Raw genomic sequence first — 72,089 nt, forward strand, 5'->3', positions numbered from 1 at the left:
CCAGATAGAAATGATAAACTGACAAATATCCGAACCTTCTTTCACTCTATCCAAAATAAACAAAAGTTTTGCCTTTCAGTTATTTTTAAATTGTGTATACACCTTTGGCTACTTGGTGAAACAAGGGCTTTAGTTTAGCCATTTATAGGCTATTAAATATCTAAATGGTTGCATATATAAGATTATGATTTGCATATTAAGGTTTTTATGTAATTTTTAATTTTTGAAATTAAAATGAGTGGTATTTTGTATTGAAACTGCATGGGTTTGCATGGTTTTATTTCCCAAGATACAATAGATACAAAAGATACTCAGCTGTCAATTGAATTGAGGATTAGATGTGAATGGGAATATCATTCTGCAACTCTTGATTGTTTTGCAGTCTCAGGATAAAATATTAACTTTGTGATAAAGTGTTTAAAAATTGAATTACCCTTAAAGCAGTAAAGTTGATTTTAAAAGCACCGCAGCTAACATTCTGGCCTTTTTTCACCCTATTCAATCTTCTAGTAATACACAGGTCTAACAACAAAAGGTCTCCCCTGTCTTTCCATATCTATTGTTTAATGTTTGTTTACTAGTAAAACCTGGAGATGTAAATGGTAAAGTTCTACTACTTTATATGCATGCTCAGTACACCACCCAAGCACAGGGTAGAGCAATCTAATCAACTTTTGATTTAGTTATGTAGTTAAAAAGCTGTCTAGGTATTGTTTGCTAAGAATTGCAGCAAATACAGAACTCCTCCCTTTCTGGGACACACCTAACACAGAAAAGACCACAGTGTTTAGAATCCAATTAGCAATGACAAGGAGGGGGGGGGGGGCTTTACTAAAACTGGAGCCTGCAAAATCTGGTCCAGCTCTGCATAGAAATCAATCAGCTTCCAGAAACTGAAGTTTGAAGCTGATTGGCTACCATGCACAACTGCACCAGATTTGCACTCTCCAGTTTTTGTAAATCAAACCCAAAATTACAATATTTTGACCACTAAAAGGCTCCTATATAGTTCATTGGTTTAGCCATCTGCCTGGAGTTCATTTTTACTATCATTGCTCTTTTGATAAGATAAAATTCTGGTGCAAAAAAAAGGTAGAGGGCGTGTACACAAAAAATGATATATATTAAAAACACTGCCAATGGTGTGTGTGTGTCTATGTGTAGATAGAGAGATATTAATTTCTACATATGGCACATCCTTCCCTCCCTCCCTTGTCTTTATTGCTCTTTGGCACTCCTATCAATCAAGCCTGCAGGTCCTCATTTAGCAATATTTAATTGTTTTCTTTAGACTTGGTAACCTATGTGACCACAAACCCCTTCTTTATGGCACAACATGTCTGTCATCAAGTCTGGAATTTACCATTTACTGGAGCAATGTAGTATGGGGCTTCATGCTAAACCAAGGTAGCAGGTCCACCCCTTTACAGAAAATGTTGCAGGATCTTCGCAAGTAAATAGAATCCTACATATGGGGGCCAAAGTTCATTACCACTAATAGGTTAGCCTTCAAAGTAACTAACACTGGCCATACAAGATTAGAGTTTAGTTTGAAAAGTGTTAGGTTTTGAAAGTTCAGTTGTCTAATGGTTAATGAGACCAAGCTTTTACATTTCTCACAATTCTATCCTACTGAACCATGTCACTGGGAGGGAAAGAGGGTGAATCTCCACAGTTAACACAGAAAGAATAACCTGATATCCTTCCCCGCACTATATAAACAAACATGCACACTGTGGTGTGTATGCAATAACATGAAGCCTTGAACCCAAACTTGTAATGCACATTACTGCATATACTGTAGACCTAGTAAGGGTATGGCTGCAGGGTAAGAAGAGATATACTTTTATTCATATAGTTTTTTTTACAGTGGAAGTAAAGCCATTTTGGTATATTTTACCTACAGATAAGTCTTTAATAAGGCTTACCTGTAGGTACTGTGAATATCTCCTAAATATGTCCTTTAGGAGTTATTTATTGTAGACGCACCGGTGATGTCACTGGTGCACGCTAACTGTGCCCTCAATGGATGGGGTGCCATCCATTGAGAGAGTTGTGCCGCAGCTGAAACTCCCGTGTGCATGCGCAGGGGTGTAAGGACATCGCGGCTCGGCCGATCAGATGGCCACAGCTTTCAAACCCAGAAGGAAGACCAGGTGAAGATGGAAGCCTTGGGGAGCTGTGACAGCACTCTGCTGGAGGGCTTTGTTTTCCAGCAGGTCTTTCATAATGTGCTAGTATGCATTATGCTTTTAAACTTGCAGGGAGAAGATTTTTTAGAATTGTTTGGGCAGTTTACTACCACTTTAAAAATTGGTGTTAAAAGCCCCAAATAATGTAAATATTTGGCCCATTACTTCACATTGTACTGCATTTGGCATCAGCTAAAAGCTACCCATGGTGATAGCAAGCACGTTAATGCGGTTTGAAATTTATATCCTGTATGCCAACTTCCCACCCAGCAACCTTGGGACCCTCCTGCACAGCCTAATGACTCACCACAAGGAATAGTGAGACCAAAGATGGCGCATTGTGGACACCCTTACACCATTTGCACAGAGGAAAGAGACAGACACAGAGGCATAACAATAAAATACCATTTTATCAAACTAGTCAAATAAGAGGCATCAAACATGAAAAATAAATAAGAATAATAGAACTAAACTGAGCAAATTTTATAGATCTAATTAACCTAAAAAACCGATTGCGCTTACATTAGCAAATTTAAGTTTCCATACCTACACAGATCTTACAATTTGATTGGGAAATTGCAAATTGCACATCTCCTTATTATTTAGGATTTATATAGTGCCAACAGTTTGCTCAGCGCTTTTACAATATAACGAGAGACGATACAGCAACAATACAGTTCAATACAAGAGGGTTAGAAGGGCCTGATCCTGGGAGCTTACAATCTATTAATGTTGGTCTCACAAATGTTTAAGAATGTCTCCAAGCTTTGGTTAAAGGGCTGTATGAGGTCTGATTACCTTAAATAACAAAGGAATGTGATTATCTTAGATTGTAAGCTCCAAGGATCAGGCCCTCCTAACCCTCTTGTATTGAACTGTATCGTTGCTGTATTGTCTCCCGTTATATTGTAAAGTGCTGAGCAAACTGTTGGCGCTATATAAATCCTGTATAATAATAATAATTTGGACAAGGCAGACCACTGCTCTCCTTTTCTGTTTGCATGGGGGGTGAGTTGTCGATTGCGTACACACAAGTCCAGTATATAACACACAGCTAGACTGGAAATATTTGTCTCGACTCAGAGCTTGCGTTAAGCATGTGTCTGTGCTGATCATCGGCCATGCCATATAATGGAGGGACCCGTGGCTGAAACAGCATCTTTAGTTAAGTATTCTTTTCACATGTCGAGTACAACCCCAAAACCCTAACAAAACACAATTGATGGTTTTAATTCTACCTATAGATCACTTACAACATTTTGGGGCTCAGCATTCTTCCAAATATGCAGCGAGTATAACGAGAACATGTCAAGACAAACTGTGGAAGGCACTATTGCAACTAAATCACAAAGCTAATAGGATACCCCGGAGATTGCTCCTTTAACTGCTTCCACATGCCCACCCTGATAAATTCCCTTTAAGAATAATAATGTAGGAAAAAGGGGCTTACTAACTTTTGCCTAAAAGTGACTTGTCTAGAAGAATTGCCTAGCCAATGTTAAATCTGTATTGAAGTGGAAATAAAGAGGCAGAAATAGCGAAAGTAGAATTACAAATGGCAGCTAGCTTTTCTATACAAAAAAGATATAAATCAGTACTTAGAATTTATCATATTCTTTACCTGGTGCAGTGACCACAAGACTATATATACAAAATACAGAAGATAGCATTATGAGGAGAGCTCAATCATCTTTTCATGTCAGACTACATAAAAAGAGGTTTAAAAATCACGCAACGCTTTTGGATAGAAATCAGATCCCTATGTATTCTGCAGTGTCATGCAATTACGATGTGGCAAATGTGCCCTATGGTAGCCACACAGCTGCATTTATACCAGATACACAGTGAACAAATTAAAAACAAAAAAAACGCAAGCAAACCTTACATGAAAATATAATTGACAAGGTCAATTTGTGTCAAACAGTTACAGCAACTTCTGTGTGTCATCACTGGGTCACACCTTCTTGCAGCAGTGTATCTGAAAATGTTCTCCCGCATAGTGCTGAATTTGGGGTACTTTGCTTTCCAAGGAGGTAGTGGTGAGGCCCAGCGGCATCACCAACACAAAGTCTGCTTCCAAGAAAGACCTTTGAAATAATTGAAGGTGATGAATTGAATGGACAGAAAGAAGCTCTGCCAACACCTTTAATTTAGGATTAATGGTTGTCTGATCCGGCCAACCTACATGCACGCAGAGACGGCACTAGAGCCATAAAAAAAGGATGAAAATTGCAACCTGAAATTAGTCAGCACACTTGCTCTAAAAATAACTTGAAAGGTAGACTTTCACTTCAGAGCCTATGGAAAAACTGCTGATGGTGTCCAATAGTGATGGGCCAAGCACCCCCGTGTTTAGTTCGCAGTTGAACATTCGAAAGTATTGAACATTCGACCACATACTTCAAACTCAATACAAGTCTGTGGGACTTGAACTTGTAAATTCAAAAGTGTCCATTTTGAAGGCTTATATGCAAGGTATTGGCCAAAAAAGGGGCATGGGGATTTGGGTACTGCCTTGAAGAACATGAACCAGTGAAAAAAGAAAAAAAAAAGAAAGTTTTTAAAGGGCTAGTCATTTTTCATTGCTTAACCTCCCTGGCGGTATTCCCGAGTGTAGCTCGGGGTAACATTTCAGTACCAAAAGCGGTAACCCCGAGCTACACTCGGGAATACCATGCGGCGCTGCTCCGGCATGTGTTCTTCCCTTACCTTACCCTGCGCTCCCACGATGTGTCCCCTGCAGCGTCCCCGGCCATCTCCTCCGGCCGATGCCGGCATCCGGCTTCTGTGTCCTGTCCCTGTGACGTCGGGACGTACGGGCGCCGCCGGCGGCGGGAAATTTAAAAATTTTAAAAAATGTCATTTTTTTTTTTTTACATTTTACACAGTAAAACATTGCTGTTTCAACCTATTTCACATACATTTTGTCCCTAGTGCTTTGTCCTGCGCCCTGCCTGCATTTTGTCTGTTCTTTCTGCCTGGAAACTGAGAAATGTCCATGGCGTCCAAAAAGTGTCCCTTTAGGTCAAAAGCGGTTTAGATCAGCTAGAGAACAGCGATAGTAAATCAGAACCACTTGCAGAATTGAGTGATAATGATTCGTGGGGGAAATTCGTCATCAGAAACTGAAAACGATTTTGCGACTGAGCTCAGCAATGTGCGAACTTGGCGCTCTATTTCACATTTCAGTGTTTTTGGTTTGATTATATTATTGAATTCAATTTTTTATTATTTTTATATTATTTTTATGATTATTTATTAAATTATCATTTATGATTTTGTGTTTCAAATTTTATCATACCCGGGATGTTTACTAGACTCTTGTTCGGACAGATTTCAGTGAGTTTTTCCTAAAAATTACAGCCTACAATAAAAAAAATACATATTTCCATGCAAAAAAATGGTACCGCTTTCAGCACCAAAAATCTGAAATAATCATACCGCCAGGGAGGTTAAAGTATTAAAAAAAAAAAAAAAAAAAGGCCTTTAGGCCTGGTAGGGCTTTTAAAGGAAAACCACGCACCTCAATAAATGGTGGAAAAAAGTGTGAGGTCCCCTCCAAATTCCTACCTGACCCTTGATCTGAGCACAGGCCTGGTAGGGTAGGTGCCCCCCCATGGCTTACCAGGCCACTTGACCTCGACATGGAGACAAAGGCCTCTTCCCTACAAACCTGGCCTGGTGGTTTGGGGGGTCTGAGGGCAGGGAGGCTCATTATCTGGGTACTCCTTTAAATTACAGGGCACCCTGATGCTCCCCCCCTTGTGAATGAGTAAGGGGGTACCCCTACACATTCATTAAAGGGTTACATTCAGTAAAAAAAAAAAAAAAAAAAGAGACCAGTCTTTTGAAAAATACCTTTAAATTGAACAAAAAAACTAAATTGTTTTTGACAAGTCCTTTAAAAAAAAAAAAAAAAAAAAAAAGAAAAAGCGGACGCCCACTGACCCCTCTGCCACTCGCCACTGCAGTTAGCTCTGCCCAATTGTTTACATCTTGCTGGCAACTGTCAGACCTGTTATATTGCAGCAAGTACTCAGCTGACTGGTATTGGCTTTTGAAAAAAAAAACAAAGAAAAGCATACATGACCTGTCAAAAGCAGTTTTATTTTTTGTTCAACTATTTTCAAAAGTCTGGAGTCTATTTTTTCAAAATTTACCCCTTACTCATTGCACAAGGGGCGCAGCAGGGTACTCTGATGCTAATGACCCCTCCTGCCAGGGTTGTGGGGAAGAGGCCCTTGTCCCCATCGTCCCCATCCCCCCCTTTCCTGTCAGGCCTGTGTTTTGGTAGGAATTTAGGGGGAACCCCATGCCCCCCCCATTTTTTGGTGGCGGGGTTCCCCTTAAAGGTCCTACCAGGTCTATAGGCCCTGGTAGGGCTTTTGGGGGGAATCCCATGCACTTTATTTTGAATTTTATTACAGCCGGGTCCCTCCTAACCTTCCTACCAGACCTAAAGGGCCTGGTATGGATTGGGGAAGGGGGGGTGGACCCACAATGTTTATTTATTTTTTTTTTTTAAATGTAATTTTGTTTTTATTTTGGGGAGAGTTTTCTCACCTCTGTCTTCGGCAGTGTCCAGGAACACACTGCGTAAGGCTGCAGTAGAAGCAAAAGTGTGCAGTGGCGACTGTGCACTAAGAGAGGGGGTTTGGCAGGCGAACAGTTGGTGCTGCCTTCACACCGTAACCTTTAGAGTCATTCTTGATCAGTGCAGGATTGGACCCTGCTCTACAGCTGCTGTTGATCCAGGACTGATTCATTTTGATAAATGTCAGCCGGTCAATGGAGTCTGTGGACAGATGCACCCTTTTATTCGTCACAAAACCTCCAGCAGCACTGAATGTCTGTTCAGAAAGCATGCTGGTTGCAGGACAGGCCAGTAGCTCAATTGCATATTGAGCAACTTCTGGCCAGTGATCCATCCTCAAGTAACCCAGTGGATCCTTAGTTGAAAAGGTTTCCAAGTCTGCTCTTGCCACTAGATAATCCTGCACCATATGATGGAGACGCTGCTGATGGATGCTTAAACAGCCCTAGGTGCTGAGGACGAAATAATTCTTTAAAGGCATTCGTCAGCCGGCCGCCTCACCAGGCAAATTTTGCTACCCCAGTTGCTGAACCGTAAAAAAAAGTACATCAGAATCGGTCAATGTTCAAACATACAGTATCTCACGGAAGTGAATACACCCCTCACATTTTTGTAAATATTTTACTCTATCTTTTCATGTGACAACACTGAAGAAATGACATTTTGCTACAATGTGGAGTAGTGAGTGTACAGCTTGTATAACATGTAAATTTGCTGTCCCCTCAAAATAACTCAACACACAGCCATTAATGTCTAAACCGCTGGCAACAAAAGTGAGTACACCCCTAAGTGACAAGGTCCAAATTGGGCCCGGTTAGCCATTTTCCCTCCCCGGTGTCATGTGACTCGTTAGTGTTACAAGGTCACAGGTGTGTCATTTCTTCAGTGTTGTCACATGAAAAGATATAATAGGATATTTACAAAAATGTGAGGGGTGTACTTACTTCCGTGAGATACTATATACAATACTTTGTAGACACAAACAAAGAAATAAACACTTATTAGGATGTTTTACCAAAGACATGTAGCAGAAAACATTTTGGCCTGAAGAAATTCAAGTTTTTTTTATTTTTTTTCTTGGCTATGTTTTATAACAGAATGTGATAAATATTTTTTTTTTCAAAATTCTCTGTCTTTTTTGTTTATATAATAAAAAATAAGAAACCCAGTTGTGATAAAACACCACCAACAGAAAGCTCTATTTGTGTGAAACGTGATAAAAATTTTATTTGGGTGCAGTGTTGCATGTCCGCACAATTGCCAGTTAAAGTAGAGCAGTTTAGTGCTAAATAGCAAAAAATTCCCTGGTCATGAAGAAGGTGAAACCTGGAGCTCAAGTGGTTCAACTGAAGGTCAAAACAGAATGGTACAATCATAATGTCCTCCCTGTGCCTGCTTGGATTTCCTCCGGGTACTCCATTTTCCTCCCACGCTCAAAGACATGCTCCAGCTTGGCAGGTGCTCAGCATTGGAGTGCAGATCACTGGAGTAATGATGCCTACTATAGAGATTTCCAGTCTGGGGTCATCGGCCAGGTATGGCATATACGTAATTACATTGATCTGAGCGAATCACGGCGGTCACATGACCCTAAACCCCGCCTCCCGGCTTCTGAAACTCTTAAAGGGCCTGGAGGTACCGGCGTAAAGGGGTTAAAATTTTATATGAACACGGGGGAAGTCATATTTGTTCATTACCTATGCAGAGTCTTCTTCCTGCTTTGCTGTGTTTGTGATTTAGCCTCCATTCACATCCAGTAAGTTCTTATGGAAGTGCTTATACAGGAGTTTTTAATTGGGCATTTTTCAAGCATTATATTTAGGGTTTTACCAATATTGATATCCATATCGGTGCCGATACTAAGCATTTGCAAAAGTACTCGTACTCATGAAAATGCTCCAATACCTAAAACCGATCCTTCTTTGTACGGTGTCATTTGAGCCTATACAAGATCAAGGGCTCAAATCAATTAAGGGCAAAGAATTGCACGTGGTTTGAAAAGGAATGTAGTGGGATTTTTGTCCGAATCACATGTGATTTCCCTACAGGTGCAGTGCGATTTGAGCCAATTCATTTTGTATCTAATGGCCCCATTGCAGGAATGGAGATGAATAGTCTGTGAACTTTAGTTCTGCTTTAAAATTGTGTTTGCAAGGATGGGGAAATCTAGGTATTGCACGGCCCTGTGGTGCCTATTATTTTACAGGACATTAAAACTATTTTTATATTACAAATAAAAGAAAATTTGTTCTTTATAATTTACCCAATTTTTATGCTGTCTGGTGCTCACAAATGCTGGCTAGAATATCCACTTGTCCTCCAGAAGATTTACCCCCCTTCATGACAAGGCCAAGGCCAGGCTTTGACTGACAATTGCACGGTCATGCCTCACTGTACACAAATGAAATTTATTTATTTATTATTTTTTTACCACAACTACAGCTTTCATTTGGTGGTATTTGATCACCACTGGTTTTTTTTTTGCGCTATAAACGAAAAACACCAAAAATTTTGAAAAAACAAAAATAATTTTTTACTTTTTGCTATAAAACATATCCCATAAAAAAAGAGAATACACCTTTGTCATGAATTTAGGCCAAAATGTAATCTGCCACATGTCTTTGGTAAATGAAGTGTATGTTAATTGGGCTGCGTGAAAATTATAGTGTCTACAAATGATGGTATATATACTGGAATTATTTTTGTTTTATTATTTTTATTACTAGTAATGGCGGCGATCAGCAAATTAGTGGGACTGTGATAGTATGGCGGGCATTTTGACATTAAGTAACTGACACTAATATGACCAATGACACTAAGACTATGCTAATAAAATGCACTGATACTGTACTAATGACACTGGGCAGGAAAGGGGTTAACATCTGGGGCGATCAAAGGGTTAACTGTATTCCTAACTATATGTGATATGTGTACTGTGTGCTTTGCAGGGATACAAAAACTGGCTCATCCCCACTGTCAATAGAGAGATCTGTGTTGTTTACCAAGGAAGTTCTGATATCCTATTTGTTGTAAAGTGTGCTGGAAAGGGTATATACCAGTGAGCAGAGGGTCCTTCAGAATTTCTAGTGTTACTATGTGGTTACACCCCCTTAGCACCTGATGGATAAATGCATGTACTAGCTATTGGGTTTGAGCACAGGTATACCTTGTTTGTTTGCCAATGAAGATCTCTCTCCTGTCAGTAGCTCTGACGATCGGTGGGTCCCAGCCGTGAATCATTGGCCAAGACCCACTGATCAGCATGACAGGGAGCCAATGACAGCACGGGTAGGCGGACGCGCACTCCCTACCTGGAAGAGCAAAATCATGTGTGTATAACAGTGGATATAAAAAGTCTACACACCCCGGTTAAAATGTCAGGTTTCTGTGATGTAAAAAAATGAGACAAAGATAAATAATTTCAGAACTTTTTCCACCTTTAATGTGATCTATAAACTACAACTCCATTAAAAAACAAACTAAAATCTTTTAGGGGGGGAGTAAACATAAAAAAACTAAAATAATATGGTTGCATACGTGTGCACACCCTTAAACTAATATTTTGTTAAAGCAACTTTTGATTTGATTCCAGCACTCAGTCTTTTTGGGTATGAGTCTATCAGCATGGCACATCTTGACTTGGCAATATTTTGTCCACTCTTCCTTGCAAAAACACTCCAAATCTGTCAGATTGCGAGGGCATCTCCTGTGCACAGCCCTCTTCAGATCACCCCACAGATTTTCGATCGGATTCAGGTCTGGGCTCTGGCTGGGACTTTTATATCCACTGTATGTGATTTTGAGCAGCCGGCTTGCACTGTAGTAGTAAACGTACAGTGCGTGGACGTCAAGCAGATATACAAGCTCTTCCTTCTCTTCTCAGCTCCCAATTGACAAATGAAGGAGATCCCTGTTAGGACAGGGTATTGTGGGGAGGTTACTTTGAGCTTAACTGAACTCTAGAATTTGTGCCCAAAATAAGCCAGACAGAGCACAAAGTACTAGCCACCAGTATTGGCTAGTATGTGCCAGTCTTCCCCCATTACTGACTTCCTATTGTTCTGCACTGTATCACTATGTGGAGGTGGCCATTTGGTAGGGGCAGGGCTTTGCTTCCTGATGTTACAGCCTCCAGCACGGAGAACTGGGAGCAGCACTATAGAGGCAGCACCAAAATCACTTGAAATCTCCTGAGATCTTGTAGTCATAGGCAGCAGTGCCTTAGATCTTGCACTGCAGATATACAGATGTGAAGCAGTAAGTAAAGGAGTGCCTAGGCACACTCACATACCAGTAAGCGCACAGCTATTTTTCAGAAGGTAATTAAGATAGAAGGTGTATTTTTCAGGATATTGCTTAGGTACAATTAAAGGAGAACTGTAGGCAAAACTTTTTTTTTTTTCATTTTGGATAGAGTAACGGAGGGTTATAACACCTGTCAGATTTTTTTTTTTTTTTTCGCTTTGTCCCATTGCAATGATTTCCCTTTATTTCCTGTTCCATAACCAAACAGGAAGTGAGAACAAATCCCAGAAAATTAAGGGAATTCCTCAGGGACCCCCAGATCCCCATTGGAAGAATTCCCCTCTATTGCTTTTCTGGGGCAACCCAAAATTTTGAATTTTGTTTTACCTTCACTTTCAATAAAAAATTGTAAATAGGACAAATAGAGAGGGAGAATCTCATTTACAGGGGCACACAGAGCAATAAAAACTGACAGGGGTTCTAATTTCTCTCCATTCTATCCAAAACTAGAAAAAAAAGTTTTGCCTTTAGTTATACTTTAAAGTGGAGTTCCACCCCAAACTGGAAGTTCCACTTATCTGCCTCCCCCGCCTCCGTTGCCACATTTGGCACCTTTTGGGGGGAGCCGGTATCTGGTATTGACAGGTACCCATGCCCACTTCTGGAAGACGAACTTCCAGCTCTTTTCGCCGAATAGGAGCATCTTGTAGGCAGTCTCTCTCTGCATCACACATCGTGAGACTTTAGAAGTGGACACCCACATTTTTTCCCACTGCCGTAGGGTAAGAGAGCAATTGAGAATGTTTGCTCATTTGTGCATGTATAGGTGACTGGCCTCAGATATTGGAATAGATTCGTATAGAATTTTATAGATGGCTTAAATTAGGTGTGGAGCATATGAGCCCTGGGCACTTACGGTATAAGTGTGAAACTAGTGGGTTTATCCCTGCAAGTTAATTACATTTTTGTTTATTATTGGTTCTTTTTTTAGCAGAAGGTAAAAAAAAGGTTTCAAAATTTTCAGTTCATTTTTTGTTTTTATAATAAAAAAATGCAGTGGTGATCAAATACCATTAAAAGAAATATCTAGTTGTGTGAAAAAGTGACAAAAATTGCATTTGGGTCCAGGGTTGCATGATTGCGCAATTGCCAAAGTAGCACAGTGCCGAATAGCAAAAAATGGCCTGGTCATGAAGGGGGTAAAATCTTCTGATGCTTAAGTGGTTAAAGAAGGATCCTAAACAACCAATTGTTTTTTTTATATGTTCCTTCTTTTTTATGTATTCCTTATTAAGACCCCATTCATATTTCAGTGTTTTTGTCGCGTTTATACCTACATGTGACAACGCTCAACAAGTAGAAATCCATTTATTTAAATTGTACCTGCTCACATTAGTTCATATTAGTAAACTCTATCGCTTGAAGTGTGTTTCCTGTTGTTGAATGAAATGCAGGAGCTGCTTTTGGGTAGATTGGTGGATATTTAGTCTCATGGAATTCAATAGCCGCATCTGAGTACGTGCAAGACAAGCATTTATGCGCAGTTATATGAGCATTTTTCAGCTAGGCTCCTCTTCCACCTGAAGCTTACAAAACACTTGCAAAACACATGAATAATGCTTACAAAAAACATGTATATGTGCGACAAAACACAGAGAAATTACTGGCAAATCGCTTGAAATATGTTTGGCTCAGGTGTAAATGCAGCCATAAAGTATAAATAAAGACAATTTTTTTGAGTAGAGTGGAGTAGAAACGGATTAGATCTGTGCCCCCATTTTGCCTTGTTTCACACTGGATCCGAATTTGAAATCGTGCGACTTCACTTGAAGTCGCACAATTTCAAAGCCGCTTGTCCGTGTGATTTCAGGCGTGACTTGGCTGACATCTGTGTGATCTCTATGCAGGTCGCAAATGAAATTGCAAAAAATAGTGCAGAAACCTTTTTTTGAAAATCTGTGCAGAACTGCAAAGTCAGAGACACGTTGATTTCAACGATTCTCTTGCTGACAATAGAATGCGACTTGTCATGCGATTTGAAACTGTCAGATCGCATGACAAGTCACACCGATGTGAATCAGCTTAGGGAGATTGACTCTATACTGTCTATCATTTTCATCCGTTATCATTGAAAGTGAAAATACAAGAAAATCCCGAATGTTGGGTTGACACCAAAGCAGGAAGAGAGGAGAAATCTTCCAATAAGGGCACTAGTTCTAGTGACACCCCGGTTTTTCCTCACTTTTGAGAGATTTTCTCTCACTTCGGGTATTGGCTATGGGACTGGAAGTGAAGGGAAATCTCCCTATGGGACACAAATGGCAGAAAAACAACCTGACAGGTGTTCTAACCTTCCCTTACTCTATCTAAAGTGAAAAAAGAAAGTTTTGTCTTAGATTTACTTTAAGGGCTCATTCACATGGGCACTCAGCTCCATACAGCAAGAAGAGGCATTTCTTAGGTTTCCTGCCCCAGTGCTGCGCTGTGTGCAGGCACCCCATACAAAGTGAATGGCCACACATTGGCTGTATGGACTTGCGCAGTTTGACAGGTATGAAGGGCCAGGTGCAGCTCCTGTGCGTCCGGGTGCGTTCACCTTTCAAACTTGGCTGTGCTGGTGAGTCCATACAGCAAACAGCTCAGAACTAGTACATAAAGTAAACAGATGTTACTTGACGAGCGCCTATGTGATTGAGCCCCAAGGTTTACAGTCTTTTCTAGTATATGATGACCCCTCACAGTGCATGTTATGAAGGAAGTAGAGAATCTACTCAGTGGCCCTGCATTGTATGCAGTAAAAAGAAGCTGAGGGGATAAAGGCCGGTACGAGTATCCTGCGACCCAGGTTGTGGTTTAGAGGACCTTTGGTTAAGTGGGGGTCTTTGTTCAGTCTTCATACGTAGATTTAGGAGACGTTATGGCGGTCAGTTACACTTTCACTGTATTGCTTATATTTGCGGTGACTTGTGTTCTACATGCTGGTTCGATGTATAACCTTCCCAGTGAGGATAAAGGCCTAGTTCACCTTTACCAAAAAACTAGCTATGTAGATAAAAACAAAGTGTTCAGCTCTGACTAAAGTGAAATAATACCCTTGCTATGGATGTGGGCCATTTATGTACCTTATCTGCACGGGCATGTTTTTTTTGGTAAATGTGAAGTAACCCTTTAATGACTTGGAATATGCTGGATCTTCACGTAGGTTGCCATTTGACCCTAGGCCAGGCATGGTGTGGTATGAGCTGGCTACCTTTTCCAGAAAATAGGCGGTGCAGTCTGGGGGCTCCAGCCCATATTAAAAAAGACTGCAGCTTTGTAAAATGTTCATTCATGTTATTGTCATAGCGGTAGGCCATTTGAGCTCCTCAGAAGCCTCAGCTAAAAAACTCCCAGTTAGCAACCCTCATGTCCGGACTGTTGCTAGGATATGAAAACCGTTGGATGATAACTGCCGGCAGTACAGGAGCAAAGACCAACAGTTTTCCTGTGCTAGCAGCAAGGCAGGATGTGGGGGCCCCTGACTGGGGTTTTTCCAGCCAGGCCTCTGAGGGTCCCAAATGGCACAGCAGTGGGTGAGCTCAGCAATGTGAGAGAGAGAGAGAGAGCGCAGTGTACAGTCAGGGGGTTCAATGAGGAGAACGCTCTCTCCTGTGATGCTGGGGGCGAGTGTCCATTGATTGGAGCGTTCTAGCAACAGGACAGGATGGGGCACAGCTAAGGCCTACAGGTAAGGCTTCATAACTAATCCCAGTATATCAAAGCTGCGCAGTGTTTTTGATCACACTGGGGCCCATATTGGGGCCCCTTGACATTTTTTATTGAACTAACTCCTTCGGACATAATGTGGCCCTCTTGAAGATGTTGTCTCGGTGGGGCCCCGTGTTTTTTCTGAGTGTGACATGCCTGTCCTAGACTGCCCAGATGTCTGTGTAATGTCCTGTTATGTAATCCGCCTGTCCCTTTATTATGTGACATTTCTCTAATGTATGTATACAATGATAGATTTCACTCTGTATATATGTATATATTTGTCATATTGGGGTCTCAGGGGATGTATTCTGGCTGCAGTGGGCTTGTGAGGAAATGGTTGTGGGTAACCTAGCAACAGGAGTAGCCTGAGATCTGTGTATAAGTGGAGGGCTTGGGGGTACAGGGGTGTACAGTACAGTGAGCTGTCAGGGCTCAGCGATTGGGGTGTATAGGTAGAGTTTTGGAGTTCCGGGGTGTACAGTACAGTGACCCCATCAGGGTTCAGAGATCGGGCTGTGAGGGGAGAACTCTGGGGGTACAGGGATGTACAGTACAACGACCCTATCGGGGCACAGAGATGGGGGTCATAGCAGCACCTGAGTGTGCGGAGGGATGTACAGGACATATAGAAGGATATTTATATGAGGAGATCCAGAGGTGGCCTGAAGTGACAGGAAGAGATCATCTCTTCTTCCTATTGTACATTAGAGGCAGAGGGTGACTACCTCAAATGAAGAGCAGGAGCGGCATGGAGGCCGGGGACAAATAATCAACCCCTCTGATAGCTCCGTGTTCAGAATTTCTGGCTGCAGTGGAAGATGAATGCTGCTGAGTGGATGACAGGTAGCTTACTTGCGATGCTTTGATTTCTATCCTGCTGGCAATGTTGGGCTGGTGTTGGCAACTTGCAAAGCATGGAGAACGCCTCAATTCATGTGAATACAGGGACCCTGCAAATGCTTTTTGATGGCATTTTGTGTGCAATTGTGAAGCACTACAGAAAGGTTCTTTTCATATTCTCTCCCCTCCAGCCCCTTCCAAAAAAACAATTAAAAGACAGGTGTTGTAAGAGCTGCAAAAACACTTCCTAATAATGTAAATGTACACTATAGGTGGTTTCGGGGCGTCCCTCTGAGCTGAAACCCCCAAACCATGTTTGAACATGTTTTCCTGTAAAGTGGGCCCCAACACCTCAAGGGTTCAATGCTCAGGATGTCTCGGGGTACAGGTAGAAGGTGTAATGCTTCCTTTATTCCTCTTTCTGCCAGACTCCACCTGTGTGACCAGTCTCCTGAAGCCTCTTCTCCAAGGTGATTTGTTTGGGAGTCGCAGCGTTCAATGCATGCGTTTCATGTTCTAGAACTATAAACAAAGCTCTGATCCCCGCACAGCAAACAAACATTCAAGCAGAAATTCTAATAACTAGGAGCAGTGTCACACATAGGCCTCATTTTCTCAGCATGTAAAAGCACCTCTATGTTAGGCCTGGTTCACACCTCTGCAATTTTCTGTGCATTTTCAGTTTTGCAGAAACGTCGTACAGTCCATTTAACATGGTTTCCCATGGGTCACGTTCACATCTGTGCGTTTTCCACCGGTGCATTGTCTGGAAAGGATCAGGAAGGTTTCTTCCTGCAGCAGGTTGCAGTTTTTGTTCCATAGATTTCAATGGAAATGCAGCAGAAACGCTTTTAAAAACGCAGTGCTTGCGTTCTTGATGGTTTTTTTTTTTTTGTTTCTCCCATAAGACAAAAGACACCTGCCAAAGGCACAAAACACATCAAAAACTCATTAATATGTCACGTGAAAAACATGCAAAATGCATCAACTGCAACCTGTACAGGCATGAACCTGGCTTTAGGATCCTTCCAGGCACAGCTCAAAAAGATATGGGGCCACACCAGGCTCTAAATGGTCAATTCTCCTCCATAGCAGTCCCTGCACAGCTCCATAGAGCCCCTTTCACATGGGTGTTCCAATCAGGCCCACCTGCCAGTTTTTTAGGCAGACCTGATCGGAAGGTCCATGCAGCCCTATGGACAGGAGGATGTAAACTGACTTGTGTCGGTTTGTAAACCCGCCTACCTTCAGGTCCAGGAAAAAAAAACGGAATAGCACTGCGTTCTTTTCTTTTTTTCCCAACCAGATTGGAGATAGTCTGATGTAAACTGACAGCGCAGTCTGTTTACACCCGGCTGCCCATAGAGTTGACAGGGGTCCACCCTTGTCTGCCGGGCAGAAACTGAACGAGTACAGGCGTCCAAACAGTGCGGACTTCGCTCCGTGTGAAAGGTGTCTACAACATAAATCGTCGTGCCTTCTATAAAACCAGGTTTATTACAATAAAGGGTTAGTAATGCTCGTGGTTTCATAGGCAAATCGATGGCTCACCAGGTCTCCATATAGCGTTCTCTATTTGGCTGATCCAGATCGATTCTACTTCCTCAAACTCCTGGGAACACCCCAACAGCTGCTGAAACCTGGGATTGAACCAGGGACCTTTAGACATTCAGTCTAACGCTCTTCCAACTGAGCTATTTCAGCAAATTTAGGGGCGTCAGTTTTATTAGTTCTGTATTAACAAGTTTGCTTGGAGGCGGGATATTGTGGATTTTGGAGAGCTGCACTTCTTTCATTCATTTGTTTCATGTATTTGTCAATAGATTTCTGGACACTTTTGTGTGCAGAGGGAGCTGCAGGTGCTGCATATAACCTGCCATACAAGGGAATATATTTGTAAACGCTGATACTTCTTTACATCAGCTCTTATCCACACATGCATGTCCAACGTATTTTCCCAACACGAGGAGGCATTGGCGTTTCAATGAGTGCGGCCACGTACAACCATTTACTTGTATGGCTGGCTGCATGTAGCACCTGGAGCAGGAAAGCACCCAGAAATGTACACTAGGTGCATAAAATGCCTACAAAAAGCTGAGTGACTGAACTCTAACGTGTATGTACAGTTTGTATAGTTTTCTTTTTAATTTTAGAGCAGCGGTTCTCAACCTGTGAATCGCGACCCCTTTGGGGGTCGAACAAACCTTTCACACGGTTCGCCTAAGACCATTGGAAAACACATATTTCCGATGGTCTTAGGAACCGAAACACCGCTCCTCTATCCGTCTCCAGGCGGGTCTGCCCACATGCAGAAACGCCCACATACGAGTACCCGGCGCAATGACATCATCGCGCCAACCCCATCACATACAGTGCAGGCAATCGCTGACTGTGCAAGCAGCTCGCCATCCTGCCAATGCACTGTATGGGCTGAGCAGCCGTAGCCTGGAAGGAAGTGAGACTCAGGCTGGGTTTGTCCCCTTGGACTTCCTGTTATCTACCGATCCATGGTAACCCATCCTTCCCCTTGCCTCAATTTCATGACGCCTATGCTACTTGGGCTCAACAAGGTTTGAAGCTTTTTGCGCAGTTATTTGACACTATCTCAGGCTCTGCCCTCCCCTTCTCTCGTATTAGTGAGTGCTACCAACTCCCGCCCCATCACTTCTTAATGGTTCAGCAAGGCATAGATCATATCTCAAGCACATGCCGGAATAGACCAAGAAGATTCCAAACGTCTATGGTGGATATATTGCTGAAGCGGAAAACATTTAAGATCTCGAACATTTATAAACCACTGAATCTATGCCTGTCTAAGTCCCTGTATTCCTCCTCTACCATCTCCACCTCTCCAGATTCAAAATAGCTGCCCCCTGTACAAATCTCCACGACCCACATTGCTAGACAAGTTGTGGTATTGTCCATTCATCTTGGAATTTTAGAAACAACTGGAGACATTCGCTGCTTCTGTCACGGGTTATTGCCCGACACAAGGTCCCTTTCTGCTCCTATTTGGCAATTTCCCCTCTACACGCCTGGAGCAGTCCAGACCTCAATTACTAGCTATACAACGCAATAAGGCTTGGCTAGCCACCTGCTTCATGATTGCGCGACGGATCATTCTCAGAAAATGGCTATCCTCCGCTCCGCCTTCAGTTCCTGAGGTCAAGCAAGATCTATTACATCTTCTTCGTAGAGAAAAACTTGACTTAGACTTGTCACTAAAAGCCTTGACGTTGCGGTTCCAGAAAAAATGGGGCCTCTTAATATCAAGGTCTCTTCCCCCTCTGGAGCAGAGCACGTACCTCCAATAGGCCATATGGTTATCCCTATCCACATTCCTCATAACTCTTTTGATTTTACTGTATTGTATATCTCAAGGATGTTTTTAATGGGTGTCAGTCACATGATGGGTCTCCATATAACCAATTCTTTATTACAGGATTGCATAATGGCTCTGCAAATAGGTAACAACATGCGTTCTTCCTGTTTTGTGCTTTCTGTGCCGGGATCCCTTCCTCCGTGGGGAGCTCTCCTTTGTTTGAGCGTCCCCATGCAGGGGAGGAATCTCCAGTTCTTCCGTTTGGGCCTATACTTAAACCCCCCCCCCCCTTTCTTTTCCCCCTTTCCCTTGACTACTAATTATGGTTTGGTATGGTTATAGTAAAGATGCCTTATTAGGCGTGGGTTGCACATGTCTCCATCTCTTCATTATTCTAGGCCACTTCTTGCTACTCCTGTGTCTGACAAGGATCCCACAGAGGCAGCGACCACCCTGGGGACCTCTGTCATTCTTCTGGCTTTAGCGGATATGGCTTGGAAGGCCCCACTGGTTCTAGCCTCCCCCCCTTAGTTATCATCTTGTTTATTACTTTGAAACCTGTAATATGCTCATTGAGCTTGATTACATTTTTTTTTTTACCTATTCTTTTGTAAGTTTAGACCACTTCTCTGACTCTGAGTACACTGTTGCATCTACTGTATTGTTGTTTGAAACCCCAATAAAAATATTATTTAAAAAAAAAAAAAAAGGGCAGCACTGGGGATCTGAAGACTAGCAAAGGATCAGCCCAGTTGAAGATAGCACTGGACTCATGCATCTACAGCAGTGGTCGGCAAGCCGCGGCTCGCGAGCCACATGCGGCTCTTTACAAACTTAAATGCGGCTCTCCTGTGTGCCGGGCGCCCGCTCCCCTCCCTCCTCTCGGGCGGGCGGGCGGCCGGCCGCCCCCCCCCCCCTCCCCTCCTCTCCTCCTCTCCCCCTCTCCCCTCCCCTCCTCTCGGATGGCCGCCCCCCTCCCTCCTCTCGGGCGTCAGGACTCTGCAGCTGTCAGGATGTAGGCGGGGCAGCGTGACGAACTCTTCTCCTCTCACAGTCCTCCCTGAAGACCAGAACGGCGCGGGAATACGAGAGGAACGCGCGGAGCAAAGGTAAGTGAATTGACACAGGGGGGACTTACTATATGGGGAATGAATTACTATATGGAGGACTTACTATATGGGGAATGAATTACTATATGGAGGACTTACTATATGGGGAATGAATTACTATATGGGGGACTTACTATATGGGGAATGAATTACTATATGGAGGACTTACTATATGGGGAATGAATTACTATATGGAGGACTTACTATATGGGGAATGAATTACTATATGGGGGACTTACTATATGGGGAATGAATTACTATATGGGGGACTTACTATATGGGGGACTTACTATATGGTAGATGAATTACTATATGGGGGACTTACTATATGGGGAATGAATTACTATATGGGGAATGAATTACTATATGGGGGACTTACTATATGGGGGATGAATTACTATATGGGGGACTTACTATATGGGGAATGAATTACTATATGGGGGACTTACTATATGGGGGATGAATTACTATATGGGGGACTTACTATATGGGGAATGAATTACTATATGGGGGACTTACTATATGGGGGACTTACTATATGGGGGACTTACTATATGGGGAATGAATTACTATATGGGGGACTTACTATATGGGGGATGAATTACTATATGGGGAATGAATTACTATGGGGGACTTACTATATGGGGGATGAATTACTATATGGGGGATGAATTACTATATGGGGGATGAATTACTATATGGGGGATGAATTACTATGGGGGGGATGAATTACTATATGGGGGATGAATTACTATGGGGGATGAATTACTATATGGGGGATTAATTACTATATGGGGGATGAATTACTATATGGGGGATGAATTACTATGGGGGATGAATTACTATATGGGAGATGTATTTTCAGTTTTAAAAATGTGGCTCTCAAAATAAATTTCAATTGTGGTTTTGGCGAGATTTGGCTCAGTTGAAAAAAAAGGTTGCCCACCACTGATCTACAGTATATAGCCGTCATTCATGTCGTCCAGCAATGTGTCATGTCATTCCCGATGAATATTACATAAGTGGTGATCTGCCGACATGGCAAACCACTGCTCCTTCCAATCCTCTCATTGAAAAGGGATGGGGTTATGTTCCATTGTATAAGTCATCTTTGCTTGATCCCGATAATCCTCCTTTCTAGTACAATTTCTCCTTAGTCTGACAAATTGTCCTTTAGGGACATTCATAAGCCAGGAGGTGTGATGACAACTGTTCAGGGGTATATAACCATTGCGATCTACCGTCTTGAAGAATGTTTTTGTTAGTAGAGGATCCTGTTCCTGCATAATCTCCATATCTAAAAACTTGATAGTCTTCTCACTTATCACCCAAGTAAGAACAATATTCTTACTGTTAATCTTTTTTCTTTGATCCATGTCAATCACGATGAATGATTCACATAGGTGGTGATCTGCCGACATGGCAAACCACTGCTCCTTTTAATCCTCTCACCCAAAAAGGATGAGGTTATGTTCCATTGTATTAATACAATGTCATTCATGTCGTCCGGCAATGTTGATCCATATCAATCACGATGAATGACGCACATAGGCGGTGATCTGCCGACATGGCAAACCACTGCTCTTTCTAATCCTCTCACCCAAAAAGGATGAGGTTATGTTCCATTGTATAAATCCAACGTCATTCATGTCGTCAAGCAATGTTGATCCATATCAATCACAATGAATGACGCACATAGGCGGTGATCTGCCGACATGGCAAACCACTGCTCCTTCTAATCCTCTCACCCAAAAAGGATGAGGTTATGTTCCATTGTAATAATCAACGTCATTCATGTTGTCCAGCAATGTTGATCCATATCAGTCACGATCAATGACGCACATAGGCGGTGATCTGCCGACATGGCAAACCACTGCTCCTTCTAATCTCACCCAAAAAGGATGAGGTTATGTTCCATTGTATAAATCCAACATCATTCATGTCGTCTAGCAATGTTGATCTATATCAGTCACGATGAATGATGCACATAGGTGGTGATCTGCCGACATGGCAAACCACTGCTCCTTCTAATCTCACCCAAAACGGATGAGGTTATGTTCCATTGTTTAAATCCAATGTAATTCATGTTGTCCGGCAATGTTCATCCATATCAATCACGATGAATGACGCACATAGGCGGTGATCTGCCGACATGGCAAACCACTGCTCCTTCTAATCCTCTCACCCAAAAAGGATGAGGTTATGTTCCATTGTATAAATCCAACGTCATTCATGTTGTCCAGCAATGTTGATCCATATCAGTCACGATGATTGACGCACATAGGCGGTGATCTGCCGACATGGCAAACCACTGCTCCTTCTAATCCTCTCACCCAAAAAGGATGAGGTTATGTTCCATTGTATAAATCCAACATCATTCATGTCGTCTAGCAATGTTGATCTATATCAATCACGATGAATGATGCACATAGATGGTGATCTGCCGACATGGCAAACCACTGCTCCTTCTAATCCTCTCACCCAAAAAGGATGAGGTTGTGTTCCATTGTATAAATCCAACGTCATTCATGTCTTCCGGCAATGTTGATCCATATAAATCACGATGAATGACGCACATAGGCGGTGATCTGCCGACATGGCAAACCACTGCTCCTTCTAATCCTCTCACCCAGAATGGATGAGGTTATGTTCCATTGTATAAATCCAACGTCATTCCTATCATCTAGGAATGTTGATCCACTCATGATGAATGACGCATAAAGGTGTTGATCCGTGGTAAACCAACTGTCCTCTGATCTTCCGGCAGTTTTTTTATCTTGATGTGAATTCAGTTTCATTCATGTTGTCCAGCACTGTCGATCCATGTCAATCATGATGAATGATGCACAAAGGTGGTGATCTGCCTGCTATACACTGTAATAGCCTGCTATAAGCTGACTCTTTGCCCCAGGAAAGCAAAAGTTAGGTCATTCCTGTGACCCACAAGAGAAGTATGGTCTAACCTTGTGGTGATCTGTCCAAAAGAACGTGGCTCAATGCAGATGGTGCGAATGAGCCCTCATTCTTTCATTTCCTCTCCACCATCCTTCTCCATTTTGTGCTTTTGAAGCTGAAGCCATCGAACAATCTCTGTTGCTCTTCTGCAATTTTATTTTCTGTATTTCCTGTGTAGGGAATCAGTTCCTTCACATCAATTTGCTGATTTGTGTCGATTTGTGAGCGCAGACTTTCTTCTCGCATCTTCAATGGTGAGGTGGCCTTTCCTTTCTCCAGCTTCTTCCAGTAAATGGTACTGAAGAAGGGATGTTTTCGCAGTTGTTTCACTGCCTGCCGGCGATCGCTCGGATTTATTTCAAGAAGCTATAAAGAAAAAGAAATGAAATTTAGCATACGGTAGATTGTCACTAACAGAAACTGATCAATCAGCCAGTTTAGTGTCGGCTATTTCTTAAAAATAGAAAAAAAACACCTCAGAATGTCATATTTTAATTCCTTGGTGTAGTTTTCACTGAAGATATATATGTCTGTTGGAAGGATCAAAGTGAACATTTCTGAACCAGTGAATGAGTTCATCCAAAAGCTCATGGATAGTTCCTCTATTATTCTGACTCCCTGTGTGGTGAATATCTTGCTATACCGTGTGTATATAACACTTCCAGAAGTCGGATGCCCCCTGTGTGCTTTCTTACACCTGGTGATGTACTGGATACTAGAGAACGTTTTGCAAGCTTCTCTCATAAAGAACACTACACTAAGGATCTATAGCTTTTGCATAATTCTAATTGTAGAGTATACTTACTCTTTCAATGACATCTTGAAGTTCAGGATCCATGTCCCTCGGATAGAAGTGTCTCCTGAATCTGGCTTCACCTGGATGTGCTCCTGTGGCCATTTCGAATAAGATGACACCCAGTGACCAATAGTCAGACATAGCATCACAGGGTTTTCCTTGTAGAACCTGATAAAACAGAGAGTAAGATTAACTATAAAATAAAGCACACGATGAGCTGCACAGAGCAGTAATAATAGTTAACAATGGTTGGTGGGAATGACAGGTCACAGTGGGCCTCCTGTTGTTTTTTAGGTTTTTTGAGTCACCATCATTGTGGCTCTGCTCCTTTATCTCCAAAATTCTTGTTAGGTTCATAGATATTATAAGATAAAGATGGGAGCAGTAGAGGGGAAAAACAAGGGTGGTGTTATACTTACTTCTGGGGCCATATAGATTGGAGTACCGGCACAAGTAAATACTTTGTCGGATCCAAACACGTCGGCTTCTGAAAGGCCAAAGTCTGCAATTTTGACATGGCCGGAGCTGTCGAGCAGTATATTCTCGGGTTTCAAGTCTCTGTAAAAAAAAAAAAAAAAGGAGAGAGTTAGATTTACAGATCAAATGTTTAAAACCGTAATTCAACCAATACTAATAGTTCAGCTTTCAAGGGGTGCCAGCGGGTTAGATCCCCTTCTAACTTTCTGCACTGCTTTACGAATGGTAAGAGGAACCTCATGACCTTGGCTGTCAGCTTACTGCAGTGTAAGAAACCATATCAAATCACAGTTGGTCATTCTGCAATGCTTCAACATCTTTATTGAAAAGAAGGGATCAGAAACACTCCGCAGGCTTTCTTCCTGCGTCACCTTTTGCCCTTCTAGTGGGGGCATGATTACGTCCCACTAGAGGGTGATAAGTGTTAGAATTAGGCAGCCTGGGGAGTGTTTCTATCCACGTGTCTTTAATAAAGCCATAGACTCATTTCAGATTGACGGAGTGCACCTCAATATTGTTTCTTCTGCTGGTTTACGGGGATTGATGGGACCCAGAGCAAATTTTGCACCTGTGGCTGGTTTTGCTCAGCTGCTGAATGGGACATGGCACAGTGTTAGAACAGGACATCTACAATTGCAAATGTATGTAATATGGGGAAGTGAGACTCCCTTACTTAGGCTACGTTCACACTAGCGTTGTGTGCAGGCGGCAGAGAGGCCTCGGACAATTCTGCACATTGCAGCACATGGTGCTGTTCTAACGGGAGCGTTAGCGTCGCGGAAAAACGGACGCCCCTGGTCGAGTCAGGAGGCGTTGAAGCCTCCTATTCTAGTCTACGGTGCCGCTCCGCAAACGCACGGCCGGCGTTTGCGGTGCGGTGGCGACACGGTTGCGGGGCGTTTGCGGAGCGGTAACACCATTCAAACTTCATTATAGGCGTTTGTAACGCTCGGCAAAGCTTAGCAACCTCCGCTAAACCGCGCATGCGGCATTTGCGGAGCGTTAAAAGATGCTCCGCAAACGCCGGACCAATGCTTGCCAAACGCTATAGGGGCGTTTGGCAAGCATTGGTAAAAAGAGTCGAGTGTGAACGAGCCCTTAGAGTCACAAAAGCTTCAGCAGCAGGGGACAGAACTGGCCATGGGCAATTCAACCCTTGTACACCCATCCACAACTAAAGTAGCAGTATTGGGTGGTGTTGTACTTTAATGAAGATTAGAAGATATGGAAGATCATGGTGGAGACACTTACCTGTGCATTATTCCTTGGCGGTGCAGATATTGTAGCGCGCAGAGAAGTTCTGCAGCAATAAATCTGTAAAAAAGGAGAAAAGGTCTACGATTATTGCACGTCTCACAGCATAAGTAAACAAATGATTAAGAGGTGATTTCTTCCAAGCCTTGCATGTCATAAGCAGCAATGTATTACTGTGATAATGACAGGCCCTGCTCTTTTCTTGGGTTTCTTTGGTTCTTAACCAGGGATTGGATCATAGTCACCTGATCTGTGGTATCTGACAACCATTGGCTAAGACCTGTGGGGTTGGAACATTGCTTGTGTGGGGTTGAAGATACAGCCTTGCACGCCAAGATAAACTAGAGGATATAACCGGTGTTTGGCAGATATCACATTAGGCTCGTGCTATGCAGGAGAGTGTTAGCAGATCAATGGTGCTACTAAATTTGCTGGTGACCAGTCACTAGGAGTAGCAACTGATCATTAATCAGCTTGGACAAATAGCTCCCTATGCTATACAGTTAGCATGCTTTAGAATCTTGTAGGGATTAGTTGCATCTGATTGAAGGAGTGTGTGATTATGTGAGATTGATGTCTACAAACTGCATTACAGAGTACTTTGCTGACGGCTGAAAAAGGCTAGGCTAGGGGGTAAACGGAAGATGAGTATGTGTATGGGGGGCAGTGAAGGTTCTTTCCTGATGAAGGCTTACTGAGGTGGGTCGGTGTGGGTGATCTTTTAGTTTAAATGAAGAGAGCAAAATAGGAATTCATTTTTTTGTTAAATCATACTTATCTAGGTGCGTGCAGCATCAGTCCGATGCAGCATCTGTCTATGGCCGGTTTTAAGGGTGAGCACTCAACAATCACTTGACAGCTGATTGCGGAGTTCTCACTCAGTCAGCGCTCACTCCGAACAGAGAGCGGTGACTGTCAGTCAGCGTTTCTGCTCTTCCCCACCCCGCCAACTTAATGGAGCACTGGGATGTGGAGTGGAGGGAGCAACTGGCTCAGGCTCTCAACGGATCGTTGAGCTGGGTGCCGCTCCAGATTTTGGGGCAGATCCTTATTTTAAAGTCGGGATCTTTCCCCAGCCTGGACCGGCTGAGTGACATCAGCCGACAGCAGGCTTCAGCCCGCTGTCAGCTGAAAACGGGTCAAGGAGCTTTGTCTGTACTTCTCCTTTAAGATTCATTCTGTAATTACTATATGCAAATCCTTCATCATGACTGTTAACCCTCACCCTTCTCTTAGGCCATATTAACACCTTGGTGTTCTGGGAAATGCATGAAAAATGTGCTAAGATGCAAATCACACTTGTGGTGCCATTAATTCTTAATGGCACTTCAAATGCGGGTAGCAGTTGTGTGGCCAAACGCACCAAAATGTACATTGCAAAATTGTGAGGCTCGCGGACAAAGAAAAGTACATGAGCTACTTTGGTGCATTTGTCACGCATAAGGCAGCTCACGTAAGTGAATAGGCTGCCCTATGCTGTTGCACGACTAATGTGCAAAAAAAGCCCAAAATAAAAAGGTTGAATGGTGCGGGTATGAATGCAGCCTTAGACGGAATCTTTGTAAGTCTTACCTTATGGTGTTAGTTGGTAATGGAGCAGAAGACTTGATCAGGTCGCGTAGTTCTCCTCCTCTCATGTATTCCATAACAAAGAAGAGATTTTCCTGTAAAAGAAAGAGAAAAATAAGTCGGTTCCAAAAGGTCAAGTGGATGTGAAGTTTGTGTTTTGGTGGAAATGCAGAAATATAGGGATGTCTGGACATGGTAGACGGTTCAGGAGTTTAACGCATCTTCAAACTCAAGAATAAAAATGTCATCTATTTCAGCTTACACCAGTGCTCAGCTATGGAGGCTGTACTAGTGTTCTTCTTTTCAGCATGTCTTCCTTTATTTTCCCCTTGTAATCCTACCACTAATCTACTTCTTGTCCTAGGGTGACTACGCTCACTTACTATTCTCTATGTCTATGGAGGTGCCGTATTGTCATCCTAGGACAATAAGTATGCCTCTCCCCATCCTTAAGAACACCTCTCCCCATCCTCATCTCTATAACATACGGGGAGCTGTGTTGTAGTTCACAGAGGAGAAGTGAGCGGGGCTGATAAGACTGCTTAGGATGACTCAGGACAGCGCTGGAATTCTGACAGGATCACAAGTGTTTTTCTGCACTTATTAAACAGATATAACAACACGCTCTGCTTGATCTATTTAATAGACCAAGTGTGAACAAACAAGAAATGTTCAGTATTGGCTTTCCATCCACTTTAAGACTAAGTTAACGCGATGCTTGGCAGGAACTTTCAATGTATGGTGAACGTCATTCCTCTGTGGGTAAGCAATATATAGAAGCCATTAACATGCAAACATGTTGTGACAGGTTCTATTGAAGTGACTCTATCATGAGAGAAGTTCAAGGACTATACCTGATCCAAGTCAGTGACTCCGACAGCAAAGCCAAAGTAAGAGCAGGACGGCTGGGGAGAACCAGAATTCCCCAAATTCTGCATTGGCAGCCACCATAACTCTCTCATGTCTTAGCCTCTTTGAAGCTGGACCATCCCTCCTTTTTTTCTGGTTTTGGGATTTATTTCTAGGTCTGTGCTGGACTTGGAGTCCAAATGGATAACATGGATGTGATTTGATGAGTGAGTGATTGATAGGAATGTGAAACTTACTTCTGTTTGGAAGGTTCCATAGGCGTGTGTACAAAAGGAACTCCGTCCAACTTTTTCCAGTATCTGTCTCTCTACGAGGACACTTTTCGGTTCTTCTTGCAGTAATTTCCTCTTCTGTACCACCTTGACTGCCAGTTTCTTGTTGGTGGCAGGATGGGATGCCAGGGCGACCTAAAAAACACAGGACACAAATGATTAGAAGCAATTCAGCTCCGGGTTCTGAAAAGGTTACCTCTGGGTCCAGCAGCAACCCCCCCAGCCTGGCTACGATTGTTAGTCTTAGTTTGAAAACAGTTTATAGAACGGGGAGTCAGCAGGATTTTGTGCAAGTTTTCAGTGGTTTTGACTGTTAGTCAGTAACTTCTAGACTGTTAGGGATTGGGGATAGCTTTCAATAGGCTTTTAGCAAGCCGCAGTAGGCTTTTAGCAAATCACAGCCAGCGCTCACTCTGAAGTCTGTATTCAGCGTTCATAAATTGGGGCTAAAGGCTATGAAGCTGTGCAGCCAAACGTTATGCAATCTGCTATATACAGTTTAAATGTACGTCAGCTTATTTCCTTATATACCAAAGGATTTGTAATTCTGTCTTGCATCTTTTTGTGTATTACACCCCCGACAGACAGTACACCACTAAACATGACTTAGTGTGTAAGCCTGGATTCACTCTACTCGCGTTGCATCCATGTAACACAGTAAACGCACTGGAGATGATGTGCGTTGGCATGCTATTTTTTCATGAGTGGTGTAAAATACCAGTATTGTAGCTTTCTTAAAGCACATTGCATTTACATGCATTCTATTCCAATGTAACCGAGCGCCAACTAATGTATCACACTGGTGTAAACTGGTCCTATGGGGAAAGCATGGATTTCAGCTTGGCATTGAGCAGCACAGCTCAGTGTGTGTAGTGTAAATGGGAAGCGGTAAGGAATAGAGTGGTGTGACCTCCACCTACGACCTACTATTTGCCGACTGGCAATAATAATAACCACTAACTCGCAGTGCATTAAACCCTCTGTTCATAAATCTTTGATTACTTACCTTTCCGTAACTACCTTGACCAAGTATTTTATGAAAGATAAAGCTGTCAAGATTAAAGTCGGCTGGCGGATGCATTTCTAATTTGGTGCCAGGCACATCCCTGACTACCTTGTTGTCATTCTCACCGGCTGCCCGGTTGACTGGTTGTCTGACAGCCTCATCGACGGGCTTGCTAACAGCCTCATCGACTAGCTCGCTGACAACCCCAACGACGGCCTCGTTGGCTGACTTGCTGACAACTTCAGCGACTCTCTCGCTGACTACCTCGCCGACTATATCGCTGACAACCTGGTGAAATCTATCGCTGACTACCTCGACGAGCTGTTGATCATTCTTGCTTGTCTCATCAGCAGCGATCTTCCTTTTCTTATTTGGAGGTGCAGAGAAAATTGGATCTGATGCTGGCCTCTTGTTATTCCTCTTGGGCAATATGACAGCACATGGTGTTTTGGCCCAACTCGGTGCATGACCGCATCGTCCCTGTTTTGCTGGTCTTTCTTCCTCAGCAGATTGGTTGGATCTGCGCTTCTTTCCTCTGTTCATGGCACTCTCCTCTTTGGAACTCTTTCCCTCTCCAGAATTCTTCCTCCCATCAGAGTTCCCATGTTTGCTTTCCCGATTTTTGGGGAATTGCTGAGGTGTCTCCACCTTCAACCCACTATGTGATAAAGTGGGCTTATCCAAATCATCTACAAAAGGTCTCCCTATGATGGTATTCCAGGTGACCTCCTGTCTGTTCTTATATGGATGATATCGGAAACGTAGTTTTGGCCTGGTCCACTTCATTATAACACGTTATAATGAGATCTCACAGAGCACAAAAAAAGGAGTGTGTTCACTATCGCTAGCAGAAGCACACTGACTGTCTGTGGCTGCGCTGCCTGTGGACTGAGTTTCCGTGGTTGCTAGGATACCAACCGGAAACAAAATTCAAATGATTTTTCTGCCAACTGCCGTTTTCCACAGCGAGGCTCCAATTTTTTTTTAGCAGAGTGACAATCACAGAGCTCAGTATTCTGTCCTGGATATATGAAATCCAACACAAAGAGAAATCTGTGTTGCACCTAATACACAGGTAAAGCTTAAAGAAGCCTGCTTTTGGGGTCCTTTCCAATGATGTAGGCAGGTGTCAATAGTGCTGCTTGTAACACACTGAAATACATCAACAAGCTAGGTTTGTTTTTTGAATATGGGCTCATTTGTAATGTCTGTGCTATCAGTATCAGTGAGCACCATTGGGGATCAGTGTGCCTGGTTAGAGCCAAACTCAGCCCCGATGTTTGGTGTGTGTAACATGTGTGTAACATGTAACCAAAGACAAACCTTTTTCTCTTGATCATACAGTACAGGACACGGGACTTGTATTCATAGACCATGAGATCTATTTTGGGCAGCCTCAGGTCAGGGGTTGTTTACAAGAATGCCAACTGTCAGTGGTGAGGGGTGAGGGGTTAGATCCACTGTCATATTTGTATTGCTGGCTGTATCCCCATTAGAGAAATGGACTCTCTCTCATGATTTCCATAAAGAGAGATTCATAGAAAATGTTTCATCCCAACTCTTATCATTGCCCACAGCAACCAATCAGCTTGCAGCTTTTATTTTTCCCCACACAGGTTAGAAAATGGAAATGTAAAGGCTAATTGGCTGTGCTCCAGTGAAGACTAATTAATCCCCCCCCCCCCCCCCCCCAGTATGTCACAATTCTGAGATATTGACCAATTAACAGATGGAAGGAAATACATCATTTTTAGTGGAATTGTTGGCACATTTTCCATGTGCCAAGTCAACCAAATTCTGTATGCCTATTTAATTAGCGCTTGCTGTGACAACATCATAAAAGTGATTCCTGCCATTTTATTACTTGCTCTTGTGGGGGTGTTGGGGCGCCAGATCCAAGCATGCTTATGTTGGCGCACGGGAACGGTCACTGAAGTATAGCACTTGTCATGTGATTTGGCGCAGCTGGTGCAACACCACATAGAACTTGTCTTATACCATTCCACAATTTAGAGCACGGAATATGCAGCAATATTCTCACCACAAAACCGGCGTATTTCCCTTTTTTTTGTAGTTCTCCCGGTGTGACCCCCTTGAAGATATTGTCTTTGTGGGGGCCAGTGTTTTATCTGAGTGCGACATGCCTGCCCCAGACCATCCAGATGTCTGTGTAATGTCCTGTTATGTAATCAGCCTGTCCTTTTTTTATCTATGTAACCAAGCAACAGGAGATGCCTGAGATCTCTGGATAGGGGGGCTTGGGGGGATTACAGTACAGTGGCTTGTCAGGGCCCAGGAATGGGGTTGTGAAAGGAGACCTGTGGGGGTACACAGGTGTGAACAGCACAGTGACCTGTCAGGGTTCAGGGATTGGGGTGTGAGGGGAGAGCTCTGGGGATACATGGGGTATAGTACAGTGACCTGTGGGACTCACAGATCAGGGTGTGGGGGCAGAACTATATGGGTACAGGGGTGTAAAGTACAGTGACCCTATCGGGGCACTAGTTCTAGTGACACCCCATTTTTTCATCACTTTGAGAGAGTTTCTCTCACTTCGGGTATTGGCTATGGGACAGGAAGTGAAGGGAAATCTCCCTATGGGACACAAATGGCCGAAAAACAACCTGACAGGTGTTCTAACCTTCCCTTACTCTATCTAAAGTGAAAAAAGAAAGTTTTGTCTTAGATTTACTTTAAGGGCTCATTCACATGGGCACTCAGCTCCATACAGCAAGAAGAGGCATTTCTTAGGTTTCCTGCCCCAGTGCTGCGCTGTGTGCAGGCACCCCATACAAAGTGAATGGCCACACATTGGCTGTATGGACTTGCGCAGTTTGACAGGTATGAAGGGCCAGGTGCAGCTCCTGTGCGTCCGGGTGCGTTCACCTTTCAAACTTGGCTGTGCTGGTGAGTCCATACAGCAAACAGCTCAGAACTAGTACATAAAGTAAACAGATGTTACTTGACGAGCGCCTATGTGATTGAGCCCCAAGGTTTACAGTCTTTTCTAGTATATGATGACCCCTCACAGTGCATGTTATGAAGGAAGTAGAGAATCTACTCAGTGGCCCTGCATTGTATGCAGTAAAAAGAAGCTGAGGGGATAAAGGCCGGTGCGAGTATCCTGCGACCCAGGTTGTGGTTTAGAGGACCTTTGGTTAAGTGGGGGTCTTTGTTCAGTCTTCATACGTAGATTTAGGAGACGTTATGGCGGTCAGTTACACTTTCACTGTATTGCTTATATTTGCGGTGACTTGTGTTCTACATGCTGGTTCCATGTATAACCTTCCCAGTGAGGATAAAGGCCTAGTTCACCTTTACCAAAAAAACTAGCTATGTAGATAAAAACAAAGTGTTCAGCTCTGACTAAAGTGAAATAATACCCTTGCTATAGATGTGGGCCATTTATGTACCTTATCTGCACGGGCATGTTTTTTTTGGTAAATGTGAAGTAACCCTTTAATGACTTGGAATATGCTGGATCTTCACGTAGGTTGCCATTTGACCCTAGGCCAGGCATGGTGTGGTATGGGCTGGTTACCTTTTCCAGAAAATAGCCGGTGCAGTCTGGGGGCTCCAGCCCATATTAAAAAAAACTGCAGCTTTGTAAAATGTTCATTCATGTTATTGTCATATTCTTCTCATACTTATGGACTATGGTTTAAGTCTATATGGACATTTTGTTACTGTTTTTGAAAAATTTCTACTAACCTTTATGTATATTTGAGGAGTTTTTTTTTCACATTGAGATTTGACCTATCCTCAACCTCGATCACTCTTCAGAGGTGTGAGGGTCTTCATAGGGCTCATGGATAATGCATGACATTTTAGGTTAATTTGACCACATATAATGGTTTCTTACACGTATTTATGATTACTGCACTCAGTTTATTCAATTAATTTTTTTCAAATTTTGATCGCCCTTCAGAGGGGTGAGGGTCTTCATAGGGCATATGTATGTAATTATTTAGTGTTTTATTTTCAATTTTTGATCGCTTTTTAGAGGTGCAAAGGTTTCTATAGTGCTCACAAAGTTTTAAGGGTTCACCTAGCACAGTATCCATTTGAATTGGTCTTTTAAGAGACTATATCCTCATATACTTGCAGCTTTGTGACTTCAGTTGATTGGGGATTTGCGCAGTTTACATAAATAATGTATTGTCAACGTTAAAGTGTTACTAAACCCCAGACCCTGCATTCACTATATACGGTCTCCCACAGTACACTAAACATGGAAATCCAATTATTTTAGTAAATATAAACTGCTCATCAGCAGTTAGAGCAGTCTTGTGACTTCTATCAGTGTCCAGCTGAGCACTGATTAAAGCTTGTAGGAGGAGTTTTGCATTTTGCTTTAGGAGGATGCAGAACCCCTGACCTCTGTCTGGACAGTGCTGATTGGCCCTGTTAATCACATGCACTCTCCTAAGAAAAAAAAAAGAACCCTAGTAATACATACCAAACTGAGCATGTGCAGAGTGACTCCGCACAATGTCTTAAGAGGGGGACACTGAAAGAAGGAGAGGATCAGAGAAATCAGGATCAAACTACATTTTTACACAATGCAGAGGATTAACCCCGTAGGTTCCACAGGGAGTATAACAAGCATGCTTTACTGCATATACAGACTGATTTTACTGTTGTGGGTTTTGTAACACTTTTTCAATCTGTGTTGAAGGAGAAATAAGAGGCAGAGCAAAAATAGATGAATTACACGATACAAAAGGTATAACCAGTACTTAGAATTTATTGCATTCTATACCTGGTGCAGTGATTGCATTGACACTATAGATACAAACGCATGGAGACGGCAACATGAATTGTAGTTGAGGTAGTTGCTTTTCAAAGAGGTAGTGATGAGGCCCGGTGACATCACGGTGCAAAGTCCACATCTCAGAAAAACCTTTGAAATAGTCACAAGGTAAATGCTTGTCCCTGCTCCTTCTATCTCACCACTTCAGTAATATTTTTGAGATGACGGTGATGGTTTGAGCTGGGCAGAGAAGCTCTGCAACTATTCTCCTCCTTTTAGGACAATAATTGGGGTCCGTTTAGACTTCAACTTCAGAGCTTAGGTACTGCTGGTCTCTTTCAAAAGAAGCACTGCTGAGATTTTAACTGCAGCAAATTCAAGAGCCGGAATAATTGATCACAATGTATTCAATGTCACCGTGATTTTCTATTATAATTATTTCCTCTTCACTCTCCAGCACAATGACTTCTACCTCACTGTCCTTTGCTGCAATATCCTCCTCTTCCTTCTGCTCCACAAGATCCATGGTTTCTTGGGTGGCAACTTCAAAGTTCCAAGGAAAATGAAGAAAATCTAGAACAACTCTGACTTGGTTCCTGCAGCTGGGGTCTTGGGCAAGAAGTATGTGAAATAAATCTTGAGCCCTCCTGCTGACATTCTCCCAACCACTTGGTGGTGGAACATGGTCAGAGTTGTTCTGCCAGTAAATAAACCTTTGAAACCATAGATCCTGAGCTGAAGCTGTTTCCCATGGATAGTTTCCAGTGAGAAGAACATACAATACAATACCAAGGGCCCAGATGTCAACACTAGGATCCACCACAATTGACTCCCTGTGCTCCAGTTCACAAAGTTCCGGGGACATGAATGTGTTGAGGGGTGCCATTGATGGAACAACTGTACCGGCAAACTGAGTCAGTCCAAAGTCACTTAATTTCACATTATGACATCTCTTGTCCATAAGTAAAATATTGTCCGGCTTTAGGTCCCTATGCACCAGGTTTTTGCTGTGCATATATTCAAGAGCCTGGGTAAGCTGTAGTGCACACCGTTTGACCAGCTTTTCTGGAATTCCCATCTGGAAAAGTTAAAACAATTAATTATATGATATTTGGCTTTAAAATAACACTATTTTACTAAAAAATAATATTCAATAATATCAAATTCAATACAACGTTGGTTACTTTTTAAATCTGCAGATGGAATTCTATGTGAACATCAGTGCAACCGATCTCCAACTACTTCAGCAATAATTGGGCAATGAAGGAAATATGGGAGGTCTAACTGGTTTTAAATTTTACCTCTGGCTTAAACACCAGACTAACCTTTAATATAGAATGGTGAAGGATCACAACCTGTATCGTGATTGTTATCTGTGTGCCCACTAGGAAGGGAGGTGGGGAAGGAGGGATGTAATCTCTATTTTTGTCTTTCTGCTTTTAAAGACAAAATTAATGGCGAATGCAAATTTTACAGTTGTCACAGAACAAGAGATGAGGGGAAATCATCCAATGGGGACAACTGTTTAAGAGGGGAATTCCCCTAACGTTGTAGACTTCCTACTACCTCCTGTTCCAACTTCTTGATTGGATTAAGGAAAATCTTGCCCAGATGGTGCAGAGAAAATAGCTGACTGGGGATTTTAGCCCTTCCTTAGTTCTCTCCAACCAGGCCAACAATATTTGGTATAAATGCATGCAATATATAGAAAGTATCATCCATGACAAAACACCAGTTTCTATTAATCTCCAGGATCCCTAGGACAAATTTATAGAATTAGCAAGCAAATGCTAAAGTGTCAGCTACTTCATTAGCTTTACTTACCCCTGGCTGGATGATGGAGTGAAGAGATCCAGCAGGTGCCAATTCCTGGCTGATCATGTAACAGTCTGAGTTTTCCAGAATTCTCGAATGGGTAGATATTATGCCCTCGTGTCCAGTAACAAAGAGTGACATGCAAACTTCATGAAGAAAGGCCTCTAGTCTGGTTCGCTCCTTTTTTACCTTTTTTAGGGCAACAAGGCTACCTGTTAAAGAGGAGGGAAAAAAAGTTGATTACAATAAGACTTGGACATCTAAAACTCTGGGTGATGTCCAATACTTGAGCCCATTCATTTTACATAGACTGGATGCTTTTCTTCAAAATGTAGCCGTCTTCTCTAGGCCCTCGCTAGCAGTGAGATATGTAGCTGCCCATGCAGCTAGATCTATTGTCCCTTCCCATCTAAATGCCAAGTGTCTAGGTTGTGCATAGTGGACCATCAGTTTATAGTCAAATCTGTTACATACTTAGCTGCCTATGACCCACTATAACTGTGTGTGATCATCATGAATCTGTCATGAGAGAAAAAGGAAGCCTGCTTTTGGTGAGCTCTTCTTCAAATTGCCAATTACCTGGCTGCCATATTGAATCTACCCAATTGAATTTATAGAATCCCTGACCTGGAACCTGTATGCAAATATGTACTTTTGTAAAATATCAAGGCTTGCTCTGTGGCATAACAACCAGTAGCTAGCACTTTCAGGAGGAGTTCAAAAAATGTGGCCTTCATGTTTTACTCATGGCAGGTTGTTAAAGATATGCAAAAGGACCAACTCAAGAAATTGATAACAGGTGGAAAGGCTTTTGTTTTCTGTAGGAACAATGCCAGCTGCCTGAATGGGATTTTGCACTGTTCAACCAGTTTTTATATTTTGTTAGTGCTGAATTAGATCTTTGTGCATCATGGTCTTTTCCCCAAATTTATGCAACAAAACCCCTACCTCTAATAAGGTCATTTAATCAGTAAAGATGCTAATGTTTGTGCTATCTGTTCTAGATGTTCAAATGGTCTGCAAATTAGAAATTTTTTTGTAATTATTTAAGAATTCACTTACCCAGTTCCCTGTCAACAGCCATCACAACTTCTCCATAACTACCCTCGCCAAGATGTCCCAGGATTTCGTATCGCTCTTCTCCAATTGTTTCATTCTCACAAGTTAGGTGGGCTGCCATTGTGAATATAGCAATATCAGATGTTCTGTGCAGAAATCGGTATCCAAAAGATCTTGAGGACCCTAAGAAGATATGTGAGGTCCACAAACTATCTTTTGTCTTTTTATAGAGAAGTTGAGCCAGGATTCAAGCCAGGAAACCACAAACCTTCATTAGAATGCAAATTGAGGCATCACTTGAACTTAACCAATCAAGGTGATTCCTTTCTGTTTGTGTCTACAGGTTCAGGTCACAAGAGGTAGTAGGGAGTGGGCATGTCTTTATTGTCCCAGGTTTTAGATTGCTAATGTTGAAATTTGGGCCTCTGAGGAAATTTGACATGTTCAAATTAAAACTTGGCGAGATTAGCTCTATGCAAACTGGTGTTGTAGAGGATGTCAACTATTGGTTGGAAATGACCAATTCTCACTACTCTGGTCTTGGTATTAAATATCTTCTGTTCCAATGATTTATTGGAACTTTTAATTTCTTTAAAGTTTCATAAACCATTTTATGACTATAGTGTCACTCCTAATATAGTGTACTACAGAAATCTAAGTAATATCTTGGTCAGAGCTCCAATTAGCCTGTGTACTGCTGGTTTGTTGGGTTGTACAGGGTTTTTATGCTAAACCTTGATATTCTAACAAAAGGTTATTCAAATATATATCTGAATGATTAGGCTTCTACTGATTAGTATCAACACCTCATCCCTACTACAGAACATTTACTAACCATCACACATTTTATAATTTTTATTTTAATGCAATGCTTGAACAAAAATGTACAAATCTAAATAACAAAGTATTGTTCAATGGTGTGTAACAAATATATTAAATAAAATGATCTCCTATACAGTGAGGGAGCCTTGCTCAGTTCTGTAATACTAGAAGTTTTTTTTTTCTTTTTTTAAAATAGAGCAAAACTATTTGGGGGGGGGGGGGAGGGGGATAGAGTAAGGCTACCTTCACTTGTATGCAGGTTGAGTTTCTCCATTGCATTTTGTGTTTTTTGCACCTGTGTTTTTGATGCAATTTTGTTTTATTTTTCTTGTAGCTAGGCAGATTTAAAACTCATCAAAAATGCACTACATGCTTCTATGCAGCACTTCCATTGACATCTATAGAACCAAAAAACTCAACTTTTGGATTCCCAGATAGAAATGATAAACTGACAAATATCCGAACCTTCTTTCACTCTATCCAAAATAAACAAAAGTTTTGCCTTTCAGTTATTTTTAAATTGTGTATACACCTTTGGCTACTTGGTGAAACAAGGGCTTTAGTTTAGCCATTTATAGGCTATTAAATATCTAAATGGTTGCATATATAAGATTATGATTTGCATATTAAGGTTTTTATGTAATTTTTAATTTTTGAAATTAAAATGAGTGGTATTTTGTATTGAAACTGCATGGGTTTGCATGGTTTTATTTCCCAAGATACAATAGATACAAAAGATACTCAGCTGTCAATTGAATTGAGGATTAGATGTGAATGGGAATATCATTCTGCAACTCTTGATTGTTTTGCAGTCTCAGGATAAAATATTAACTTTGTGATAAAGTGTTTAAAAATTGAATTACCCTTAAAGCAGTAAAGTTGATTTTAAAAGCACCGCAGCTAACATTCTGGCCTTTTTTCACCCTATTCAATCTTCTAGTAATACACAGGTCTAACAACAAAAGGTCTCCCCTGTCTTTCCATATCTATTGTTTAATGTTTGTTTACTAGTAAAACCTGGAGATGTAAATGGTAAAGTTCTACTACTTTATATGCATGCTCAGTACACCACCCAAGCACAGGGTAGAGCAATCTAATCAACTTTTGATTTAGTTATGTAGTTAAAAAGCTGTCTAGGTATTGTTTGCTAAGAATTGCAGCAAATACAGAACTCCTCCCTTTCTGGGACACACCTAACACAGAAAAGACCACAGTGTTTAGAATCCAATTAGCAATGACAAGGAGGGGGGGGGGGGGGGCTTTACTAAAACTGGAGCCTGCAAAATCTGGTCCAGCTCTGCATAGAAATCAATCAGCTTCCAGAAACTGAAGTTTGAAGCTGATTGGCTACCATGCACAACTGCACCAGATTTGCACTCTCCAGTTTTTGTAAATCAAACCCAAAATTACAATATTTTGACCACTAAAAGGCTCCTATATAGTTCATTGGTTTAGCCATCTGCCTGGAGTTCATTTTTACTATCATTGCTCTTTTGATAAGATAAAATTCTGGTGCAAAAAAAAGGTAGAGGGCGTGTACACAAAAAATGATATATATTAAAAACACTGCCAATGGTGTGTGTGTGTCTATGTGTAGATAGAGAGATATTAATTTCTACATATGGCACATCCTTCCCTCCCTCCCTTGTCTTTATTGCTCTTTGGCACTCCTATCAATCAAGCCTGCAGGTCCTCATTTAGCAATATTTAATTGTTTTCTTTAGACTTGGTAACCTATGTGACCACAAACCCCTTCTTTATGGCACAACATGTCTGTCATCAAGTCTGGAATTTACCATTTACTGGAGCAATGTAGTATGGGGCTTCATGCTAAACCAAGGTAGCAGGTCCACCCCTTTACAGAAAATGTTGCAGGATCTTCGCAAGTAAATAGAATCCTACATATGGGGGCCAAAGTTCATTACCACTAATAGGTTAGCCTTCAAAGTAACTAACACTGGCCATACAAGATTAGAGTTTAGTTTGAAAAGTGTTAGGTTTTGAAAGTTCAGTTGTCTAATGGTTAATGAGACCAAGCTTTTACATTTCTCACAATTCTATCCTACTGAACCATGTCACTGGGAGGGAAAGAGGGTGAATCTCCACAGTTAACACAGAAAGAATAACCTGATATCCTTCCCCGCACTATATAAACAAACATGCACACTGTGGTGTGTATGCAATAACATGAAGCCTTGAACCCAAACTTGTAATGCACATTACTGCATATACTGTAGACCTAGTAAGGGTATGGCTGCAGGGTAAGAAGAGATATACTTTTATTCATATAGTTTTTTTTACAGTGGAAGTAAAGCCATTTTGGTATATTTTACCTACAGATAAGTCTTTAATAAGGCTTACCTGTAGGTACTGTGAATATCTCCTAAATATGTCCTTTAGGAGTTATTTATTGTAGACGCACCGGTGATGTCACTGGTGCACGCTAACTGTGCCCTCAATGGATGGGGTGCCATCCATTGAGAGAGTTGTGCCGCAGCTGAAACTCCCGTGTGCATGCGCAGGGGTGTAAGGACATCGCGGCTCGGCCGATCAGATGGCCACAGCTTTCAAACCCAGAAGGAAGACCAGGTGAAGATGGAAGCCTTGGGGAGCTGTGACAGCACTCTGCTGGAGGGCTTTGTTTTCCAGCAGGTCTTTCATAATGTGCTAGTATGCATTATGCTTTTAAACTTGCAGGGAGAAGATTTTTTAGAATTGTTTGGGCAGTTTACTACCACTTTAAAAATTGGTGTTAAAAGCCCCAAATAATGTAAATATTTGGCCCATTACTTCACATTGTACTGCATTTGGCATCAGCTAAAAGCTACCCATGGTGATAGCAAGCACGTTAATGCGGTTTGAAATTTATATCCTGTATGCCAACTTCCCACCCAGCAACCTTGGGACCCTCCTGCACAGCCTAATGACTCACCACAAGGAATAGTGAGACCAAAGATGGCGCATTGTGGACACCCTTACACCATTTGCACAGAGGAAAGAGACAGACACAGAGGCATAACAATAAAATACCATTTTATCAAACTAGTCAAATAAGAGGCATCAAACATGAAAAATAAATAAGAATAATAGAACTAAACTGAGCAAATTTTATAGATCTAATTAACCTAAAAAACCGATTGCGCTTACATTAGCAAATTTAAGTTTCCATACCTACACAGATCTTACAATTTGATTGGGAAATTGCAAATTGCACATCTCCTTATTATTTAGGATTTATATAGTGCCAACAGTTTGCTCAGCGCTTTACAATATAACGAGAGACGATACAGCAACAATACAGTTCAATACAAGAGGGTTAGAAGGGCCTGATCCTGGGAGCTTACAATCTATTAATGTTGGTCTCACAAATGTTTAAGAATGTCTCCAAGCTTTGGTTAAAGGGCTGTATGAGGTCTGATTACCTTAAATAACAAAGGAATGTGATTATCTTAGATTGTAAGCTCCAAGGATCAGGCCCTCCTAACCCTCTTGTATTGAACTGTATCGTTGCTGTATTGTCTCCCGTTATATTGTAAAGTGCTGAGCAAACTGTTGGCGCTATATAAATCCTGTATAATAATAATAATTTGGACAAGGCAGACCACTGCTCTCCTTTTCTGTTTGCATGGGGGGTGAGTTGTCGATTGCGTACACACAAGTCCAGTATATAACACACAGCTAGACTGGAAATATTTGTCTCGACTCAGAGCTTGCGTTAAGCATGTGTCTGTGCTGATCATCGGCCATGCCATATAATGGAGGGACCCGTGGCTGAAACAGCATCTTTAGTTAAGTATTCTTTTCACATGTCGAGTACAACCCCAAAACCCTAACAAAACACAATTGATGGTTTTAATTCTACCTATAGATCACTTACAACATTTTGGGGCTCAGCATTCTTCCAAATATGCAGCGAGTATAACGAGAACATGTCAAGACAAACTGTGGAAGGCACTATTGCAACTAAATCACAAAGCTAATAGGATACCCCGGAGATTGCTCCTTTAACTGCTTCCACATGCCCACCCTGATAAATTCCCTTTAAGAATAATAATGTAGGAAAAAGGGGCTTACTAACTTTTGCCTAAAAGTGACTTGTCTAGAAGAATTGCCTAGCCAATGTTAAATCTGTATTGAAGTGGAAATAAAGAGGCAGAAATAGCGAAAGTAGAATTACAAATGGCAGCTAGCTTTTCTATACAAAAAAGATATAAATCAGTACTTAGAATTTATCATATTCTTTACCTGGTGCAGTGACCACAAGACTATATATACAAAATACAGAAGATAGCATTATGAGGAGAGCTCAATCATCTTTTCATGTCAGACTACATAAAAAGAGGTTTAAAAATCACGCAACGCTTTTGGATAGAAATCAGATCCCTATGTATTCTGCAGTGTCATGCAATTACGATGTGGCAAATGTGCCCTATGGTAGCCACACAGCTGCATTTATACCAGATACACAGTGAACAAATTAAAAACAAAAAAAACGCAAGCAAACCTTACATGAAAATATAATTGACAAGGTCAATTTGTGTCAAACAGTTACAGCAACTTCTGTGTGTCATCACTGGGTCACACCTTCTTGCAGCAGTGTATCTGAAAATGTTCTCCCGCATAGTGCTGAATTTGGGGTACTTTGCTTTCCAAGGAGGTAGTGGTGAGGCCCAGCGGCATCACCAACACAAAGTCTGCTTCCAAGAAAGACCTTTGAAATAATTGAAGGTGATGAATTGAATGGACAGAAAGAAGCTCTGCCAACACCTTTAATTTAGGATTAATGGTTGTCTGATCCGGCCAACCTACATGCACGCAGAGACGGCACTAGAGCCATAAAAAAAGGATGAAAATTGCAACCTGAAATTAGTCAGCACACTTGCTCTAAAAATAACTTGAAAGGTAGACTTTCACTTCAGAGCCTATGGAAAAACTGCTGATGGTGTCCAATAGTGATTTGCCAAGCACCCCCGTGTTTAGTTCGCAGTTGAACATTCGAAAGTATTGAACATTCGACCACATACTTCAAACTCAATACAAGTCTGTGGGACTTGAACTTGTAAATTCAAAAGTGTCCATTTTGAAGGCTTATATGCAAGGTATTGGCCAAAAAAGGGGCATGGGGATTTGGGTACTGCCTTGAAGAACATGAACCAGTGAAAAAAGAAAAAAAAAAGAAAGTTTTTAAAGGGCTAGTCATTTTTCATTGCTTAACCTCCCTGGCGGTATTCCCGAGTGTAGCTCGGGGTAACATTTCAGTACCAAAAGCGGTAACCCCGAGCTACACTCGGGAATACCATGCGGCGCTGCTCCGGCATGTGTTCTTCCCTTACCTTACCCTGCGCTCCCACGATGTGTCCCCTGCAGCGTCCCCGGCCATCTCCTCCGGCCGATGCCGGCATCCGGCTTCTGTGTCCTGTCCCTGTGACGTCGGGACGTACGGGCGCCGCCGGCGGCGGGAAATTTAAAAATTTTAAAAAATGTCATTTTTTTTTTTTTACATTTTACACAGTAAAACATTGCTGTTTCAACCTATTTCACATACATTTTGTCCCTAGTGCTTTGTCCTGCGCCCTGCCTGCATTTTGTCTGTTCTTTCTGCCTGGAAACTGAGAAATGTCCATGGCGTCCAAAAAGTGTCCCTTTAGGTCAAAAGCGGTTTAGATCAGCTAGAGAACAGCAATAGTAAATCAGAACCACTTGCAGAATTGAGTGATAATGATTCGTGGGGGAAATTCGTCATCAGAAACTGAAAACGATTTTGCGACTGAGCTCAGCAATGTGCGAACTTGGCGCTCTATTTCACATTTCAGTGTTTTTGGTTTGATTATATTATTGAATTCAATTTTTTATTATTTTTATATTATTTTTATGATTATTTATTAAATTATAATTTATGATTTTGTGTTTCAAATTTTATCATACCCGGGATGTTTACTAGACTCTTGTTCGGACAGATTTCAGTGAGTTTTTCCTAAAAATTACAGCCTACAATAAAAAAAATACATATTTCCATGCAAAAAAATGGTACCGCTTTCAGCACCAAAAATCTGAAATAATCATACCGCCAGGGAGGTTAAAGTATTAAAAAAAAAAAAAAAAAAAAAAGGCCTTTAGGCCTGGTAGGGCTTTTAAAGGAAAACCACGCACCTCAATAAATGGTGGAAAAAAGTGTGAGGTCCCCTCCAAATTCCTACCTGACCCTTGATCTGAGCACAGGCCTGGTAGGGTAGGTGCCCCCCCATGGCTTACCAGGCCACTTGACCTCGACATGGAGACAAAGGCCTCTTCCCTACAAACCTGGCCTGGTGGTTTGGGGGGTCTGAGGGCAGGGAGGCTCATTATCTGGGTACTCCTTTAAATTACAGGGCACCCTGATGCTCCCCCCCTTGTGAATGAGTAAGGGGGTACCCCTACACATTCATTAAAGGGTTACATTCAGTAAAAAAAAAAAAAAAAAAAGAGACCAGTCTTTTGAAAAATACCTTTAAATTGAACAAAAAAACTAAATTGTTTTTGACAAGTCCTTTAAAAAAAAAAAAAAAAAAAAAAAAGAAAAAGCGGACGCCCACTGACCCCTCTGCCACTCGCCACTGCAGTTAGCTCTGCCCAATTGTTTACATCTTGCTGGCAACTGTCAGACCTGTTATATTGCAGCAAGTACTCAGCTGACTGGTATTGGCTTTTGAAAAAAAAAACAAAGAAAAGCATACATGACCTGTCAAAAGCAGTTTTATTTTTTGTTCAACTATTTTCAAAAGTCTGGAGTCTATTTTTTCAAAATTTACCCCTTACTCATTGCACAAGGGGCGCAGCAGGGTACTCTGATGCTAATGACCCCTCCTGCCAGGGTTGTGGGGAAGAGGCCCTTGTCCCCATCGTCCCCATCCCCCCCTTTCCTGTCAGGCCTGTGTTTTGGTAGGAATTTAGGGGGAACCCCATGCCCCCCCCATTTTTTGGTGGCGGGGTTCCCCTTAAAGGTCCTACCAGGTCTATAGGCCCTGGTAGGGCTTTTGGGGGGAATCCCATGCACTTTATTTTGAATTTTATTACAGCCGGGTCCCTCCTAACCTTCCTACCAGACCTAAAGGGCCTGGTATGGATTGGGGAAGGGGGGGTGGACCCACAATGTTTATTTTTTTTTTTTTTTTAAATGTAATTTTGTTTTTATTTTGGGGAGAGTTTTCTCACCTCTGTCTTCGGCAGTGTCCAGGAACACACTGCGTAAGGCTGCAGTAGAAGCAAAAGTGTGCAGTGGCGACTGTGCACTAAGAGAGGGGGTTTGGCAGGCGAACAGTTGGTGCTGCCTTCACACCGTAACCTTTAGAGTCATTCTTGATCAGTGCAGGATTGGACCCTGCTCTACAGCTGCTGTTGATCCAGGACTGATTCATTTTGATAAATGTCAGCCGGTCAATGGAGTCTGTGGACAGATGCACCCTTTTATTCGTCACAAAACCTCCAGCAGCACTGAATGTCTGTTCAGAAAGCATGCTGGTTGCAGGACAGGCCAGTAGCTCAATTGCATATTGAGCAACTTCTGGCCAGTGATCCATCCTCAAGTAACCCAGTGGATCCTTAGTTGAAAAGGTTTCCAAGTCTGCTCTTGCCACTAGATAATCCTGCACCATATGATGGAGACGCTGCTGATGGATGCTTAAACAGCCCTAGGTGCTGAGGACGAAATAATTCTTTAAAGGCATTCGTCAGCCGGCCGCCTCACCAGGCAAATTTTGCTACCCCAGTTGCTGAACCGTAAAAAAAAGTACATCAGAATCGGTCAATGTTCAAACATACAGTATCTCACGGAAGTGAATACACCCCTCACATTTTTGTAAATATTTTACTCTATCTTTTCATGTGACAACACTGAAGAAATGACATTTTGCTACAATGTGGAGTAGTGAGTGTACAGCTTGTATAACATGTAAATTTGCTGTCCCCTCAAAATAACTCAACACACAGCCATTAATGTCTAAACCGCTGGCAACAAAAGTGAGTACACCCCTAAGTGACAAGGTCCAAATTGGGCCCGGTTAGCCATTTTCCCTCCCCGGTGTCATGTGACTCGTTAGTGTTACAAGGTCACAGGTGTGTCATTTCTTCAGTGTTGTCACATGAAAAGATATAATAGGATATTTACAAAAATGTGAGGGGTGTACTTACTTCCGTGAGATACTATATACAATACTTTGTAGACACAAACAAAGAAATAAACACTTATTAGGATGTTTTACCAAAGACATGTAGCAGAAAACATTTTGGCCTGAAGAAATTCAAGTTTTTTTTATTTTTTTTCTTGGCTATGTTTTATAACAGAATGTGATAAATATTTTTTTTTTCAAAATTCTCTGTCTTTTTTGTTTATATAATAAAAAATAAGAAACCCAGTTGTGATAAAACACCACCAACAGAAAGCTCTATTTGTGTGAAACGTGATAAAAATTTTATTTGGGTGCAGTGTTGCATGTCCGCACAATTGCCAGTTAAAGTAGAGCAGTTTAGTGCTAAATAGCAAAAAATTCCCTGGTCATGAAGAAGGTGAAACCTGGAGCTCAAGTGGTTCAACTGAAGGTCAAAACAGAATGGTACAATCATAATGTCCTCCCTGTGCCTGCTTGGATTTCCTCCGGGTACTCCATTTTCCTCCCACGCTCAAAGACATGCTCCAGCTTGGCAGGTGCTCAGCATTGGAGTGCAGATCACTGGAGTAATGATGCCTACTATAGAGATTTCCAGTCTGGGGTCATCGGCCAGGTATGGCATATACGTAATTACATTGATCTGAGCGAATCACGGCGGTCACATGACCCTAAACCCCGCCTCCCGGCTTCTGAAACTCTTAAAGGGCTGGGAGGTACCGGCGTAAAGGGGTTAAAATTTTATATGAACACGGGGGGAAGTCATATTTGTTCATTACCTATGCAGAGTCTTCTTCCTGCTTTGCTGTGTTTGTGATTTAGCCTCCATTCACATCCAGTAAGTTCTTATGGAAGTGCTTATACAGGAGTTTTTAATTGGGCATTTTTCAAGCATTATATTTAGGGTTTTACCAATATTGATATCCATATCGGTGCCGATACTAAGCATTTGCAAAAGTACTCGTACTCATGAAAATGCTCCAATACCTAAAACCGATCCTTCTTTGTACGGTGTCATTTGAGCCTATACAAGATCAAGGGCTCAAATCAATTAAGGGCAAAGAATTGCACGTGGTTTGAAAAGGAATGTAGTGGGATTTTTGTCCGAATCACATGTGATTTCCCTACAGGTGCAGTGCGATTTGAGCCAATTCATTTTGTATCTAATGGCCCCATTGCAGGAATGGAGATGAATAGTCTGTGAACTTTAGTTCTGCTTTAAAATTGTGTTTGCAAGGATGGGGAAATCTAGGTATTGCACGGCCCTGTGGTGCCTATTATTTTACAGGACATTAAAACTATTTTTATATTACAAATAAAAGAAAATTTGTTCTTTATAATTTACCCAATTTTTATGCTGTCTGGTGCTCACAAATGCTGGCTAGAATATCCACTTGTCCTCCAGAAGATTTACCCCCCTTCATGACAAGGCCAAGGCCAGGCTTTGACTGACAATTGCACGGTCATGCCTCACTGTACACAAATGAAATTTATTTATTTATTATTTTTTTACCACAACTACAGCTTTCATTTGGTGGTATTTGATCACCACTGGTTTTTTTTTTGCGCTATAAACGAAAAACACCAAAAATTTTGAAAAAACAAAAATAATTTTTTACTTTTTGCTATAAAACATATCCCATAAAAAAAGAGAATACACCTTTGTCATGAATTTAGGCCAAAATGTAATCTGCCACATGTCTTTGGTAAATGAAGTGTATGTTAATTGGGCTGCGTGAAAATTATAGTGTCTACAAATGATGGTATATATACTGGAATTATTTTTGTTTTATTATTTTTATTACTAGTAATGGCGGCGATCAGCAAATTAGTGGGACTGTGATAGTATGGCGGGCATTTTGACATTAAGTAACTGACACTAATATGACCAATGACACTAAGACTATGCTAATAAAATGCACTGATACTGTACTAATGACACTGGGCAGGAAAGGGGTTAACATCTGGGGCGATCAAAGGGTTAACTGTATTCCTAACTATATGTGATATGTGTACTGTGTGCTTTGCAGGGATACAAAAACTGGCTCATCCCCACTGTCAATAGAGAGATCTGTGTTGTTTACCAAGGAAGTTCTGATATCCTATTTGTTGTAAAGTGTGCTGGAAAGGGTATATACCAGTGAGCAGAGGGTCCTTCAGAATTTCTAGTGTTACTATGTGGTTACACCCCCTTAGCACCTGATGGATAAATGCATGTACTAGCTATTGGGTTTGAGCACAGGTATACCTTGTTTGTTTGCCAATGAAGATCTCTCTCCTGTCAGTAGCTCTGACGATCGGTGGGTCCCAGCCGTGAATCATTGGCCAAGACCCACTGATCAGCATGACAGGGAGCCAATGACAGCACGGGTAGGCGGACGCGCACTCCCTACCTGGAAGAGCAAAATCATGTGTGTATAACAGTGGATATAAAAAGTCTACACACCCCGGTTAAAATGTCAGGTTTCTGTGATGTAAAAAAATGAGACAAAGATAAATAATTTCAGAACTTTTTCCACCTTTAATGTGATCTATAAACTACAACTCCATTAAAAAACAAACTAAAATCTTTTAGGGGGGGAGTAAACATAAAAAAACTAAAATAATATGGTTGCATACGTGTGCACACCCTTAAACTAATATTTTGTTAAAGCAACTTTTGATTTGATTCCAGCACTCAGTCTTTTTGGGTATGAGTCTATCAGCATGGCACATCTTGACTTGGCAATATTTTGTCCACTCTTCCTTGCAAAAACACTCCAAATCTGTCAGATTGCGAGGGCATCTCCTGTGCACAGCCCTCTTCAGATCACCCCACAGATTTTCGATCGGATTCAGGTCTGGGCTCTGGCTGGGACTTTTATATCCACTGTATGTGATTTTGAGCAGCCGGCTTGCACTGTAGTAGTAAACGTACAGTGCGTGGACGTCAAGCAGATATACAAGCTCTTCCTTCTCTTCTCAGCTCCCAATTGACAAATGAAGGAGATCCCTGTTAGGACAGGGTATTGTGGGGAGGTTACTTTGAGCTTAACTGAACTCTAGAATTTGTGCCCAAAATAAGCCAGACAGAGCACAAAGTACTAGCCACCAGTATTGGCTAGTATGTGCCAGTCTTCCCCCATTACTGACTTCCTATTGTTCTGCACTGTATCACTATGTGGAGGTGGCCATTTGGTAGGGGCAGGGCTTTGCTTCCTGATGTTACAGCCTCCAGCACGGAGAACTGGGAGCAGCACTATAGAGGCAGCACCAAAATCACTTGAAATCTCCTGAGATCTTGTAGTCATAGGCAGCAGTGCCTTAGATCTTGCACTGCAGATATACAGATGTGAAGCAGTAAGTAAAGGAGTGCCTAGGCACACTCACATACCAGTAAGCGCACAGCTATTTTTCAGAAGGTAATTAAGATAGAAGGTGTATTTTTCAGGATATTGCTTAGGTACAATTAAAGGAGAACTGTAGGCAAAACTTTTTTTTTTTTCATTTTGGATAGAGTAACGGAGGGTTATAACACCTGTCAGATTTTTTTTTTTTTTTTCGCTTTGTCCCATTGCAATGATTTCCCTTTATTTCCTGTTCCATAACCAAACAGGAAGTGAGAACAAATCCCAGAAAATTAAGGGAATTCCTCAGGGACCCCCAGATCCCCATTGGAAGAATTCCCCTCTATTGCTTTTCTGGGGCAACCCAAAATTTTGAATTTTGTTTTACCTTCACTTTCAATAAAAAATTGTAAATAGGACAAATAGAGAGGGAGAATCTCATTTACAGGGGCACACAGAGCAATAAAAACTGACAGGGGTTCTAATTTCTCTCCATTCTATCCAAAACTAGAAAAAAAAGTTTTGCCTTTAGTTATACTTTAAAGTGGAGTTCCACCCCAAACTGGAAGTTCCACTTATCTGCCTCCCCCGCCTCCGTTGCCACATTTGGCACCTTTTGGGGGGAGCCGGTATCTGGTATTGACAGGTACCCATGCCCACTTCTGGAAGACGAACTTCCAGCTCTTTTCGCCGAATAGGAGCATCTTGTAGGCAGTCTCTCTCTGCATCACACATCGTGAGACTTTAGAAGTGGACACCCACATTTTTTCCCACTGCCGTAGGGTAAGAGAGCAATTGAGAATGTTTGCTCATTTGTGCATGTATAGGTGACTGGCCTCAGATATTGGAATAGATTCGTATAGAATTTTATAGATGGCTTAAATTAGGTGTGGAGCATATGAGCCCTGGGCACTTACGGTATAAGTGTGAAACTAGTGGGTTTATCCCTGCAAGTTAATTACATTTTTGTTTATTATTGGTTCTTTTTTTAGCAGAAGGTAAAAAAAAGGTTTCAAAATTTTCAGTTCATTTTTTGTTTTTATAATAAAAAAATGCAGTGGTGATCAAATACCATTAAAAGAAATATCTAGTTGTGTGAAAAAGTGACAAAAATTGCATTTGGGTCCAGGGTTGCATGATTGCGCAATTGCCAAAGTAGCACAGTGCCGAATAGCAAAAAATGGCCTGGTCATGAAGGGGGTAAAATCTTCTGATGCTTAAGTGGTTAAAGAAGGATCCTAAACAACCAATTGTTTTTTTTATATGTTCCTTCTTTTTTATGTATTCCTTATTAAGACCCCATTCATATTTCAGTGTTTTTGTCGCGTTTATACCTACATGTGACAACGCTCAACAAGTAGAAATCCATTTATTTAAATTGTACCTGCTCACATTAGTTCATATTAGTAAACTCTATCGCTTGAAGTGTGTTTCCTGTTGTTGAATGAAATGCAGGAGCTGCTTTTGGGTAGATTGGTGGATATTTAGTCTCATGGAATTCAATAGCCGCATCTGAGTACGTGCAAGACAAGCATTTATGCGCAGTTATATGAGCATTTTTCAGCTAGGCTCCTCTTCCACCTGAAGCTTACAAAACACTTGCAAAACACATGAATAATGCTTACAAAAAACATGTATATGTGCGACAAAACACAGAGAAATTACTGGCAAATCGCTTGAAATATGTTTGGCTCAGGTGTAAATGCAGCCATAAAGTATAAATAAAGACAATTTTTTTGAGTAGAGTGGAGTAGAAACGGATTAGATCTGTGCCCCCATTTTGCCTTGTTTCACACTGGATCCGAATTTGAAATCGTGCGACTTCACTTGAAGTCGCACAATTTCAAAGCCGCTTGTCCGTGTGATTTCAGGCGTGACTTGGCTGACATCTGTGTGATCTCTATGCAGGTCGCAAATGAAATTGCAAAAAATAGTGCAGAAACCTTTTTTTGAAAATCTGTGCAGAACTGCAAAGTCAGAGACACGTTGATTTCAACGATTCTCTTGCTGACAATAGAATGCGACTTGTCATGCGATTTGAAACTGTCAGATCGCATGACAAGTCACACCGATGTGAATCAGCTTAGGGAGATTGACTCTATACTGTCTATCATTTTCATCCGTTATCATTGAAAGTGAAAATACAAGAAAATCCCGAATGTTGGGTTGACACCAAAGCAGGAAGAGAGGAGAAATCTTCCAATAAGGGCACTAGTTCTAGTGACACCCCGGTTTTTCCTCACTTTTGAGAGATTTTCTCTCACTTCGGGTATTGGCTATGGGACTGGAAGTGAAGGGAAATCTCCCTATGGGACACAAATGGCAGAAAAACAACCTGACAGGTGTTCTAACCTTCCCTTACTCTATCTAAAGTGAAAAAAGAAAGTTTTGTCTTAGATTTACTTTAAGGGCTCATTCACATGGGCACTCAGCTCCATACAGCAAGAAGAGGCATTTCTTAGGTTTCCTGCCCCAGTGCTGCGCTGTGTGCAGGCACCCCATACAAAGTGAATGGCCACACATTGGCTGTATGGACTTGCGCAGTTTGACAGGTATGAAGGGCCAGGTGCAGCTCCTGTGCGTCCGGGTGCGTTCACCTTTCAAACTTGGCTGTGCTGGTGAGTCCATACAGCAAACAGCTCAGAACTAGTACATAAAGTAAACAGATGTTACTTGACGAGCGCCTATGTGATTGAGCCCCAAGGTTTACAGTCTTTTCTAGTATATGATGACCCCTCACAGTGCATGTTATGAAGGAAGTAGAGAATCTACTCAGTGGCCCTGCATTGTATGCAGTAAAAAGAAGCTGAGGGGATAAAGGCCGGTACGAGTATCCTGCGACCCAGGTTGTGGTTTAGAGGACCTTTGGTTAAGTGGGGGTCTTTGTTCAGTCTTCATACGTAGATTTAGGAGACGTTATGGCGGTCAGTTACACTTTCACTGTATTGCTTATATTTGCGGTGACTTGTGTTCTACATGCTGGTTCGATGTATAACCTTCCCAGTGAGGATAAAGGCCTAGTTCACCTTTACCAAAAAACTAGCTATGTAGATAAAAACAAAGTGTTCAGCTCTGACTAAAGTGAAATAATACCCTTGCTATGGATGTGGGCCATTTATGTACCTTATCTGCACGGGCATGTTTTTTTTGGTAAATGTGAAGTAACCCTTTAATGACTTGGAATATGCTGGATCTTCACGTAGGTTGCCATTTGACCCTAGGCCAGGCATGGTGTGGTATGGGCTGGCTACCTTTTCCAGAAAATAGGCGGTGCAGTCTGGGGGCTCCAGCCCATATTAAAAAAGACTGCAGCTTTGTAAAATGTTCATTCATGTTATTGTCATAGCGGTAGGCCATTTGAGCTCCTCAGAAGCCTCAGCTAAAAAACTCCCAGTTAGCAACCCTCATGTCCGGACTGTTGCTAGGATATGAAAACCGTTGGATGATAACTGCCGGCAGTACAGGAGCAAAGACCAACAGTTTTCCTGTGCTAGCAGCAAGGCAGGATGTGGGGGCCCCTGACTGGGGTTTTTCCAGCCAGGCCTCTGAGGGTCCCAAATGGCACAGCAGTGGGTGAGCTCAGCAATGTGAGAGAGAGAGAGAGAGCGCAGTGTACAGTCAGGGGGTTCAATGAGGAGAACGCTCTCTCCTGTGATGCTGGGGGCGAGTGTCCATTGATTGGAGCGTTCTAGCAACAGGACAGGATGGGGCACAGCTAAGGCCTACAGGTAAGGCTTCATAACTAATCCCAGTATATCAAAGCTGCGCAGTGTTTTTGATCACACTGGGGCCCATATTGGGGCCCCTTGACATTTTTTATTGAACTAACTCCTTCGGACATAATGTGGCCCTCTTGAAGATGTTGTCTCGGTGGGGCCCCGTGTTTTTTCTGAGTGTGACATGCCTGTCCTAGACTGCCCAGATGTCTGTGTAATGTCCTGTTATGTAATCCGCCTGTCCCTTTATTATGTGACATTTCTCTAATGTATGTATACAATGATAGATTTCACTCTGTATATATGTATATATTTGTCATATTGGGGTCTCAGGGGATGTATTCTGGCTGCAGTGGGCTTGTGAGGAAATGGTTGTGGGTAACCTAGCAACAGGAGTAGCCTGAGATCTGTGTATAAGTGGAGGGCTTGGGGGTACAGGGGTGTACAGTACAGTGAGCTGTCAGGGCTCAGCGATTGGGGTGTATAGGTAGAGTTTTGGAGTTCCGGGGTGTACAGTACAGTGACCCCATCAGGGTTCAGAGATCGGGCTGTGAGGGGAGAACTCTGGGGGTACAGGGATGTACAGTACAACGACCCTATCGGGGCACAGAGATGGGGGTCATAGCAGCACCTGAGTGTGCGGAGGGATGTACAGGACATATAGAAGGATATTTATATGAGGAGATCCAGAGGTGGCCTGAAGTGACAGGAAGAGATCATCTCTTCTTCCTATTGTACATTAGAGGCAGAGGGTGACTACCTCAAATGAAGAGCAGGAGCGGCATGGAGGCCGGGGACAAATAATCAACCCCTCTGATAGCTCCGTGTTCAGAATTTCTGGCTGCAGTGGAAGATGAATGCTGCTGAGTGGATGACAGGTAGCTTACTTGCGATGCTTTGATTTCTATCCTGCTGGCAATGTTGGGCTGGTGTTGGCAACTTGCAAAGCATGGAGAACGCCGCAATTCATGTGAATACAGGGACCCTGCAAATGCTTTTTGATGGCATTTTGTGTGCAATTGTGAAGCACTACAGAAAGGTTCTTTTCATATTCTCTCCCCTCCAGCCCCTTCCAAAAAAACAATTAAAAGACAGGTGTTGTAAGAGCTGCAAAAACACTTCCTAATAATGTAAATGTACACTATAGGTGGTTTCGGGGCGTCCCTCTGAGCTGAAACCCCCAAACCATGTTTGAACATGTTTTCCTGTAAAGTGGGCCCCAACACCTCAAGGGTTCAATGCTCAGGATGTCTCGGGGTACAGGTAGAAGGTGTAATGCTTCCTTTATTCCTCTTTCTGCCAGACTCCACCTGTGTGACCAGTCTCCTGAAGCCTCTTCTCCAAGGTGATTTGTTTGGGAGTCGCAGCGTTCAATGCATGCGTTTCATGTTCTAGAACTATAAACAAAGCTCTGATCCCCGCACAGCAAACAAACATTCAAGCAGAAATTCTAATAACTAGGAGCAGTGTCACACATAGGCCTCATTTTCTCAGCATGTAAAAGCACCTCTATGTTAGGCCTGGTTCACACTTCTGCAATTTTCTGTGCATTTTCAGTTTTGCAGAAACGTCGTACAGTCCATTTAACATGGTTTCCCATGGGTCACGTTCACATCTGTGCGTTTTCCACCGGTGCATTGTCTGGAAAGGATCAGGAAGGTTTCTTCCTGCAGCAGGTTGCAGTTTTTGTTCCATAGATTTCAATGGAAATGCAGCAGAAACGCTTTTAAAAACGCAGTGCTTGCATTCTTGATGGTTTTTTTTTTTTGTTTCTCCCATAAGACAAAAGACACCTGCCAAAGGCACAAAACACATCAAAAACTCATTAATATGTCACGTGAAAAACATGCAAAATGCATCAACTGCAACCTGTACAGGCATGAACCTGGCTTTAGGATCCTTCCAGGCACAGCTCAAAAAGATATGGGGCCACACCAGGCTCTAAATGGTCAATTCTCCTCCATAGCAGTCCCTGCACAGCTCCATAGAGCCCCTTTCACATGGGTGTTCCAATCAGGCCCACCTGTCAGTTTTTTAGGCAGACCTGATCGGAAGGTCCATGCAGCCCTATAGACAGGAGGATGTAAACTGACTTGTGTCGGTTTGTAAACCCGCCTACCTTCAGGTCCAGGAAAAAAAAACGGAATACCACTGCGTTCTTTTCTTTTTTTCCCAACCAGATTGGAGATAGTCTGATGTAAACTGACAGCGCAGTCTGTTTACACCCGGCTGCCCATAGAGTTGACAGGGGTCCACCCTTGTCTGCCGGGCAGAAACTGAACGAGTACAGGCGTCCAAACAGTGCGGACTTCGCTCCGTGTGAAAGGTGTCTACAACATAAATCGTCGTGCCTTCTATAAAACCAGGTTTATTACAATAAAGGGTTAGTAATGCTCGTGGTTTCATAGGCAAATCGATGGCTCACCAGGTCTCCATATAGCGTTCTCTATTTGGCTGATCCAGATCGATTCTACTTCCTCAAACTCCTGGGAACACCCCAACAGCTGCTGAAACCTGGGATTGAACCAGGGACCTTTAGACATTCAGTCTAACGCTCTTCCAACTGAGCTATTTCAGCAAATTTAGGGGCGTCAGTTTTATTAGTTCTGTATTAACAAGTTTGCTTGGAGGCGGGATATTGTGGATTTTGGAGAGCTGCACTTCTTTCATTCATTTGTTTCATGTATTTGTCAATAGATTTCTGGACACTTTTGTGTGCAGAGGGAGCTGCAGGTGCTGCATATAACCTGCCATACAAGGGAATATATTTGTAAACGCTGATACTTCTTTACATCAGCTCTTATCCACACATGCATGTCCAACGTATTTTCCCAACACGAGGAGGCATTGGCGTTTCAATGAGTGCGGCCACGTACAGCCATTTACTTGTATGGCTGGCTGCATGTAGCACCTGGAGCAGGAAAGCACCCAGAAATGTACACTAGGTGCATAAAATGCCTACAAAAAGCTGAGTGACTGAACTCTAACGTGTATGTACAGTTTGTATAGTTTTCTTTTTAATTTTAGAGCAGCGGTTCTCAACCTGTGAATCGCGACCCCTTTGGGGGTCGAACAAACCTTTCACACGGTTCGCCTAAGACCATTGGAAAACACATATTTCCGATGGTCTTAGGAACCGAAACACCGCTCCTCTATCCGTCTCCAGGCGGGTCTGCCCACATGCAGAAACGCCCACATACGAGTACCCGGCGCAATGACATCATCGCGCCAACCCCATCACATACAGTGCAGGCAATCGCTGACTGTGCAAGCAGCTCGCCATCCTGCCAATGCACTGTATGGGCTGAGCAGCCGTAGCCTGGAAGGAAGTGAGACTCAGGCTGGGTTTGTCCCCTTGGACTTCCTGTTATCTACCGATCCATGGTAACCCATCCTTCCCCTTGCCTCAATTTCATGACGCCTATGCTACTTGGGCTCAACAAGGTTTGAAGCTTTTTGCGCAGTTATTTGACACTATCTCAGGCTCTGCCCTCCCCTTCTCTCGTATTAGTGAGTGCTACCAACTCCCGCCCCATCACTTCTTAATGGTTCAGCAAGGCATAGATCATATCTCAAGCACATGCCGGAATAGACCAAGAAGATTCCAAACGTCTATGGTGGATATATTGCTGAAGCGGAAAACATTTAAGATCTCGAACATTTATAAACCACTGAATCTATGCCTGTCTAAGTCCCTGTATTCCTCCTCTACCATCTCCACCTCTCCAGATTCAAAATAGCTGCCCCCTGTACAAATCTCCACGACCCACATTGCTAGACAAGTTGTGGTATTGTCCATTCATCTTGGAATTTTAGAAACAACTGGAGACATTCGCTGCTTCTGTCACGGGTTATTGCCCGACACAAGGTCCCTTTCTGCTCCTATTTGGCAATTTCCCCTCTACACGCCTGGAGCAGTCCAGACCTCAATTACTAGCTATACAACGCAATAAGGCTTGGCTAGCCACCTGCTTCATGATTGCGCGACGGATCATTCTCAGAAAATGGCTATCCTCCGCTCCGCCTTCAGTTCCTGAGGTCAAGCAAGATCTATTACATCTTCTTCGTAGAGAAAAACTTGACTTAGACTTGTCACTAAAAGCCTTGACGTTGCGGTTCCAGAAAAAATGGGGCCTCTTAATATCAAGGTCTCTTCCCCCTCTGGAGCAGAGCACGTACCTCCAATAGGCCATATGGTTATCCCTATCCACATTCCTCATAACTCTTTTGATTTTACTGTATTGTATATCTCAAGGATGTTTTTAATGGGTGTCAGTCACATGATGGGTCTCCATATAACCAATTCTTTATTACAGGATTGCATAATGGCTCTGCAAATAGGTAACAACATGCGTTCTTCCTGTTTTGTGCTTTCTGTGCCGGGATCCCTTCCTCCGTGGGGAGCTCTCCTTTGTTTGAGCGTCCCCATGCAGGGGAGGAATCTCCAGTTCTTCCGTTTGGGCCTATACTTAAACCCCCCCCCCCCTTTCTTTTCCCCCTTTCCCTTGACTACTAATTATGGTTTGGTATGGTTATAGTAAAGATGCCTTATTAGGCGTGGGTTGCACATGTCTCCATCTCTTCATTATTCTAGGCCACTTCTTGCTACTCCTGTGTCTGACAAGGATCCCACAGAGGCAGCGACCACCCTGGGGACCTCTGTCATTCTTCTGGCTTTAGCGGATATGGCTTGGAAGGCCCCACTGGTTCTAGCCTCCCCCCCTTAGTTATCATCTTGTTTATTACTTTGAAACCTGTAATATGCTCATTGAGCTTGATTACATTTTTTTTTTTACCTATTCTTTTGTAAGTTTAGACCACTTCTCTGACTCTGAGTACACTGTTGCATCTACTGTATTGTTGTTTGAAACCCCAATAAAAATATTATTTAAAAAAAAAAAAAAAGGGCAGCACTGGGGATCTGAAGACTAGCAAAGGATCAGCCCAGTTGAAGATAGCACTGGACTCATGCATCTACAGCAGTGGTCGGCAAGCCGCGGCTCGCGAGCCACATGCGGCTCTTTACAAACTTAAATGCGGCTCTCCTGTGTGCCGGGCGCCCGCTCCCCTCCCTCCTCTCGGGCGGGCGGGCGGCCGGCCGCCCCCCCCCCTCCCCTCCTCTCCTCCTCTCCCCCTCTCCCCTCCCCTCCTCTCGGATGGCCGCCCCCCTCCCTCCTCTCGGGCGTCAGGACTCTGCAGCTGTCAGGATGTAGGCGGGGCAGCGTGACGAACTCTTCTCCTCTCACAGTCCTCCCTGAAGACCAGAACGGCGCGGGAATACGAGAGGAACGCGCGGAGCAAAGGTAAGTGAATTGACACAGGGGGGACTTACTATATGGGGAATGAATTACTATATGGAGGACTTACTATATGGGGAATGAATTACTATATGGAGGACTTACTATATGGGGAATGAATTACTATATGGGGGACTTACTATATGGGGAATGAATTACTATATGGAGGACTTACTATATGGGGAATGAATTACTATATGGAGGACTTACTATATGGGGAATGAATTACTATATGGGGGACTTACTATATGGGGAATGAATTACTATATGGGGGACTTACTATATGGGGGACTTACTATATGGTAGATGAATTACTATATGGGGGACTTACTATATGGGGAATGAATTACTATATGGGGAATGAATTACTATATGGGGGACTTACTATATGGGGGATGAATTACTATATGGGGGACTTACTATATGGGGAATGAATTACTATATGGGGGACTTACTATATGGGGGATGAATTACTATATGGGGGACTTACTATATGGGGAATGAATTACTATATGGGGGACTTACTATATGGGGGACTTACTATATGGGGGACTTACTATATGGGGAATGAATTACTATATGGGGGACTTACTATATGGGGGATGAATTACTATATGGGGAATGAATTACTATGGGGGACTTACTATATGGGGGATGAATTACTATATGGGGGATGAATTACTATATGGGGGATGAATTACTATGGGGGGGATGAATTACTATATGGGGGATGAATTACTATGGGGGATGAATTACTATATGGGGGATTAATTACTATATGGGGGATGAATTACTATATGGGGGATGAATTACTATGGGGGATGAATTACTATATGGGAGATGTATTTTCAGTTTTAAAAATGTGGCTCTCAAAATAAATTTCAATTGTGGTTTTGGCGAGATTTGGCTCAGTTGAAAAAAAAGGTTGCCCACCACTGATCTACAGTATATAGCCGTCATTCATGTCGTCCAGCAATGTGTCATGTCATTCCCGATGAATATTACATAAGTGGTGATCTGCCGACATGGCAAACCACTGCTCCTTCCAATCCTCTCATTGAAAAGGGATGGGGTTATGTTCCATTGTATAAGTCATCTTTGCTTGATCCCGATAATCCTCCTTTCTAGTACAATTTCTCCTTAGTCTGACAAATTGTCCTTTAGGGACATTCATAAGCCAGGAGGTGTGATGACAACTGTTCAGGGGTATATAACCATTGCGATCTACCGTCTTGAAGAATGTTTTTGTTAGTAGAGGATCCTGTTCCTGCATAATCTCCATATCTAAAAACTTGATAGTCTTCTCACTTATCACCCAAGTAAGAACAATATTCTTACTGTTAATCTTTTTTCTTTGATCCATGTCAATCACGATGAATGATTCACATAGGTGGTGATCTGCCGACATGGCAAACCACTGCTCCTTTTAATCCTCTCACCCAAAAAGGATGAGGTTATGTTCCATTGTATTAATACAATGTCATTCATGTCGTCCGGCAATATTGATTCATATCAATCGCGATGAATGACGCACATAGGCGGTGATCTGCCGGCATGGCAAACCACTGCTCCTTCTAATCTCACCCAAAACGGATGAGGTTATGTTCCATTGTATAAATCCAACGTCATTCATGTCGTCTAGCAATGTTGATCCATATCAATCACGATGAATGACGCACATAGGCGGTGATCTGCCGACATGGCAAACCACTGCTCTTTCTAATCCTCTCACCCAAAAAGGATGAGGTTATGTTCCATTGTATAAATCCAACGTCATTCATGTCGTCAAGCAATGTTGATCCATATCAATCACAATGAATGACGCACATAGGCGGTGATCTGCCGACATGGCAAACCACTGCTCCTTCTAATCCTCTCACCCAAAAAGGATGAGGTTATGTTCCATTGTAATAATCAACGTCATTCATGTTGTCCAGCAATGTTGATCCATATCAGTCACGATCAATGACGCACATAGGCGGTGATCTGCCGACATGGCAAACCACTGCTCCTTCTAATCTCACCCAAAAAGGATGAGGTTATGTTCCATTGTATAAATCCAACATCATTCATGTCGTCTAGCAATGTTGATCTATATCAGTCACGATGAATGATGCACATAGGTGGTGATCTGCCGACATGGCAAACCACTGCTCCTTCTAATCTCACCCAAAACGGATGAGGTTATGTTCCATTGTTTAAATCCAATGTAATTCATGTTGTCCGGCAATGTTCATCCATATCAATCACGATGAATGACGCACATAGGCGGTGATCTGCCGACATGGCAAACCACTGCTCCTTCTAATCCTCTCACCCAAAAAGGATGAGGTTATGTTCCATTGTATAAATCCAACGTCATTCATGTTGTCCAGCAATGTTGATCCATATCAGTCACGATGATTGACGCACATAGGCGGTGATCTGCCGACATGGCAAACCACTGCTCCTTCTAATCCTCTCACCCAAAAAGGATGAGGTTATGTTCCATTGTATAAATCCAACATCATTCATGTCGTCTAGCAATGTTGATCTATATCAATCACGATGAATGATGCACATAGATGGTGATCTGCCGACATGGCAAACCACTGCTCCTTCTAATCCTCTCACCCAAAAAGGATGAGGTTGTGTTCCATTGTATAAATCCAACGTCATTCATGTCTTCCGGCAATGTTGATCCATATAAATCACGATGAATGACGCACATAGGCGGTGATCTGCCGACATGGCAAACCACTGCTCCTTCTAATCCTCTCACCCAGAATGGATGAGGTTATGTTCCATTGTATAAATCCAACGTCATTCCTATCATCTAGGAATGTTGATCCACTCATGATGAATGACGCATAAAGGTGTTGATCCGTGGTAAACCAACTGTCCTCTGATCTTCCGGCAGTTTTTTTATCTTGATGTGAATTCAGTTTCATTCATGTTGTCCAGCACTGTCGATCCATGTCAATCATGATGAATGATGCACAAAGGTGGTGATCTGCCTGCTATACACTGTAATAGCCTGCTATAAGCTGACTCTTTGCCCCAGGAAAGCAAAAGTTAGGTCATTCCTGTGACCCACAAGAGAAGTATGGTCTAACCTTGTGGTGATCTGTCCAAAAGAACGTGGCTCAATGCAGATGGTGCGAATGAGCCCTCATTCTTTCATTTCCTCTCCACCATCCTTCTCCATTTTGTGCTTTTGAAGCTGAAGCCATCGAACAATCTCTGTTGCTCTTCTGCAATTTTATTTTCTGTATTTCCTGTGTAGGGAATCAGTTCCTTCACATCAATTTGCTGATTTGTGTCGATTTGTGAGCGCAGACTTTCTTCTGGCATCTTCAATGGTGAGGTGGCCTTTCCTTTCTCCAGCTTCTTCCAGTAAATGGTACTGAAGAAGGGATGTTTTCGCAGTTGTTTCACTGCCTGCCGGCGATCGCTCGGATTTATTTCAAGAAGCTATAAAGAAAAAGAAATGAAATTTAGCATACGGTAGATTGTCACTAACAGAAACTGATCAATCAGCCAGTTTAGTGTCGGCTATTTCTTAAAAATAGAAAAAAAACACCTCAGAATGTCATATTTTAATTCCTTGGTGTAGTTTTCACTGAAGATATATATGTCTGTTGGAAGGATCAAAGTGAACATTTCTGAACCAGTGAATGAGTTCATCCAAAAGCTCATGGATAGTTCCTCTATTATTCTGACTCCCTGTGTGGTGAATATCTTGCTATACCGTGTGTATATAACACTTCCAGAAGTCGGATGCCCCCTGTGTGCTTTCTTACACCTGGTGATGTACTGGATACTAGAGAACGTTTTGCAAGCTTCTCTCATAAAGAACACTACACTAAGGATCTATAGCTTTTGCATAATTCTAATTGTAGAGTATACTTACTCTTTCAATGACATCTTGAAGTTCAGGATCCATGTCCCTCGGATAGAAGTGTCTCCTGAATCTGGCTTCACCTGGATGTGCTCCTGTGGCCATTTCGAATAAGATGACACCCAGTGACCAATAGTCAGACATAGCATCACAGGGTTTTCCTTGTAGAACCTGATAAAACAGAGAGTAAGATTAACTATAAAATAAAGCACACGATGAGCTGCACAGAGCAGTAATAATAGTTAACAATGGTTGGTGGGAATGACAGGTCACAGTGGGCCTCCTGTTGTTTTTTAGGTTTTTTGAGTCACCATCATTGTGGCTCTGCTCCTTTATCTCCAAAATTCTTGTTAGGTTCATAGATATTATAAGATAAAGATGGGAGCAGTAGAGGGGAAAAACAAGGGTGGTGTTATACTTACTTCTGGGGCCATATAGATTGGAGTACCGGCACAAGTAAATACTTTGTCGGATCCAAACACGTCGGCTTCTGAAAGGCCAAAGTCTGCAATTTTGACATGGCCGGAGCTGTCGAGCAGTATATTCTCGGGTTTCAAGTCTCTGTAAAAAAAAAAAAAAAAGGAGAGAGTTAGATTTACAGATCAAATGTTTAAAACCGTAATTCAACCAATACTAATAGTTCAGCTTTCAAGGGGTGCCAGCGGGTTAGATCCCCTTCTAACTTTCTGCACTGCTTTACGAATGGTAAGAGGAACCTCATGACCTTGGCTGTCAGCTTACTGCAGTGTAAGAAACCATATCAAATCACAGTTGGTCATTCTGCAATGCTTCAACATCTTTATTGAAAAGAAGGGATCAGAAACACTCCGCAGGCTTTCTTCCTGCGTCACCTTTTGCCCTTCTAGTGGGGGCATGATTACGTCCCACTAGAGGGTGATAAGTGTTAGAATTAGGCAGCCTGGGGAGTGTTTCTATCCACGTGTCTTTAATAAAGCCATAGACTCATTTCAGATTGACGGAGTGCACCTCAATATTGTTTCTTCTGCTGGTTTACGGGGATTGATGGGACCCAGAGCAAATTTTGCACCTGTGGCTGGTTTTGCTCAGCTGCTGAATGGGACATGGCACAGTGTTAGAACAGGACATCTACAATTGCAAATGTATGTAATATGGGGAAGTGAGACTCCCTTACTTAGGCTACGTTCACACTAGCGTTGTGTGCAGGCGGCAGAGAGGCCTCGGACAATTCTGCACATTGCAGCACATGGTGCTGTTCTAACGGGAGCGTTAGCGTCGCGGAAAAACGGACGCCCCTGGTCGAGTCAGGAGGCGTTGAAGCCTCCTATTCTAGTCTACGGTGCCGCTCCGCAAACGCACGGCCGGCGTTTGCGGTGCGGTGGCGACACGGTTGCGGGGCGTTTGCGGAGCGGTAACACCATTCAAACTTCATTATAGGCGTTTGTAACGCTCGGCAAAGCTTAGCAACCTCCGCTAAACCGCGCATGCGGCATTTGCGGAGCGTTAAAAGATGCTCCGCAAACGCCGGACCAATGCTTGCCAAACGCTATAGGGGCGTTTGGCAAGCATTGGTAAAAAGAGTCGAGTGTGAACGAGCCCTTAGAGTCACAAAAGCTTCAGCAGCAGGGGACAGAACTGGCCATGGGCAATTCAACCCTTGTACACCCATCCACAACTAAAGTAGCAGTATTGGGTGGTGTTGTACTTTAATGAAGATTAGAAGATATGGAAGATCATGGTGGAGACACTTACCTGTGCATTATTCCTTGGCGGTGCAGATATTGTAGCGCGCAGAGAAGTTCTGCAGCAATAAATCTGTAAAAAAGGAGAAAAGGTCTACGATTATTGCACGTCTCACAGCATAAGTAAACAAATGATTAAGAGGTGATTTCTTCCAAGCCTTGCATGTCATAAGCAGCAATGTATTACTGTGATAATGACAGGCCCTGCTCTTTTCTTGGGTTTCTTTGGTTCTTAACCAGGGATTGGATCATAGTCACCTGATCTGTGGTATCTGACAACCATTGGCTAAGACCTGTGGGGTTGGAACATTGCTTGTGTGGGGTTGAAGATACAGCCTTGCACGCCAAGATAAACTAGAGGATATAACCGGTGTTTGGCAGATATCACATTAGGCTCGTGCTATGCAGGAGAGTGTTAGCAGATCAATGGTGCTACTAAATTTGCTGGTGACCAGTCACTAGGAGTAGCAACTGATCATTAATCAGCTTGGACAAATAGCTCCCTATGCTATACAGTTAGCATGCTTTAGAATCTTGTAGGGATTAGTTGCATCTGATTGAAGGAGTGTGTGATTATGTGAGATTGATGTCTACAAACTGCATTACAGAGTACTTTGCTGACGGCTGAAAAAGGCTAGGCTAGGGGGTAAACGGAAGATGAGTATGTGTATGGGGGGCAGTGAAGGTTCTTTCCTGATGAAGGCTTACTGAGGTGGGTCGGTGTGGGTGATCTTTTAGTTTAAATGAAGAGAGCAAAATAGGAATTCATTTTTTTGTTAAATCATACTTATCTAGGTGCGTGCAGCATCAGTCCGATGCAGCATCTGTCTATGGCCGGTTTTAAGGGTGAGCACTCAACAATCACTTGACAGCTGATTGCGGAGTTCTCACTCAGTCAGCGCTCACTCCGAACAGAGAGCGGTGACTGTCAGTCAGCGTTTCTGCTCTTCCCCACCCCGCCAACTTAATGGAGCACTGGGATGTGGAGTGGAGGGAGCAACTGGCTCAGGCTCTCAACGGATCGTTGAGCTGGGTGCCGCTCCAGATTTTGGGGCAGATCCTTATTTTAAAGTCGGGATCTTTCCCCAGCCTGGACCGGCTGAGTGACATCAGCCGACAGCAGGCTTCAGCCCGCTGTCAGCTGAAAACGGGTCAAGGAGCTTTGTCTGTACTTCTCCTTTAAGATTCATTCTGTAATTACTATATGCAAATCCTTCATCATGACTGTTAACCCTCACCCTTCTCTTAGGCCATATTAACACCTTGGTGTTCTGGGAAATGCATGAAAAATGTGCTAAGATGCAAATCACACTTGTGGTGCCATTAATTCTTAATGGCACTTCAAATGCGGGTAGCAGTTGTGTGGCCAAACGCACCAAAATGTACATTGCAAAATTGTGAGGCTCGCGGACAAAGAAAAATACATGAGCTACTTTGGTGCATTTGTCACGCATAAGGCAGCTCACGTAAGTGAATAGGCTGCCCTATGCTGTTGCACGACTAATGTGCAAAAAAAGCCCAAAATAAAAAGGTTGAATGGTGCGGGTATGAATGCAGCCTTAGACGGAATCTTTGTAAGTCTTACCTTATGGTGTTAGTTGGTAATGGAGCAGAAGACTTGATCAGGTCGCGTAGTTCTCCTCCTCTCATGTATTCCATAACAAAGAAGAGATTTTCCTGTAAAAGAAAGAGAAAAATAAGTCGGTTCCAAAAGGTCAAGTGGATGTGAAGTTTGTGTTTTGGTGGAAATGCAGAAATATAGGGATGTCTGGACATGGTAGACGGTTCAGGAGTTTAACGCATCTTCAAACTCAAGAATAAAAATGTCATCTATTTCAGCTTACACCAGTGCTCAGCTATGGAGGCTGTACTAGTGTTCTTCTTTTCAGCATGTCTTCCTTTATTTTCCCCTTGTAATCCTACCACTAATCTACTTCTTGTCCTAGGGTGACTACGCTCACTTACTATTCTCTATGTCTATGGAGGTGCCGTATTGTCATCCTAGGACAATAAGTATGCCTCTCCCCATCCTTAAGAACACCTCTCCCCATCCTCATCTCTATAACATACGGGGAGCTGTGTTGTAGTTCACAGAGGAGAAGTGAGCGGGGCTGATAAGACTGCTTAGGATGACTCAGGACAGCGCTGGAATTCTGACAGGATCACAAGTGTTTTTCTGCACTTATTAAACAGATATAACAACACGCTCTGCTTGATCTATTTAATAGACCAAGTGTGAACAAACAAGAAATGTTCAGTATTGGCTTTCCATCCACTTTAAGACTAAGTTAACGCGATGCTTGGCAGGAACTTTCAATGTATGGTGAACGTCATTCCTCTGTGGGTAAGCAATATATAGAAGCCATTAACATGCAAACATGTTGTGACAGGTTCTATTGAAGTGACTCTATCATGAGAGAAGTTCAAGGACTATACCTGATCCAAGTCAGTGACTCCGACAGCAAAGCCAAAGTAAGAGCAGGACGGCTGGGGAGAACCAGAATTCCCCAAATTCTGCATTGGCAGCCACCATAACTCTCTCATGTCTTAGCCTCTTTGAAGCTGGACCATCCCTCCTTTTTTTCTGGTTTTGGGATTTATTTCTAGGTCTGTGCTGGACTTGGAGTCCAAATGGATAACATGGATGTGATTTGATGAGTGAGTGATTGATAGGAATGTGAAACTTACTTCTGTTTGGAAGGTTCCATAGGCGTGTGTACAAAAGGAACTCCGTCCAACTTTTTCCAGTATCTGTCTCTCTACGAGGACACTTTTCGGTTCTTCTTGCAGTAATTTCCTCTTCTGTACCACCTTGACTGCCAGTTTCTTGTTGGTGGCAGGATGGGATGCCAGGGCGACCTAAAAAACACAGGACACAAATGATTAGAAGCAATTCAGCTCCGGGTTCTGAAAAGGTTACCTCTGGGTCCAGCAGCAACCCCCCCAGCCTGGCTACGATTGTTAGTCTTAGTTTGAAAACAGTTTATAGAACGGGGAGTCAGCAGGATTTTGTGCAAGTTTTCAGTGGTTTTGACTGTTAGTCAGTAACTTCTAGACTGTTAGGGATTGGGGATAGCTTTCAATAGGCTTTTAGCAAGCCGCAGTAGGCTTTTAGCAAATCACAGCCAGCGCTCACTCTGAAGTCTGTATTCAGCGTTCATAAATTGGGGCTAAAGGCTATGAAGCTGTGCAGCCAAACGTTATGCAATCTGCTATATACAGTTTAAATGTACGTCAGCTTATTTCCTTATATACCAAAGGATTTGTAATTCTGTCTTGCATCTTTTTGTGTATTACACCCCCGACAGACAGTACACCACTAAACATGACTTAGTGTGTAAGCCTGGATTCACTCTACTCGCGTTGCATCCATGTAACACAGTAAACGCACTGGAGATGATGTGCGTTGGCATGCTATTTTTTCATGAGTGGTGTAAAATACCAGTATTGTAGCTTTCTTAAAGCACATTGCATTTACATGCATTCTATTCCAATGTAACCGAGCGCCAACTAATGTATCACACTGGTGTAAACTGGTCCTATGGGGAAAGCATGGATTTCAGCTTGGCATTGAGCAGCACAGCTCAGTGTGTGTAGTGTAAATGGGAAGCGGTAAGGAATAGAGTGGTGTGACCTCCACCTACGACCTACTATTTGCCGACTGGCAATAATAATAACCACTAACTCGCAGTGCATTAAACCCTCTGTTCATAAATCTTTGATTACTTACCTTTCCGTAACTACCTTGACCGAGTATTTTATGAAAGATAAAGCTGTCAAGATTAAAGTCGGCTGGCGGATGCATTTCTAATTTGGTGCCAGGCACATCCCTGACTACCTTGTTGTCATTCTCACCGGCTGCCCGGTTGACTGGTTGTCTGACAGCCTCATCGACGGGCTTGCTAACAGCCTCATCGACTAGCTCGCTGACAACCCCAACGACGGCCTCGTTGGCTGACTTGCTGACAACTTCAGCGACTCTCTCGCTGACTACCTCGCCGACTATATCGCTGACAACCTGGTGAAATCTATCGCTGACTACCTCGACGAGCTGTTGATCATTCTTGCTTGTCTCATCAGCAGCGATCTTCCTTTTCTTATTTGGAGGTGCAGAGAAAATTGGATCTGATGCTGGCCTCTTGTTATTCCTCTTGGGCAATATGACAGCACATGGTGTTTTGGCCCAACTCGGTGCATGACCGCATCGTCCCTGTTTTGCTGGTCTTTCTTCCTCAGCAGATTGGTTGGATCTGCGCTTCTTTCCTCTGTTCATGGCACTCTCCTCTTTGGAACTCTTTCCCTCTCCAGAATTCTTCCTCCCATCAGAGTTCCCATGTTTGCTTTCCCGATTTTTGGGGAATTGCTGAGGTGTCTCCACCTTCAACCCACTATGTGATAAAGTGGGCTTATCCAAATCATCTACAAAAGGTCTCCCTATGATGGTATTCCAGGTGACCTCCTGTCTGTTCTTATATGGATGATATCGGAAACGTAGTTTTGGCCTGGTCCACTTCATTATAACACGTTATAATGAGATCTCACAGAGCACAAAAAAAGGAGTGTGTTCACTATCGCTAGCAGAAGCACACTGACTGTCTGTGGCTGCGCTGCCTGTGGACTGAGTTTCCGTGGTTGCTAGGATACCAACCGGAAACAAAATTCAAATGATTTTTCTGCCAACTGCCGTTTTCCACAGCGAGGCTCCAATTTTTTTTTAGCAGAGTGACAATCACAGAGCTCAGTATTCTGTCCTGGATATATGAAATCCAACACAAAGAGAAATCTGTGTTGCACCTAATACACAGGTAAAGCTTAAAGAAGCCTGCTTTTGGGGTCCTTTCCAATGATGTAGGCAGGTGTCAATAGTGCTGCTTGTAACACACTGAAATACATCAACAAGCTAGGTTTGTTTTTTGAATATGGGCTCATTTGTAATGTCTGTGCTATCAGTATCAGTGAGCACCATTGGGGATCAGTGTGCCTGGTTAGAGCCAAACTCAGCCCCGATGTTTGGTGTGTGTAACATGTGTGTAACATGTAACCAAAGACAAACCTTTTTCTCTGGATCATACAGTACAGGACACGGGACTTGTATTCATAGACCATGAGATCTATTTTGGGCAGCCTCAGGTCAGGGGTTGTTTACAAGAATGCCAACTGTCAGTGGTGAGGGGTGAGGGGTTAGATCCACTGTCATATTTGTATTGCTGGCTGTATCCCCATTAGAGAAATGGACTCTCTCTCATGATTTCCATAAAGAGAGATTCATAGAAAATGTTTCATCCCAACTCTTATCATTGCCCACAGCAACCAATCAGCTTGCAGCTTTTATTTTTCCCCACACAGGTTAGAAAATGGAAATGTAAAGGCTAATTGGCTGTGCTCCAGTGAAGACTAATTAATCCCCCCCCCCCCCCCCCGTATGTCACAATTCTGAGATATTGACCAATTAACAGATGGAAGGAAATACATCATTTTTAGTGGAAATGTTGGCACATTTTCCATGTGCCAAGTCAACCAAATTCTGTATGCCTATTTAATTAGCGCTTGCTGTGACAACATCATAAAAGTGATTCCTGCCATTTTATTACTTGCTCTTGTGGGGGTGTTGGGGCGCCAGATCCAAGCATGCTTATGTTGGCGCACGGGAACGGTCACTGAAGTATAGCACTTGTCATGTGATTTGGCGCAGCTGGTGCAACACCACATAGAACTTGTCTTATACCATTCCACAATTTAGAGCACGGAATATGCAGCAATATTCTCACCACAAAACCGGCGTATTTCCCTTTTTTTTGTAGTTCTCCCGGTGTGACCCCCTTGAAGATATTGTCTTTGTGGGGGCCAGTGTTTTATCTGAGTGCGACATGCCTGCCCCAGACCATCCAGATGTCTGTGTAATGTCCTGTTATGTAATCAGCCTGTCCTTTTTTTATCTATGTAACCAAGCAACAGGAGATGCCTGAGATCTCTGGATAGGGGGGCTTGGGGGGATTACAGTACAGTGGCTTGTCAGGGCCCAGGAATGGGGTTGTGAAAGGAGACCTGTGGGGGTACACAGGTGTGAACAGCACAGTGACCTGTCAGGGTTCAGGGATTGGGGTGTGAGGGGAGAGCTCTGGGGATACATGGGGTATAGTACAGTGACCTGTGGGACTCACAGATCAGGGGGCAGAACTATATGGGTACAGGGGTGTAAAGTACAGTGACCCTATCGGGGCACTAGTTCTAGTGACACCCCATTTTTTCATCACTTTGAGAGAGTTTCTCTCACTTCGGGTATTGGCTATGGGACAGGAAGTGAAGGGAAATCTCCCTATGGGACACAAATGGCAGAAAAACAACCTGACAGGTGTTCTAACCTTCCCTTACTCTATCTAAAGTGAAAAAAGAAAGTTTTGTCTTAGATTTACTTTAAGGGCTCATTCACATGGGCACTCAGCTCCATACAGCAAGAAGAGGCATTTCTTAGGTTTCCTGCCCCAGTGCTGCGCTGTGTGCAGGCACCCCATACAAAGTGAATGGCCACACATTGGCTGTATGGACTTGCGCAGTTTGACAGGTATGAAGGGCCAGGTGCAGCTCCTGTGCGTCCGGGTGCGTTCACCTTTCAAACTTGGCTGTGCTGGTGAGTCCATACAGCAAACAGCTCAGAACTAGTACATAAAGTAAACAGATGTTACTTGACGAGCGCCTATGTGATTGAGCCCCAAGGTTTACAGTCTTTTCTAGTATATGATGACCCCTCACAGTGCATGTTATGAAGGAAGTAGAGAATCTACTCAGTGGCCCTGCATTGTATGCAGTAAAAAGAAGCTGAGGGGATAAAGGCCGGTGCGAGTATCCTGCGACCCAGGTTGTGGTTTAGAGGACCTTTGGTTAAGTGGGGGTCTTTGTTCAGTCTTCATACGTAGATTTAGGAGACGTTATGGCGGTCAGTTACACTTTCACTGTATTGCTTATATTTGCGGTGACTTGTGTTCTACATGCTGGTTCGATGTATAACCTTCCCAGTGAGGATAAAGGCCTAGTTCACCTTTACCAAAAAAACTAGCTATGTAGATCAAAACAAAGTGTTCAGCTCTGACTAAAGTGAAATAATACCCTTGCTATAGATGTGGGCCATTTATGTACCTTATCTGCACGGGCATGTTTTTTTTGGTAAATGTGAAGTAACCCTTTAATGACTTGGAATATGCTGGATCTTCACGTAGGTTGCCATTTGACCCTAGGCCAGGCATGGTGTGGTATGGGCTGGTTACCTTTTCCAGAAAATAGCCGGTGCAGTCTGGGGGCTCCAGCCCATATTAAAAAAAACTGCAGCTTTGTAAAATGTTCATTCATGTTATTGTCATATTCTTCTCATACTTATGGACTATGGTTTAAGTCTATATGGACATTTTGTTACTGTTTTTGAAAAATTTCTACTAACCTTTATGTATATTTGAGGAGTTTTTTTTTCACATTGAGATTTGACCTATCCTCAACCTCGATCACTCTTCAGAGGTGTGAGGGTCTTCATAGGGCTCATGGATAATGCATGACATTTTAGGTTAATTTGACCACATATAATGGTTTCTTACACGTATTTATGATTACTGCACTCAGTTTATTCAATTAATTTTTTTCAAATTTTGATCGCCCTTCAGAGGGGTGAGGGTCTTCATAGGGCATATGTATGTAATTATTTAGTGTTTTATTTTCAATTTTTGATCGCTTTTTAGAGGTGCAAAGGTTTCTATAGTGCTCACAAAGTTTTAAGGGTTCACCTAGCACAGTATCCATTTGAATTGGTCTTTTAAGAGACTATATCCTCATATACTTGCAGCTTTGTGACTTCAGTTGATTGGGGATTTGCGCAGTTTACATAAATAATGTATTGTCAACGTTAAAGTGTTACTAAACCCCAGACCCTGCATTCACTATATACGGTCTCCCACAGTACACTAAACATGGAAATCCAATTATTTTAGTAAATATAAACTGCTCATCAGCAGTTAGAGCAGTCTTGTGACTTCTATCAGTGTCCAGCTGAGCACTGATTAAAGCTTGTAGGAGGAGTTTTGCATTTTGCTTTAGGAGGATGCAGAACCCCTGACCTCTGTCTGGACAGTGCTGATTGGCCCTGTTAATCACATGCACTCTCCTAAGAAAAAAAAAAGAACCCTAGTAATACATACCAAACTGAGCATGTGCAGAGTGACTCCGCACAATGTCTTAAGAGGGGGACACTGAAAGAAGGAGAGGATCAGAGAAATCAGGATCAAACTACATTTTTACACAATGCAGAGGATTAACCCCGTAGGTT

At 42.6% G+C, this 72,089-nt stretch overlaps 1 protein-coding gene and 1 pseudogene across 1 annotated transcript; both read right to left on the reverse strand.

The window, feature by feature from the left end:
* Positions 1–23,045: 23,045 nt before the first annotated feature.
* Positions 23,046–30,037, reverse strand: LOC149455778 (putative serine/threonine-protein kinase DDB_G0277449; annotated as a pseudogene).
* A 4,343-nt stretch (positions 30,038–34,380) lies between these two features.
* Positions 34,381–36,999, reverse strand: LOC149455779 (serine/threonine-protein kinase SBK1-like). The gene is made up of 3 exons (XM_089685865.1): positions 36,882–36,999; positions 35,829–36,031; positions 34,381–35,082 (listed from the first exon to the last, which is right to left on the reverse strand). The coding sequence occupies exons 1-3, from the start codon at positions 36,997–36,999 to the stop codon at positions 34,381–34,383; spliced, it is 1,023 nt and encodes a 340-aa protein (XP_089541991.1).
* Positions 37,000–72,089: the final 35,090 nt, after the last annotated feature.

Source organism: Staurois parvus, unplaced genomic scaffold, assembly GCF_062004578.1.
Source record: "Staurois parvus isolate SC_StPar_1 unplaced genomic scaffold, SC_StPar_1.0 ptg000388l, whole genome shotgun sequence".
In the NCBI taxonomy this organism is placed as follows: domain Eukaryota; kingdom Metazoa; phylum Chordata; class Amphibia; order Anura; family Ranidae; genus Staurois; species Staurois parvus.

Bases quoted from the DNA above. Each gene is read 5' to 3' on its own strand.
- LOC149455779 (XM_089685865.1), bottom strand. From the start codon at position 36,999: ATGGCAGCCCACCTAACTTGTGAGAATGAAACAATTGGAGAAGAGCGA. The intron at 36,032-36,881 runs GTAAGTGAATTC...CCTCTTTAACAG, and splicing joins GGCTGTTGACAGGGAACTGG to GTAGCCTTGTTGCCCTAAAA. The intron at 35,083-35,828 runs GTAAGTAAAGCT...TAACTTTTCCAG, and splicing joins ACTCCATCATCCAGCCAGGG to ATGGGAATTCCAGAAAAGCT.